The 72,089-nt window shown below is 39.5% G+C and overlaps 1 pseudogene; it reads left to right on the top strand.

Annotated features, from left to right (window-relative positions):
* Positions 1 to 25,433: 25,433 nt before the first annotated feature.
* On the top strand, positions 25,434 to 31,231 carry LOC122104078 (annotated as a pseudogene).
* Positions 31,232 to 72,089: the final 40,858 nt, after the last annotated feature.

Raw genomic sequence — 72,089 nt, 5'->3', positions numbered from 1 at the left:
TCCCCTCCCTTCCTCTCTTCTCCTCTTCCCCTCACTTCCCTTCCTTCCCTTTCCATATCTTCTCTTCTCCCCCCCATTATTTCTTTCCTAGTGAACAGAAATAAGACATTCTCCAATACAATAGTAATTCACACTAACAGCTTAAAACTGAATTAATGAATAGACTAAATCCATTAACTGGAATCAAATTTCAGTTCTCTGCAGGAATTAGGGGTTATAGATAAATCACAAACATTTTCTTGGGATTTCAACAGTAGAAACCCCATAGGTAGATCATAGGTAGATCACCCATCCAACATGAATTTGGGACAGACTGTTCTTTATATATGACCATTTCTGTGTAGTGCAAAGGTTTAAGCAGGAATAGCACCAGACATTTTTGCATAATCATTACATGGGAGCTTGGCTGGATCAGAGATTCCTGAAGAAATACAAGATAGGATTCAATCAACCAATGGATGGTGAACACTAGGGTACTTGGTGCACAGTGAGTAAGGCCCAAAAGCTCCCAGCAGAGAAGTCTCAGAGTTTCATTCACAGCCAAACATTTTCCTTGAACAATTACTGGGAATAGAATATGTGCAAAGACAGAAGAAGGTCTCGGGGCTATGAACAGGAGGAAGACCTTTATGAGCACTGAAAACAGGACAGACAGAAAACAAGAACTACACTAAGAACACATCAGTTAATATTTATTGATTGTAGTTGAGATAATATGCTGGAGGTAATGAAACAATAGCATTTTATTCTCCCTTAAAAGCTGCACTGCAGATCAATATCCAGTACTGAATACAAACAAAAAATGAAAACGCAAAAACAAACCAAGAAACAACAATTATATCATCTATTCATAGAAACGATGGATTTTAATTCTTCAAAAGGATGTCAAGATACTGCCTAGAATGATTTTTTTCCCCCTGAGATTTGAGAGCCAAACTAGATGTTAACAGCTGGGTATAAATCACAGCAGTGGAAACAGGGATGTAGAAACTCACTTTCTTCTAGTGTGGGAAAGTGTCTACCAGTGGGAAAAGAAGGAAGGGAAAGTCTCCTCACATGCCTCCCTTGCGCCCCACATTTACCATACAGTTATAACTCCAGGGAGGGATCAAAGGATTTGGAGAGCATTTAGGGTAATCCTCGATTTAAGCAATTCATTTCTTTTCACTCTCATAGAGAAGTCTCAGATGAATGGTGAAGCGACTCTATGAGGGTAGCAATTGCAGTAGACAAACAGATAATAATGATGAACTTAGATGAAGCCCCGACAGAGCACTCCTGGTTTCCTGACTAGCTCCAGCATTCCCACTTCACACCAGGAGGTGGCACCACTCAAAGCCAGCCTGCCAATCAAGGAATAGGAGTGGCTTCAGAGGACTGAACCTTGTAACTGACAGATGATGGTAGGGAGGACCAAGGGTAGGATAGAGGACTTCCAGAAGTTTCTTTACTACCTAAACGTTTGCTAGGTTCTGAAAGGCTGCACCATGAATGGGAGGAACAGAGATGGGGAGGACGAGTCCCAGCTTGCAGGAAAGAAGGCTGGGGTCATCCTTAGACCCTGGAAAAGTAGAAGCAGTAGAAGCTTCCACGGTGGCACAAAGGATGGGATGAGGTGGTGAGGTGAGGCCGAACGATCTGGCATCGTGAGCTGAGTATCCTTTGGGCCATTTCCCTGTGAGAATGCAGCACACAGCTCCACCAGAGATGACACCTTCTCCTGAAGGAATTAAGTCTTTACTGAAGACTCAGAATTAAACCAAAGGGATTGCTATAGAAAATAAAAGTAATTTCATGGTTAAGCTCATCTGAGCTGCTGTAGGCAAGCACCACTGTAGTACAGGTGACATTTCATGAACAATTAAGTCTGTATAAGTAATGAAAGGAGATAGACAGCATTTTAACATTTTTGAGAGAATTGCTTATAACCTCAGATGCTCCTAACCTCCAGGACAGGTCGGAAATTTCTGGCAAAAATAACTAAATAAAAAAAAAAATAAGGCCAAATAAGACCAAATAAACAAGGCCCAAAATAGGATTTGCCAAATCCAGGCAAAATAACTAAGTTAAAAGAAGTAAAAAAAAAAAATAAGCAAGACCAAATAACTTGGAGCTAGATAATCTATTAAGAAGAGAATTCCATTTAACTCATAGTGTTAGAGGTTCAAGAGCATGCACTGACTTCTTTTGGCTCCATGAAGGACTTCTGGCTGTGTCATGTGGCGGAGGATGGCATCAGGGCAGGAGTGACATAAGAGGGAGAGAGTCCCACGGTGAGACAGGAAGCCAGAGAATGGTGAAGACCAAACCTTGTTCTTCCATTCCAGCCCCCATGTGAGAACTAACCATACTGCTCGTGGCTTTCTCTATCTCCACAGGCTCCATATCTTAAAAGCTTTACCTCTTCCCAACACACCATCCTGGGAAATAATCTTCAAGCATGTGAACCCATTGTGTACACACTGAACACACGGAAACCTTACCTAAAACAGAGCGGTCACAGAGCAGCTGAGTTATGGAGTCATCTGCTCCTGTGTATATATTTATGTGTATACACACACACACACACACACACACACACACACACACACACACACACACACACACGTGCATATTTACTGAGGCTAGAGTTTGACTCAGGACCTTGATTTCCTAAGCTGGTATGATAACATTGAGACTGTTCCCAGCCCAGTTTTTCACTGGTTATTTTAGGACGGGCTCTTACTTTGTACCCCAGTTCATGTCTGGAAAATGGTCTACCTACACTTAGTCTTCATCTAGTGACCAGGATCATAAGTACTCACCATGGCCTCCAGCTTCTCTGTGGAGATGGAGTCTCCTAGATGTTCTTGTGTGAGCTAGAGTGGTCTGGCAGTTCTTCTAGTCCACATAGTTTGGGATGGTAGGTGAGTACCATTGGGCTGTGCTGTATGTTGAGAAGGGTTTTTGACTTTTCCAGTCTGGTTTGCTCTCCAACCACGATTTTTTCATTCACAGCCTCCTAAATAATTTTGGTTACAGGTATGAACCACTGGTACTTTGAAAGCCTAAAAAAATGGTTAAAATATAGTACCACTTGGAGAAATTCCATACTTTACTTTCAAAGACGTACTATAAATAGATGAATGGAAAATGTTCATATTTTTATGAATTTTACACTGGATATCTTATGTTCAAACTATTTTATTTCAATTGAATTAGCCTTTGTCTTTCTGCCTTTTTCAATGTGGCTACTGAAAAATGTTCAATCATACGTGTATCTTTATGGCTTCCATTACATTTTAATCTGGACTATAACAAAGGAGATGGAGAAAAATGAGTGGATCAGAGCTCTGTCCTGACTAAGGTGACCTAGTCAAAGCAGTCTATTTGGAAAGTGACCATCACTGGATGCTGGCAGACAATGACACTGGGGCAAGAGGCATGAACTGGGGTTTACTCAGCAAACCAATGTGGGGGTCACCCTTCCCAGGAGCAATGGGAGTGCAAATGCCACAGAGAAGGAGCAGGTAAAGTTCATTAAACAAGACTTTCACAGGGATCTTCTTTTATTTTCTACTGTCAAAGTATATTTCCCCCACCTGTTTCATGTTCTTTCATAGAACAAACATACAGTTTTCTATTTCTATATGTTGAATATTTAACACACACACAGACACACTCATGCACAAATCCAGATTTCAAGTAATATTTTATGAGTAGAATGGTGGCGAGGCATTTTGAATATATTAAACCTAAGTACATCAGAAACATATGGATTACATTCCCTTTAAAATACATCCACGTTTACAACTTAATGGGAAAAGTACTTGGCAGAGGGTCTGCCTTTGGTTTTCTAAATCCCAAGTGTTTTCACGCATACACACGTATTTGCATACGGAGGATGCTCTTCCGTGAAACAGCAGCTGGACTTTGTCTGTCTGCAAGGCTGGCATAGTAGGCATTTCATGAATACATTACGCTGGATTTCTGTCCTGAGTACTTCACATAGGACCTTTCCTTAATCGGAAATTTGGAGAAGCAAAAGGAGAGTGACCTAATCTGAAGCCAGAAGGGGGAGGGTGAATTTAGGAGCCCGGAGCCCAGGCATTGTTCCCGCTTCTGTCTTTATTTGAGATACTAAGGAGTCTTGAGAAGAAACTTGATCTAAAAAAAAAAATTCCCTCCCATCACTGCTGTTTCTAGTCTTGAAATGTCCTTAAGTACATGTTTTAATTCAAGATTAGCAGCCACAACACTAAATCCTTGTGCCCACATGAGTAATTATTAATACACATTTATTCTTCAAACCTTTTCCCTGCTGGCCATCCTCAGTGCCCTGAGAGACACCAATCAGATTCTTCTCCTTCACTAGACTTTTTTATGATGGTCTGTGATCCCCTGGAAGATCCTTTGTCAAGAAACATAGCACCCTGTGGTCCTTGCTTTCCTGGAGGAACTCCTGCAGGGAGGGAAAAACCCAAGTACCTGGGGTTATAGGCTTGAGCTGCCAGCGATAGTACTTTCCACCATGGGGAGAAAGCACTGAAATCGGTGACAAAAACCTAAGCTCATCTTACTCATGAAAACCTTGAAACTTTGCCAATCAAACTCACCATGCCACTCAGCTCAGACAGGAGGAGCTGAGTTCAAATCCAGCATTGACTCCAGAGACTGGGATATTTTCTTTTCTTTCACAAGAAGTGTTCGTTTGGCTGACTCAAGAAAACACAGATGCTTCTTCAGGCCACAAATGGGCATGTTTTGAGCTTTCCCCCCTTTTTTTTTTTTTAATAATGTTTTGAATCTATTAAAGGCTAATAATAAGAAACATGTAACCAATAGGAAGACTTTGAGCGAAAAGTTCCCACAACACATGTTGTAAGGGAAGGGCTCAAGGGCTGTGGAAATGGAGCAATCCATGAACGCCTTACAGTTTGTGGCATAGGCTTGCATCTTTATGGCTGCACTTCTGGGAGCAAGATGCATCATCTGTTCAAGGGGCCGCGTGAGGGCACCTGACCTTAAAGAAAGGGATACCTAAAGCGTCCTTGGCCCGAGGCTGAGGGGACGGCTGTCTTTGTACCTCCTGGGGATCAAGCTATTACCCGTGGCCCAATTTCATCCTGCAGGCTCCTTCCCAACACAGAGGAGAGCAGGGGGCCCAGTGGCCTCCTGGCACCCTGTGTATTAACACTTGAGCAAGGCAGGAGGGCTAATCCCTCCCATAAGCTGCTTGGCTGAGCTCCTTTGCCAGATCTGATAGGCGGCTTTAACCTTTCCTTTTTTTCCTCTTGGCACACATTCAATGGAATCCAAATCAAGAATGAAAGAGCCTTGAAAGGGACTTTCCATTACTAAACATATTCGGTTGAAATTCCCGACCTTTCTTCTACCTCGTCTGTGTTCCCTTCCCTTCTGTTTGCCCCCTTACCATTTGGGACTCCTGACTGGCACAAATGCCCCTGAGGACATGGGCAGCGCCACCGGCGAGGAACGTGAATGGAATTTTCCATATTAAGGTGGCTTATTGGCTTTGTTGCCAACGGAGCTGGGGAGGCCTGGTGTTGGAGCCAGGCCCACAAGTGGGAGGGCTTGCACAGCTGGAAGAGAGTTCGGCTTTCCTAGCTCGAGCCACACATACTCTGGCTTCATGGAATATTTTGTTTTTGTTTTTTTTTGCAATTCACCCTCTCCCTCCTAATTCTCAATCCTAGCTCCTGTGGCTCCCAAAACATAAACCCAATAAATCTTAGCAGAATAGTTATGGGCTTGGAAATTGCTTCAGGATCTGAGGGTAAGAAGAGAAGCTAGAATGTATAGGAAGCCAAGTGTTCGTGGCAGCCCGGCAACACAGACAGGATGTTCCAATGGTTTTGTTTTTGTTTCTGTTTTCCATTTGACAGTTGTGGATTCTGAGAAATAGTCAGTAACATAGAATGCAAACCCAGACATTCTTCCTCAAGAGCCAGAAAAAACTCGAGGTAACTCAGACCTGGAAAACTGCAAATGAACCAACACATAATGTTACCTGGATCACTGATGAAAGAGATGAGAAGGAGAGGAGTTAGCGTAAGAAAACCAGTGTATGCTATAGAGCTTAATCTCCAAATAGCACTGGTCTCTCCTTTCTTCTGATTAACAACTGAGAATCCATGTTTGTGATCACGTGAGACTCCTCCCCAGGTTATCCCCTGCAGGGCGGTCCCAGCAAGGCAGGAATCTCTGTGGAGACCAGCAGGCAAATGCTGCTGAAACACAATTCTTTCACATGTATTAGAAAAACTGATTCATATACCATCCAAAGAAATCTAGAATTTGGATGTAGGCATTTCAGATTCTTTTTAAGAACAAGAGCTAATCTTTATCATGTGCTTACCAAAATGGCAGTTATCATTCTAAGCTTTTAATAACTTGTCATTCTCGTGCTAGTCCTCGGACTTAATGGCTACAATTAATCTCTTACAGATGCACAGCTAGTGGGCGGCACATCCAGGCTTTAAACCCACAAGGTTTGGTTCCAGAGCCCATCTTCTTAGTTACTCAACCAAATAGGCACCTCTCCATGCTGCTAATTCCAGCAGTCCTAATTCTGTTACTGTTCTTCTGTCTGTTCGTTGGTCAATGCAGCCACATAAGCCAACCGCTCTATAAGATGTAAAATGATGGGTGTTTTGTTCTGTTTATATCTCAGGGACTGCAATAGTAATTAACAGCAATCGGTGGCAAAGACTAGAGTCAAGAGATGAGAACAATGTCAAGGGAATGATGAAGACGTATACTTGCCTAATGGAATTCAATTCCAGCCTGGCTGTGCCCCTCCCACATAGGACATGCTCTGACAACATTTGCTTAATAAATGAATGAATGGCTAATATATAGGACTTGTTACAAATACTGAGAGTAGAAATTGGTAAAGAACTTCTTGTAAGTGGTAGGAATTTTTTTTTTTTTTTTTTGGTCAGTCATGGGGCTTGAACTCTGGGCCTGAGCACTGTCTCTCAGCTCTTCAGCTCAAGGCGAGCGCTCTGTCACTTGAGCCACAGCACCACTTCCAGCTTTTTCTGCTCCTATGGTACTGAGGAATTGAACCCAGGGCCTCATGCATGCAAGGCAAGCACTCTACCCCTGAGCCACCTTCCCGGGAATTGCTTTTGTTCAATCCCAATAGCTTTTGGAAAAGGCACTCCAGAGCTCCAGAGCGATGCTCAGTAGTAAATGGACTGATACAATTACCAACAAAAGTATCAGCATGGGTGTTGGATCAGAATAAAAAAATATCATTGGTAACTATTAGGTGATGAATCAGGTATTTCTCTGTTGTACTGGCTGGGGTCATAGTTGCTAAGCATTTAGGAACGGAGCACATGTCTACACTGTTTGGATCATTACAGGCCTGGGCAAGGCCCTTCAGAACAATTCATTATCATCTGTCATTTAGAACTTAGTCATACTAAATCATGCTCCATTTGAAGTGCTTGTTACTTTCTTATAACAGAGCAGAGTAAGTGCCATTGTAGCCACAACCCAGGTCCAGGACAGCCCATCAGACCTGGCCTATCTGGGCTGAGCCCTAGCCCTCTGATTTCCATGGGACATGGACAGGCAGTGGTGAGCCATTCAACTTGTTCAAAGTCTATGCATTTATTTATTTATTTATTTTAGTACTATTGATAAGGACTTCATAACTTATTTAGTAAATGAATGGATGGGTTTGTTTCAAATGAATTAATCTTCTTATTCCAGGGTTGATTTAACAACGCAGCATGTGAGAATGGGTATGAATGGTGAAACTGAGGAAGTTGGAGTCTTCCTATTGTGTTGGAGCCAAAGAGAACTCTGTGTGGCAAGACAAGACTTCCTATTGGCTTGTCATTCAATGCTTTTGCCATTGTGTGGGGGTCAGGCCATCTACTAAGAGGTGTGTGGGGAGCAGCCTCCACATCTCAGGTTCTTAGGTAAAGGAACCATCTCCATCCTGAAAGTATTATTCCTCACTCACTGACACCTAGATAAGGCCACTTGATCCTTAGTAACTCACTAAGCGCTTTCACATACGTGTTTATGAATTTGTCTCAGGCTGAAATCCAACCAGCTGTTATACAGGATTTTAAACGCACACTCATATTGTATCAAGCCTGTTAAACTGAACTTTTCTTCTATTATTCAATCTGCTAAAAACTGTCATTTAATTTAATAATAGCATGGAAGTCTGAAAATAAATGACATGCCTTATTACATAATGTATCTTCCTACTCACTCACTTCATGGAGTCCCTCCTTAGTTGGAGGTGTTTAGTATTCTCAGTATGTACTGGAATCTTACACACCCACAACCTCTCTAAGGCCTGTTTAACACAGCTATATGGGTCTCTGATGGAGTTCTGTAGAGCTACACCTTACTGGGAGATGTTAGAAATGAATATTCTTAAAATGTATATGTAAGATCTCTCTAAACATTTTTAATTGATATCTGTAGAAGAAGGTGACAGAGACAGACAGCTTGGAGAGTCAAAATGAGATAGCTCGTGAACTAACTCATCAGATAACTCAGCAAAACTTTGTGTTTGGCTGTCAGACCGTACACCTCAACCACTGGAATTGAAAACACGACTGTGCTTCTGCTTTAAGTTCCAGAGTTCCAGAGAAGAAGTCTCTTACTTGCTGGATGCTAGACTTTGTTCTCTCTCTGTCTCTGTCACTCTCTTTCTCTTTCTCTCTCTCTCTTGCTCACACACACACACACACACACACACACACACACACATTCTCCTTTTATTCTGTCAACGATCTGTTATGAAAGCTCTCTAGGGTAAACAAAGGAGGAGGCTGCAATGCTTGGTAAGAAATGTACGCATTATCCTGCCCATGTAATTGTAACCCCTCTGTACAGTATGTTCACAAATAAAATAAAATTAAACTGAAAAAAAAAAGAAAGCTCTCTAAAGGAGGAGAAAACAAATGATCAGGAAGCAATTGCTCTGCAATTGGGACAAGTTATTTAACTCCTTAGAACTTTCTCCTACTTATCTGTAAAAGGGGGATAATATCAGGACTAGCTGAGGTAATACAGGCATACAATTAATTCAATTAATGCTGGTTAGTATTGATTTGAGGGGTTATAAATTTTGCCTAAATATCTATCTTTAAAGATTTAAAATGCAACAGAGTGAGAGGAGAACCAATTATTTCTAAGAACTGCTTCTGATAGTTGGTACAGAGATGTATCAACACCTGCCACTACATTCCCAGTGTCCACTTATTTTGGATGTACTATTCTGACTTTTTTCAGAAGGGTCTTTTAGAGGTCAGTCATAACCTGAGTGGATTTTGCAGCCACTGGCACTCACCGGTGTTCTTCTGGGGACTCTTGGTCCTTTCTACTTCATCCATAGCCTCCATGACTTCTATTTCCTTTTTCCCCTTGGTCTTCCCCCTGGGACCCAGAAACTAGATTAGGTCTTGTTTCCTGATCTCCTTTGACTAGAACTGAGTGGTTGTAGATTAAAGAGCCAAGCCCCCCTGTCAAGCCTGTTCTGCTAAGTGGATGCATGATTGTCAACTCTGTGTTGGACTCTTTAGATGCAGGGACAGGGCTTGCCTCTGTACCCCAAGTCTATGGGAGATAAAATTGGGATGTATGTCCTAAACATAGTGAAAATTCTTTAGGAGATTTCCTGAAGCTGCAAAGAGATGAAACTCAGGGACTGGTAGAACTATGAAATTTTAGAAAATACTTTAATTTGGGCATTGGACCAGCCTGGCATCCAGTTCCAGCTTTACCTCTTGGCTAGCTATGTGACCTTGTTCAAGAAATTGTTGGATATATCTGTGCATCAGTTTCCTCACCACTAAGAGAGGGGCAATAGTAATTACTCCTTCAAGTACTGTTGTAATATGGAAGTGGTGAAATCATGCAAATGGGGTGCACTGCAAAACAATTTTGACACTCTAAATGAAATTACAACTCAGGACTGAAATAACTTACAAACGAACAAGGAACTGAGAAAGTCAATCTTGAAAGGAATTCCATAAAATTTACATTTTATCCAGGGCAATTACTATCACTCATCATCTTTCCCTCCCACGTCGCTTCCCAGTCCTTCCCCTTTCCTCCTCTCCTCTTCTCTCCCCTCCTCAGTTTTCTACTTCTCTTCCGTTTTCATTTCTCTTTCCTCCTCTCCCCTTCTCCCCTCTCCTTTTGGTTTCTTTGTAACATTAATATTTTAAAACTATGGTTTTACCATATATTTGTGAGTTTCCAAGAGGGAAGAAAAAAACATTGAAACCATAGGCTGTCTTTTATTATTTTTACTTATATTGAAAGGTTGGAGAATGATGTTGATGTGTAATTTAGAGTTTCCATTTATAGCTTCAGCTGTACTTATTCAAAATGGAGTGTACATTAAGAGAATCACTGGGATTCTAAGACAACAGAAAACATTTTAAGTGTTTCCCATTTAACTAGTAACAACACCATAAAAAGCTTGTCTTCAAAAAGGAAGATTCTTTTGAGTAATCAGAATAAGAAAAAAATAGTAATTGAATGTATGGGAAGAATTCAGCCATTATATGACTTTAAAGACAAAATTAAGCTCATGTTGTCTGTTGTATAATTTTGCTAATGAATTGAAATTGAGTAAACTCCACCTTATTTTCTACTGACCAGTAACACATGGAACAAATGCAAAGGGAAATGTGTGTGTGTGTGTGTGTGTGTGTGTGTGTTTATCAGATTTAGTTTAGTTTTACAGAACTTTTCATGATGTAATTTTCAAGTTCACTTATATCAATTGATTAATGTTAATTTTTAGTTATATTATTGGAAGAAAAATGCCAAAGAGATGTTTTTATTTTAATCCTCCAGTCCTTAAACCCCTCATGAAAAGAGAATAATTCAAGTTGAAGTATAAAACCATGGACTGGAAGTCCATAAATACCTCTTTACACTGAGTTACTGGTGGTACAATATCTATTTTATTTAGTTGTTATCTGCGATTTAATTTGTGTGTGTGTGTGTGTGAGTGTGTGTGTGTGTGTGTGTGTGAGTGTGTGTGTGAGTGAGTGTGTGTGTGAGTGTGTGTGTGTGAGTGAGTGAGTGTGTGTGTGTGAGTGTGTGTGTGTGAGTGTGTGTGTGTGAGTGAGTGTGTGTGTGAGTGAGTGAGTGTGTGTGTGAGTGTGTGTGTGTGAGTGTGATGAATCTTGTTTATTTGAGTTTGCCCTGGGGCACGATAGTCATGAAGAAGTCACCCAGGGAGAGCCAGATCTGAGTGGAAATTTTGTAGCAGTTCGGAACAGATAAGGGAATTCCTTCAGTCTTAGGTATAAAAGATTAAAGTTAGTCAAACATATCTACACTGTTCTAGTTTCTTGAGGAAAGTTGGAGCAAAGCTGGGCTCTCGAGTGGATTGACAGACATCAATAAGGAATTTACTTCCTACATCTAAGAGATTTCTCTGACTTGTTGCCTTCCACAAAGCGTTCCTAAACTGTTGACTTGCTAACTTTTGAAGAACATTCTTTAGTAGGACAAATAAAGGTAGGATGAGTGAGAGAACTTACTGGTAGGAATGATTGGGCATTGGATACATACTGTATGCCCAGTAGGATTAGCAAGCATTAAAACAGCTTACTTACTTCTCAAAATTATCCCATTGACAGGCACTAGGCGGAAGGTAGTTCATGTCTCCATAGAAATAATTGGGAAACAGATCAGAGGTGGTAAACCACAGTGTGCAAGACTGGAAACAATATTCAACACCATATCTTTCTGATTTCAGAGATCTGGTTTTCAACTACTATGCTATATATCCTCTTAAAGAATTTAAGGTTGCTGTGCTTCAATTGGAAAAGCAAAATCTCTGCTCCAACATCTTTTATATTGATTGCTTTTTAAAGGTAGATTCCTAGCCTATATATTCCTAGCCTAGGACCATTTTACTTTTTAAATTTTTTTATCTTCTACGTGGATGTCTTTCTATTTGCTTTCACGGTCATTCTAAAGGTATAAAATTTACTTTTCTTCTAGCTCTCTCATTTGCATTTTGCTTATTCAGCTGCTCTTCTCCCAAATGGAAGTGTATTAAAGAGTATGTTTGTATTCTATTGCAAGCATCCAAACTTTTTGGAAACAAGAGTCACTTATTTATGTCTTTCTCTACCTTTCTGCTAGTACTTGGGACAAAAACCTGCAAACTGTTATCAGCCTTGCCAGGTATTTGATGCCATGGTATGGGTATATTCATACCATTTCATTCCTTTACTATTTCACTCATATACTTTTCCATCTAGTCACTCTCTTATTTACTTTAATTTTGTTTTACTGAAGTTCTCTCAGATGAGAGATATAAAATAAGAAAAAAATAGATTCCTAGTTTAAGGAACTCTCCAAAGAAGTGAGAAAGGGGAAAAAAATCTGATTGAACTCAGTAAATAGAAAGTCATTCAGAGAGAGAAACTCCTGATTGGAAGTTGAAAGGTTTAGCATTGATGAAAAAATATAAAGTGATGGAGACAGTAGCTAGTTTAAAGCTCAGGCATGTTAGGAAATGTGAGTACATCTGGAAAGCAGATGAATTATAACGAACCATTTTGAAAGATACATATATATGTACTTGATATATATATATACATATATATATGTATATATATATATACATATATATATATATATATATATGTACTTGAAATGGCCTTGGAAATCATTACCTCCAAATTGTTTAACAGTAGTTAAACAAATATATGTTCAGTAGTTAGTTATTCCTGGGCAACTTCCATAACAGGAAGCTGCTTAAACACTGATTTCGGAGAAGAATGGATTTCTATGGTATTATTGTGGGAGAGGAAGTTGTGTTTGTTCAGTGGTATCTGCTGTTGTCAGAAAGAAGCTTCACATCACAGTTTGGACCACAGATCCTCTGTGTGGACTTAATGAGCTCTTTAGACCGTTGTTATTCTATATGTAATATAAAAAAATCCACGGAAGAACCCATGATCCAAATGGAGGCATCAAAATTCAACAGTAGTCATTGTCAGGCATAGGTATTAGAGCATATGGCCTATGGCTGATACAAATGTCAATCAACATAAAACTGCTACTACTCTGGTCAAGAGCCTTTACTTTTGGATAAGTTGAGTATGCATTCAGCTTTCCATCTGCTTGTGGTTGTATTTGGGGGCTATCCTTGCTGAACTGAACCTACATTGTATGGATCAGCTGGTCATCTGCTCTTAATTCAACACATTCAGGCACTGCTGGGCAGTTCAATTCATTATTGTCACTCTTAGTTGGTTTTGTTCCTCACAGCCTAATCCTCACCCCTAGACCAAAGAGAGTCTACTAAACTTTAAGCCAGATATGCCACTCTTCTGGTAAAATGATCTCTTATCTCTTTTAGAACAAATTCTAAAACACTGTTGTGGCACAGTGCCCTTCAATGTCTGCTACTGCCTCTGTCCTCATGTGACCTTGTCCCCTGCAACTGTCCTCCACAATGGCTGTCCTACCACACTCTGGCTCTTTCTCATGCAATGAAGACTTCTTTTGCCTTAATAATTACACTTGCCTAAGCAAATGTATGGAAAGCTCTGCCCCAGCCACATACACCCTCTAGTTCTGCTCAAATGTCACCACCTTTCACCTCCTTGATGCCTTTCTTTATGCCTTTCTCTGCTTTTTTTTTTTTTTTCTCTTTTAGCACTTATCAGCCTTTCACACTGTATGCCTTGTTAGGGGTTGGGCTGGGTTGATTTTACATGGTCTCCTCTATGCAGAATATAAACTTCGTGAAGATAAAAATCTTTGGGGGCTGGGAAGGTGGCTCAGTGGTAGAGCGCTTGCCTTGCATGCATGAGGCCCTGGGTTCAATTCCTCAGCACCAAATAAACAAAAAGAAAAAGCCAGAAGTGGTGCTGTGGCTCAAGTGGTAGAGCACTAGCCTTGAGCTGAAGAGCTGAGGGACAGCGCCCAGACCCAGAGATCAGGCCTCATGACCGGACCCCCCCAAAAAAGGAAACTTTGGTTGTTTGGGGTGCTGCTAGAACCCCAGTAGGAAGTAGTAGGTCCTCTAACTCTGTTGTGCTCTTTTTTATCTCAGCTCTAGCAGGCCTCAGTGCTGTTGCAATCACTCAGTGTCTGTGCAGGACCAATCAACTGGCACAAATTAGCTGAGCCCAGCAAGAAGGTATGGGGACAGAGCCTTTAGGATTATTTTTAACCAATGTACTTTCTCTGTGGGAAAAACATTTTTTTCCCCTGATCCATGCTTTGTCTTAGCAGCCTTGATCTAGGTCTTTTCATATCTTTTTTTCATTCCTATCCCTCCAGAAAAGAGAAATAATTATTATACTTTGCAAATAGTATGCTGCTGTTAAAAATGTTTAAACCTAGAAATGTGGCTTGACTGATGCCTGTCTAGCAAGTATGAAGCATGAATCTAAATCCCAGGAACACACACACACACACACACACACACGCACACACACACACACACACACACACACGTTCACACACACAAAAGCATGTGAGAAAGAAAAACTACATAGACATAATTATAAAAACAATAGACTCATTTTCTGCATCAAAATAGTAAGGTTTAAGTTCTTTAACGTGTCTGAACTTCAGCAAGTTTCCTAACTTCTCTAGACTGGTAATTGTTGCTTATAATGCCCTGTAACTAAGAAAGGGCTAAGGTGATAAAGTACATGGATAATACATAGCAACATAACATAGCATAGCATAACACAGCCTAGCATCGCGTAACATAGCACAGCATAGTGTAACAGTGTATAGCATAACACAGCATAGGAACACATAGCAACACCTCACAATACTAACACCACAAAACAACATAACATAAAAGGCCCAGTGTTGAATTAATACAAATGATCATTTTTGTCATGTAATTGTGCTACGTTAAACACCTGGACACAGAACCATTTGCATATGTGGCGTGGAGTCATGGCAAAAAGTTCAGTCCGCATTGGTTCGCAATTTCCAGATTCTGCCCTGGGGCTGGACAGTTCTCTCCACATCACATTTTCATGTCTCACCTCAATTCATCAGTTTCATCTTCTAACATCTGCCCGTCTGCACTACACCAACTGGATAGATACTTATTCTGTTAGCCATCAGTGTGCTTTCATTTATGAGTAACAGTACTCAAGCTGACTTTATCAAGACGGCAGTTTATTGGCTCATAAAAGCTGACAAACCTATTGGGCAGAGCTTGCTCTAAGTAAAATCAGGTGTGGCATCCAAGTGGAACAAGGCTGGCAGCATTCCATCTCCTCTTTTCTCTCTGCATGTCCCACCCTTCTTTCCTCCGTTCTTAAGTCCACAACCTGGACTCTGTTTCTGTGTTGACTCCCCATATCCAATCTTTACCCATCTCAGCTTAGGTTTATTTTCAGACTGAAAAGCGAGAGTACAAGTGCAGAGATTTCATGCCTTAGAATAAAGTCATCCTTTGCTATAGCTCTAGTGCAAATCCCAGAAGGCCTCCTATTGGCTGGATTTGCTTCATGTGACCATCCCGGGAACGAATCACTGGGGCTCAGGACAGTAGCAAATCACTTGTGTTCGCATAGATCAGGCCAAAGGAACAAGGTGCAGCTCATTTCTAGGCCACAGCGGGGCTGTATTTCCTTCAGAGTGCTGATAAGTAAACGAACCTAAAGGGAAGACAGGTTTCCTAGAATTACTTCATATTACTATTGATTTGCTGTTAATCATGATTGGCTATTTATAATGGATCACTTGCTTTCAGTTTTACTTTCTTCTACAACAGAAAAACAAAGCATCTTTAGTCATCATCCAGTGTATTTATAATAGAAAAAAAGGTCTTTGAAAGCTTGAGTGTGTAAATGTGAATGTGTGTACAAGCAATGTGCAAAGGAGTAAATGGGGCAGAGAGTGGCGGGGGCTTTCACCAGGTGCCGGATGCTGGACTCTGGAGTCCAGCAGTCCTTGCCGGGAGGAGAGATTGGCACGCATTTGCAGCTTGTCATTTCATTACCAATGCTCTAGGTTTTAGAGGAAACCAATTTGTCACATTTCAAAACTCCCAGAATTTAGTATTCTTGGAAAGACTCCTACTCTGATGGCCGGAACCCAGCCCCACAGCCCTAACAGTTAGTCAGACACTGCCGAGCTGCAGGTCCCCTGTCTGTAATCACGAAGTTTATTTTCAGCTCTAACCATCTGATTATTATTTCCGTTTACTGATGAAGTAACTAATTACTTCATTATAGGATTTTTCAAGACCAGTTACCTCCTGTTTGGTTCAATTAGCTCAACGCCAACATGATTGCCATTGATTTTGATGGTTGGGCTGCCAGAAGAGCCCAATGGGATAGTTCAAGATTGGAAGTAGATTTTCTATTTGTTATTCCAAGATGGTGTATGAAGTTACTGAACTTTTCTTATGCTTGGATTCTTTGGAAAATACCCATTTCCACGATCCTTTCCATTCTGAGCAGAAGCTGTAGGACTCCCTCATTTTTCTCCTCCATTTAGAGCCAGAGAACAAATGGCATAGGCCGGAACTAAGACTTCATTTTCCCTGCACCAAGATTCACAGAGTATCAGAAAGAAAGGAACCTCAGCCCCCTGCAGTCTCTCCTCTTGGGGCTTAGAGGCAGCATTACCCAGTGTTTTAATGCATAAACTGCAGAAAGGACCTAGGGGGTGTGGAGCCGGCACACACTTTGATCCTTACTTCCATTTAAAATTACATCTTTGATTCGCTTCCTTATGTGTGACCTTTCAAGTTTTACTTTTGTTAACGCTCTTTACCTTTTAAAAGTGCACATGATGGAATGCCAGCCTCATAGCCTGTGTGGATTTGGTAGCCAGAATAAAGGTATCTCCCTAAAATCCATCCTCGTTGTCCAGAATCTGGGCATATGACACCTTCACGGCGAGTGACTTGGCAGAATTGAAGGTGATTATGGATTTTGCAATGGGGAGATACTCTTTGATTATTCAAGGACTGTTCTTATTTATTATATTGCTATTATTCAATTATACTATTATTTGACTATTCAATATTATTATCCAGGAGTATAATTCAGAGAATACATTAATTATTTTCAAGGGCTCAATTGAGTGAAAATGAAAAACAGGAGGGTCAGAGGTGGAGCTGTGACAATGTAGAGAAGGCTGGAAGGATGGTAGGTGTGGAAGACTATAAGCTAAAGAAAGAAAGCAACCTATATAGTCTGGAAATGGTGAGACAAGAGTTCTCTGGAGAATCCAGAAGATGCAATACTCTGCTGACTTCCTCCACGTCTCCTCACATTTTAGGCATTACAAGCAGTGATTTGCATCTTCTCTGTCATCCATCTGTCCAAAGCTGCCTGAGAAACTTTGCTGAGTAAGTCACTTTGGCACAATCCCTGTTCTCAGGGTCTCCTTCTCTGATCCCTATCTGAAGACTATGAGTAGAAATAACTTTTTCAAGAAGTGTTTTTCTTTAAAGAAAGAAAACTGGGAAAGATGAACCCTATTACACTGCTGGTGGGAATGTACACTTATACAACCACTTTGGAAAGCAGTCTGGAGGGTCCTTAGAAAGCTAAAGATTGACCTCCCTTATGACCCAGTCATACCACTTCTAGACATCTACCCTGAACAACAGGAACGAATACACAAGGACACATGCACCTCCATGTTTATTGCAGCACTGTTCACAATAGCTAGGATATGGAAACAACCTAGATGCCCCACCACAGATGAATGGATCCAAAAATTGTGGTATCTATACACAATGGAATATTATGCAGCCATTAGAAATGACAAAATAATGGCATTTGCAGGGAAATGGATGGAGCTAGAAGGGATCATGTTGAGCGAGGTTAGCCAAGAACGAAGAGACAAACGGTACATGGTCTCCCTGATATGTGGATGCTAAATCCAAAATGTTAGGTGATATGACAAAACTAACAGGACTTAAGAAACAAAGAACTCCCACTCATCTGGTTGAACCACGACTAAATATCCCCATGCTGCTGATCACATATATGGTATATAACATGTGGTATATTACAGACTGTGATAGACAATTTGCTCCAGGAAAGTTAGAATGAACTTGTGACTTCAAATGAGCATCATTATTCCACAATACTGTGAATTTCCAGAAATTATGTAATCACTTAATCACAATCAAAAAAAAAAAAAAAAAAAAAAAGAACCTCGGGGAAGGGAGAGAGGGAGGGGATGGTAGGGGGAAAACAATGGAGGGGGTAACAATGTTCAAGAGGAAGTGTACTCATTACCTCACTCATGTAACTGTAACCCTCTGTATAGTATCTTTACAACAAAAAATAAATAAATAAAGATTGGGGTTCAAAGCCAAAAAAAAAAAGAAAGAAAACTGGGGCCAAGATTATTAAAGTCCTAGGGGCAACTCAAACTCACCATTTCCCAAACTGAACACATTAACATTTTCTGCTCAAATCAGCTTCTCTTCTCATGTTGCCCTTCAGAGAGAAGGTTGCATTAGTCACGCTGACCCAAAGGTACAGGCTGCGTTATCCTCAATTCTTCTCCAGTTGTTCTCCAAACTCTGTGGCTTCCTCTTTCTGTCATACACACAGAGATCTGCAATGGTTCCACCAAAATAATTTTGGTGACCTTGCAGACAGTGGGAGCTTAATTTACTTTAAATTAGAATTTACAATAAAACCATAACCATTCTTTGGGGCTTTTAAAATGTTTTTATTTTGGTTTTATTTCATATCTTAACTACAGTAAGTAATTCTGCAGTGAACATGGTTGTGCTGGTGGCTTTGGTGTGGCTGGTTTGTGGTCATTTGGATAAATGCCCAGGAGTAGGATTGCTGGATCATAGGGAAGCTCTATGTTTAGTCTTTTGAGGAACCTTCATACTGTTTTCCAGAGTGGTTGACCAAGTTTACATTCCTACCAACAGCATAGTAGTGTTCCCTTTTGGTAGCATTCCTGCTGGAACTGTTACTATTAGTTTTCTTGATAATGACCATTCTAACTGAAGTGGGGCAAAATCTCAATCTTGTTTTGATTTACATTGAATATTTCTTCATGTATCTACTGGACATTTTTTTAGTTCTTCAGAGAAGTCTCTCTTTAAGTCTTTAGCCCCCTTATTAATGGGGTTGTTGCTTCTCTGAGGATTTGTTTGTGGCAGGGGCATTAATGTTTTTGAGCTCTCAGTATATTTTAGATATGAGGCCCTTGTCTGAGGCATAGCTAGAAACTGTGGTGTATGTACACAATGGGATTCTATGCTTGCATCAGAGAGAATGACATTTCTCATTTATAAGGAAATGGAGAGACTTGATAAAAATTATCTTAAGTGAAGTAAGCCAGACTCAAAGAAACATAGGCTGCATGGTTTCCCTCATTTGTAATAACTAGAATATGTCTATAAATCTATAAGTTAATCCAATGAATAGTAAAAGACACATAATTACATTTGGTCATGATTAATTAAACACCACTCTAAGAATTCACATAGTGAGAACAAAGGAAGATATTATTAGGAGAAGTTCACAATGGCTCAATAACTATGTGTATATGACCATATGAAATGATACATATCAAAATGAACTCCAAGAAATGGAAATAAGAGTTTTTTTTATTGTACTGTTTTCAGTTATTTCTCTTCTTTCTTTTTTCCTTTGGTTTATTCCCCTTTGTCACTGTTTTTTTTTTAATTTCTGTACCCTTTGTATATAAGTTTATCTGCTTTGGCAAGGGTAAAGGGAGCAAGAAACGGTGAAACAAAGGGTGAACCAATTCAGAGTGATACTGGACATGGAAATGAACTTTACAACTTGCAGTGGAGGGACAGGTGGTAGGGGGGTGGAATATGGGAGAAGTTGAGGAATGGGGTAACACTGTTTAAAGAGAAACGTACTCATTACCTGACTTACGTAATTGTAATCCCTTTGTACATCACCTTTACAATTAAATTTAAATTTAACATGATGTTTTTATTTTATTTGTATTCATATCAAATGTATGCAGATTTTAAGCCACACTGGAAAGAGGGAAGACTTTCCCATCAAGTCCTTGAAGACTGTGGTAAAAATTTGACTTGCACATTTAGTGTCCTTCTCCTAGGTTCAAAGGAAACAAGCTGTGGGGAAATTCACTAGAAGTTTAGCAAAGTGTACATGTAATAGGTGAGATTTTTGGAAGAGACATAAATTAAGCTGTACTAAAATGAACAGTTTTGGGCTTGGGAGTCTGGGAGAATCTGGCCTTTGGCGAGCCAGAGCTGTTCAAGGAAGTACACTGGTAGGGAGCTGATTTAGGTTCCAAGATAATTATCATCCGCCATCTAATGATGTAGTCCACACCACCACCCTGCCAGTGCCTCCAACACAGATGTGGCAAGATGGTGTGGTCCTGGAAGCCGGGGTCTTGCTTCTAATTTTCACTTAAAGTGTGTAATAAAAAAGTCTCCCCTCTGTCCTTTTGTGATTATTATTTATCATTTTTAATCTTTTTTATTGTGAACATACTGTACAGAGGGGTTACAATTACATGGGTAAGATAATGAGTACATTTCTTATCAAGCATTGCAGCCTCCTCCTTTGTTTCCCCTTGCCATCCCTTCCCATCCTTCCCCCGTCCCCCCACCCAATCCTCCCCCCCCCCAAAGTTGTAAAGTTCATTTTCGACATGACAACTTTTATTTCTCATTGTTGCAACGGGTCCACCTGTATCCTTAAACGTCTTGTTTTTCCCCTTCTCCTCCACAAATTATACCGACATCAAATATAGTGAAAGCAGGGGTTATACTGTGGGGGAGGGACATACAAAGCAACAAAGAAATAATCTTATAAATGCGTTAGAAACAAATGCATGAAAGAAAAAAAACATTTAACTACATATCTAAGGGTTCATTTTCCTAACATCACATTATCTGACCTTTTCTGCTTGACTCATACATATACTAGATATTGCAAATAAGGGAGACCATGGGACCTATGTTTCTTTGGGCTTGGCTTACTTCACTTAATATAATTTTTTCCAAGCCTTTCCATTTCCTAACAAATGGGGCAATGTCATTCTTTCTGATGGAGGCATAGAATTCCATTGTGTATATATACCACATTTTCTTGATCCATTCATCTCCTGAGGGAATCTGGGTTGGTTCCATATCTTAGCTATGGTAAATAATGCTGCAATAAACATAGTTGTTCTGGTAGCTTTAGTGTGGTCTTTTTTGTAAACATTTGGGTAAATGCCCAAAAGTGGGATTGCTGGGTCATAGGGAAGCTCTATGTGGAGTCTTTTGAGGAACCTCCATACTGCTTTCCAAAGTGGTTGAACAAGTTTACACTCCCACCAACAATGGATCATTTTTTAATCTTCTATAAGGGTTTGTTCCCTTTCATGTAGCTGCTTCTTTCTATCCTCTGATTCTAATGAGCAATTTGAACTGTATTCTAGACATTTGGAGTGCTTTGTTATGAGACTCTATTTTCCATCAAAAGCTTATATGTTAGCAGTTCCTCAAACTACTTTGGCTCAGGCCCTTTTGTTGTTCAGATGTCATTTATTATTCAACATCTATGAGGTGCTGTTCTATGTTCTATGTTGAGGTGCTCAAGTTCTATGTTACTAGGTGACAGGGCTCTACCCCTTTTTGTCTTAGCTGCCTCTGGGTAGGGTGACACTCCAGTTAGCTCAGACAGGATAGGGTGCAGGTTAGAATATTACCCATGTATCAGCCAGGAGAGGCATTTGCTCTTACTCAAGTCTGAGGGTTCCTCGCCAGGCAATCCTTCACATATTTCAGAGACTCTGCATTAAAACACTAATTTTGTCCAATTTGTTTATTAAAGTTATGGTTCACGTTAAAGTATGTTTATCACACATTCAGGACTAGAAGTCTCTTGCTGTTCTAAGGCCTCTATGCCTTTTTCCACACTACCTCTGAGGCTTTGATCTTTGAAACACTGTGTATCTTCCTCAATTTTGAATTGTGTTCTGAACATCAGAACACATTTCGTCTATAGTTCTCATCCTTTTGGCTTTCCTATTTTCTTCTGTATAATACTCTGTTACAGTTACAACCAGAATGTTTTCTTCATAATGAGTAGCCAAGAGCCCACAGTGCCATTTCCTAGGAGTCACATTCATTCTCCTCTGTACCATGACACGACAGGGGGAAAGTACCATTACTGGTTGTATTCAAACCACTGGAGAGTTCAGCTGAGGATGGGGTCACAGTGTTTGGAGGATACCTGAAAGAACCTTTTTCTTTTGAATTTCAAAGGTATAAGGGTCCAGGAGGCAGAGAGGTCTCCATCCCCTCCTATCTTTATTCTCCGTCTTCAGGGAGAGTAAGTGGACACAGGGATTAGAGAGTAGTAGCAGGTTGAGCCATCTCTCTCTGCATGTCTTTGTCTTTCTCTTTGAATTTGTCTTTCTCTTTGAATTGTTTGTCCATGCAATTAAAGTGAGAATGGCTATGTCTGTTCCCAGAGGACATACTTTTAGTATCTCTGCTGTTTAGTATCTCTGCTTTAAATAATTTGTTTTTAATTGTCTTTAAGTAGTTGTATGTAGTAGATGCCATTCAACAAAGAGGTTTATGAATATAAGGCATCTTAACCCCTTTCATCTTTCTCCCCATCTTTCCTAACCCCACCCCTTTCCTCAATTTCCTTAGTGTTGTTGGCTATGCACTGAATTTTATGACTGCATTCTCCTCACCTCTTTACCTCCCCCCTCCTTTCAAGTACTCATTTCCGTCCCATGGTTTCCCTTATTTGCAATATCTAGTATAGGTATGAGTCAAGCGGAAAAAGTCAGAGAATGTGATGTTAGGAAAACGAACCCTCAAATATGTATTTTAATGTTTTTGTTTCTTTCATGAATGTGTTTCTAACGCATTTATAAGATTATTTCTTGGTTGCTTTGTATGTCCCTCCCCCACACTGTAACCCCTGCTTTCACTATATTTGATGTCAGTATAACATGTGGAGGAGATGGGGACAAACAAGTCGTTTAAGGATTCAGGTGGACCTGTTGCAACAATGAGAAGTACAAAATGTCATGTCAAAACCAGCTTTACAATGTCGGAGGGGGGGGAGGGGGGGTATGATTGGGTGGGGGGGAGGGGGGAGGCTGGGAAGGGAGGTGAAGGGTAAACAAAGGAGGAGGCTGCAATGCTTGGTAAGAAATGTATGCATTATCCTGACCATGTAATTGTAACCCCTCTGTACAGTATGTTCTCAAATAAAATAAAATAAAATTTAAAAAAAAAAAAAAGTACTCATTTCCTGGTGTTTATTCTATTGGACTACAGTTATCTTTTCTAAGGAAGTTATACCCTTTCAATTCTCCCTCGAATCTACCGTATTTCAGTTCATGCTGAGGGATAGGTTTAGACATTGAGCTAAGTAAAATAACATTGGAAAACTCATGGAATAGTGTTTTACTTGGTGAAAGTACATTTTTATTTGATCCATTCTAGAGAGTGGATCACTGTCCTGGGGTTTAGGACTTTAGCTCTAAATCCACTGTAACACCAGCTCCAGCTCTACCATCAGTCTCACCCAACCCATGCACACGCATGTGTGTGGGTGTGTGTGTGTGAGAGAGAGTGTGTGTGCATGTGTTGGTGAATTTCCAAGACTGTGAAACTTATAATGAATGAAAACATAGTGACTAACGGTTCTGGAGGCTGGGAAGTCCAAAGTTTATCAATGGTCATCTGGAGAGAATCTCATTGTCATGTCACCATTCCCTGGCAGAAGGCAGAAGGGCAAATTAAAGAAGAGAGAGAGCCTGAAAAATGGGACAGATAGCAGCAATTGTACATTTATTATGACAAGCTCTAATGGCCACATACTACTTGAAGGTGCTACCTCCTAGCACTTCCACAATGACAAATTTTGTTTCATTGTTGGTTTGTGTTGTTATTTTTTCAGATAAGATTTCACTGTGTATATCAGGCTGATTCTATTCTCCATATAGTCCCCACTAGAATTTTTCTGCCTCTTCCTTCCAAGTGCTGAGATTACAGGCTTATACCACCACACCCAGCATAGGCAATGAATTCCACCCTGAGTAGACACGTATGCAAACCAGAGTAGTGTGTGTGTGTGTGTGTGTGTGTGTGTGTAGTGTGTGGATATACCTACCTCATGACCCTGACCTTTGGAGGAGTGGGTTCACACAGCAAAAATAAGGAGTAGACAACCTCAGGTGGCTGTTTGGGAACATTCTGAAGAGTTGTCTAGAGTCCTGAGTTCCTGACTAATTCGTGTTCTGTTATTGACACCACTAAAAAGAGCCAATGTCCACAAAATTGAGTGGATAGGGCATGGGATGTAACTCAGGGGTGAAAGCCTTGCCTAACATACGCAAGGCCCTGGGTCAATCCCAAGCACAGAAATATATACACAAATGTGTGTGTGTGTGTGTGTGTGTGTGTGTGTGTGTGTGTGTGTGCGCACATCCAGAGCTTTCCAAAGGAAAAGTCTTTTACTTTTTCACTTTCTGTTTCAATTTTTTAAATTTTATTTTATTGTAAAGATGCTGTACAGAGGGGTTACAATTACATGAGTAAGGTAATGAGTTCATTTTTTTGTTGAACTTTGTTACCCTGTTTTAATTTCTTTTTAACACATAAATATGAACTGAATGCATAGTGTATGACATGCGTTTATGTATGTATACATTGTAGAATGACTAAAACAAGCTAATTCCCATATGTATCATCACACATGCTTATAATTTGTATGTGTATGTGGTAAGAAATTTTCAGGTATACAGTGCATCACATAGACAGACTGTACCCACCATGTTTTACAAGTGAGTTCCTCAGTATGTTGTCTTTCCTTATACTTCATATCTGTTTACCTACATGTCCTTGAATTTCTTCCCACCCTGACTTTTGTCTTCCTTTATCAGGGACTAAGTAGTTGAATCTACAAATCACTCGACCATTAGTATTAGTGTTATGTCCTTTTGTTGCTAAGACTCAGCAGCAAAGTCACCAGGGCACTATTCATTGATGAAGAAATCTGACTCCTATTCACTGTGAAATCTGGTACCTTTTCCAGAGGAAGTGAGAAGGCCATTACTTCATGGGTGTCGGGTTCCAGGATGTTAAACTTCCAACTCTGCAAAAGGAAGATGGATGCTCACAGTCACCACCACTACTGCAGGGGTCTGGGGTTGGGGTAAGTGGCTAAAGGAACCATATAGGTTTGATCAAGGATCACCAGCGACCTTCTCAGCATTTCTCAGTGCATCTTAGAGATGTTCAATTGTGCAGCCCCGAAAAGAGGAAGAAAGAAAGAAAGAGAAGTGATCAAAGTTGTGTTTTCCTCCCCCCTCCTCCTCAGTTCTCTCCAGCTTCCCTTGCACACAGCCTGATTTGGGAAGAAAACAGTGGATTCATTTACACAGCAAGGGAGCGCTTTTCATGTTGGAGCTTTGAAATGAAAATGGTCTTTGGGCAAGCTTCTGTCAGCCCCATCCGAGAGCAGCAGGGCCTGTCATCGCGACAGGAACTTGGGGGAAACAAGTCAGAGTCTTTGGCAGCAGAGAACCAGCAGTGCTACTCTGTGGGTAGGATTATGGGCAAGTGGAGAGCAGAAATCAAAGATGAAGGGACCTGTGCTCCGATGGGTTTGGAGGGTTGCTGCTCGATTTCACAGTTTATAAAATGAACTGAGCCCCGGTGCCTTCCAGAAACAGGCCTTGGGTGCAAATCTGAGTACTTATCTTTGCTTCCATGCCAGCAAGATTTAAATTCATGGTTTTGTGAAGCATGTCCGTAGACATTATTAAGGGAAAAAAAAAAAAAAAAAAACAGACAAGGATGGACAGACATTTTCCTCCCAGGACGAATCACATTGCTTCAAGGCAATTTAACAATCTTCACTTTTGAATTTCTTCTTTGGAGGAAAATTGATACCCAGGAAAAATGGCATGTGTCGTTGTGCAGAATGTATAATTTGATGATAAAGGTAGTCACAGAAACCAATCCTCGAAGTAAGCCAGGCCCAAAGAAACATAGGTCCCATGGTTTCCCTTATTTGTAATAACTAGTATATATCTGAGTCAAGCAGAAAAGGTCAGTTAAGTTGATATTAGGGAAATGAACCCTAAGATATGTATTCAAATGATTTTTTCTTTCATGCTATTGTTTCTAACACATTTATAAGATTATTTCTTTGTTGCTTTGTATGTCCCTCCCCCACGGTATAACCCCTGCTTTCATTGTATTTGATGTTGTTATAATTTGTGGAGGGAAAGGGAAAAACCAAATCGTTTAAATAGGGATACAGGTGGACCCATTGCAACAATGAGACGTACAAGTAGTTATGTCAAAAACAAACTTTACAACTTTGGTGGGGGGGGGGTGGAGGATGGGCTGGGAAGGGGAAGCAAAGGAGGAGGCTACAATGCTTGATAAGAAATGTACTCATTATCTTGCCCGTGTAATTGTAACCCCTCTGTACAGTATTTTCACAATAAAAAAATTCCAAAAAAAAAAAGAAACCAATCCTCATCCTGTACTTGACAGTTGTACTAAATGATCTACTCAGATGACCAGCACAGATTGTACAGGTTAAGAGCTGGAGTGCTGCAGTAGCTTCCTATTTGTGTCTAACACAGGATTACGATTCTCACCACCTCTGGTTTGGGGTTATTCATCATTCAGAAACTCAGTTTCCTTTTCTGTAAAATGAGAATAGCCTTAGGTCAAAGATAAAATGGCTATCAAGAAACTGACATGTATTGGCCACATACTAACCACTCAAAAAACACTCAAAAATGGGTAATTCTACCTCAGTAACTTCAGGGTTGTGGGACAAAGAAGCAAATTGTCATGAAGGAAATCTGCGAAAGTTGTTTTTTTTTTTTTACAGGAGGTGATTCTGGCAGAGAGGTATGTCTCTGGACTGAGATGCAGGAATTGATATCTGAGAAATTTGCTCTAGGAAATGGACACAGTACCAGTGTCATGGTAGACTCATGGTGTAGTGGAGATTGCTCTGGAAAAATAACGTGTCTGATATTCAGATGGTTTGCATTTTCTACTGGAGAAGTGCTTAATTGAATAGACAATGGGAAGTCATCACAGGCTCTTGAGTAAGAAATTGACAGACTGAAAAACGTTGCCTCCCCAGGAAGATTATTCATGAAGCTGTGACTAGTTGTGAGTAGTGGTTGGAGTAGAGAGTGAAGGCTGGGCAGGACCTGGGAGGGAAGGCGTCTACCAAGGAGTGGAAGTAGTTAAGAGCTCAGAAAGGCGACTTGGTTAGTCTGCACATATATAACATGATTCTAATTTAGCCTTTAGAAGGGAAAAGTTATTTCTTGACAGCAAGGACCAGATGTAAAAACGAATAACCAAAATGGAGGCCAGGAAAAGACAGAATGCCTTTTCCTGTCTGCTTCACACTGAGAGCACTGCTCATGTAAATCATTCTGCAGAGGCAATCAGCACACCTGGCAAGCGAGCCGTGGCATTTCGTTGGCATTATCGGCCCCTGCACAGACACAGACAATGGGTGTCACTGGCATGTGAGCAGAACACATTTGCATTTCATAGGCAATTGAGAGGGAGCTAATTCGAGTTATTCTGCAACCTTGCCAGGGATGACACATCTGGCTGGAACAATTCTCTGCTTCCTGCAATTAGAATGGTGAAAGGGCTTTCAGGCAACCAGAATCTTTACCCAGCCCCTGAGGAACCCTAGTACTAAAGAAGTAGAATAGAAGACCTAGCAGGAGCCCATCTACACTGATGAGTCAAAAAAATCATCGGGTTGGAGCTGGGAAGGAGGCTCAGTGGCAGAGTGCTTGCCTTGCATGCATGAGGCCCTGGGTTCTATTCCTCAGCACCACATAAGCAGAAAAAGCTGACAGTGGCCCTGTGGCTCAAGTGATAGAGCGCTCGTCTTGAGCTGAAGAGCTGAGGGGCAGTGCCCAGGCTCAAAGTTCAGGCTCCATGACCAACAAAAAAAAAAACAAAAAGAAAATCATCAGGTTAAGAGTTGGAGGTGTGGGCTGTTTTGTTGATGTCATTGGCTTAACTGTATACTAAAGCATGGCTACCTGTGTGTTATGTGTTTCAGCCTATGTATTCTGACAGAAAAGAGTCTAAACTGTAGTCATTGTAAGTAACCTCTGGTCTCTTCTTTGGTCAAGCTGAATAACATTCATTCATTTCTAAGGCAACTACTGAACATCTGTTTATTTCAGGTCCCAGGATAAGTGCAGGCACTGGAGTTCTCAGTTCAGGAAAATAATGTTGTGTTTCAACACTTTAACGATTGAAGCTCACTGATATAAGTGTAGAAGACACTGACAGAATAGGTAAAAGCATGACAGAAATCTGTCTGGAGAAGGAGGCACTTGAATTACAATTACAATATTAAAACCTGCATGAGGAAGAGTTTCTAGTTGGGCAGAGGAGATAGCATTCTCTGTAGAGAAAGCGGTCTAGTGGAAAACAGATACATTGAGGTATCTTGCTATTCGAGAACACACGGTGGGGTATGTCTACAGGCTCTGCAAGGGAATGACCTTATGGTAAAGAAAATTCAAGAGTTTATTGGGAGAAGTGTGAGGAAAAAGGTTCTGAAAACAGATTATAAGTCTGGGTTATGAGAAGAGGTTATGAGAAGAGGGAGCCTTTGAGTGAACACCATGGGTAGCATCTGAAATTTCTTTAATCAGGATTAATTTTTGATGGAAGTAGATCAATAATATAGTATTGAACAGTTGGCCCTGAGCAGGGCTCTTTGAAGGATAGAGAGGACTACGATAGATCATCTTCCCTTTACATTGTTGGCCAGGGAACAAAGCAAACCCAAAGGCACCTGTTCATCTGTTTATATGCTTTCATCTAATCGTTTACAAACCCTCAGGAAATGCCCAGGAAGTACTCAGGTTCTGGATAAAGAAAAATACAGATGAATAAAGTATTGTCTGTTTGTGGAGCTCATGGACAATCCGATAGCCTGTCACACTGTTTGATACTACAGGATCTCAGGGTGTCTAGGAAGAGAAACTTGCACAGATCTAGTGGAGAGGGGTCAAGAATGACTTCTGAGATATTCACAACAAAGTGGGCACTGGAAGCATGACTAAGCAGAGTGAAGGACAGAGGAGAGAGCAAGCACATGTGCATGCAAGACAGAGAAACAGAGAGCGTACAAGGGAGACCCAGAGGGTGTAGAGATTCAGTTGTAAAAAGAATCAGTGTGTGTGTGTGTGTGTGTGTACAGAACAGGAAACGGGTGCACAGGCAAAATCTGCCCAAGCTGTTTCATATGATACTTCACCAAGCTGCCTCTTCAGTGAGAGACTGTCCACACCGGAGGGAGTCATGTTTGTGATGTCCTTCGTCTGTCTTCAGAGAGAGAAGACAGTTTGCATGGAAACCTAAAATCTTTAACAGAGACTTTCAGTTTTATTTCAAAGCTAGACATAAGAGAGTATCAATTTAGGAAAGAGCAGATCACAGAGAAACCTGACTACCTTGTCCTTTTCCATTTCTAGAGAGAGCTTTTTGTTTTTAGTCACTGGGAAATAGCTGAGACAAAGGCAGGGCCGGGGGTCAAAGTCCCTCCCTTGGGAGACCCACAGTAGAGCCTGGGTGTGATCCTGTCCCTTCTGAGGGTCTTCCTGGCAGTCAGAGGCTGGGCACAGAGGAGAAATCTGGACGCTGAGGTGTTATCCAGCCAGGTGAGCAGATTTTGTTCAAAACTGTTCCATGAATGTTCTCACAGTCTTGGCCCTGTTTCTCGTCCGATGGCCATCCATGTGAAATCCCAAAGATGGTGGTAGAGAGATATTATGACTAGAGAAAGATGGGGCACATTGTGTGCATGCATGGGAATGTCACAATGATAGTAGGGTGGGGCGGGACAAGGCCACACACAGAGGGGCCCGGGGCTGGGTGAAGCTGGACGTGCTGTCCAGCCAGGGCAGTGCTTCGCAGCCTGGACCTCTGTATTGACGCCAAGGCATAAGCCGTGTGCCTGGCCAGCTGGCAGGTAAAGTGCATGCTAAGGACAGAAGAGTCTGATGACACAGACCACAGGATTTCTTTGGAGGACACATAATGAACCCTTTGTGGAGTACATCTACCAGCTCTGCAAGAAAACCACCCCGAGGGGGGGTGGTGAAGAAAAGACCTAGACGGGGAATATGAAAACCAGTCCTCCGGGAACGGCAACAATAAAGAAAAGCAGCTGCCTATTTCTATTCTATTTCCATTTCTGTTTCCATTCCCCAAAACCCACAATCAACAAATGGCATCCTTTTACCTGGAGTATTCTCTCCTTGAGGAAATATTTACCTTGGTTGTGCGCCAGGAGTCACGGGCGTCTGTGTGCAGCTGATCGCTCCTCACTCAGGTGGTTCACTCGGCATGGGTGTTGTCAAGGTGGTGCGTTCGAGTTCACACTTTACATCCTGGATACCTCCCCAGGTGGAGATCGTCCACACTTGGTGTCTGGTGTTCTTGTCTTCCACCTTTTGGTGGACCCCACCTCAGGGCAGCTGGATGTGAAGAGAGCATCTGTAAAATGGAGGAGGAACCATAATTACCCCTATTTGGTGAGTTTTAAACGTCTCTCAGGAGACTTTTCAGCAAGATTGATGCAATAAGTCCACTAACCCCCGAGGCTGCTGCACTATATGGAAAAGGATGTGTACTTTTTTATTTTGTCAGTTATGGGGGCCTGAACTCTGGGCGCAGTCCCTCAGCTCTTCAGCTCAAGGCTAGTGCTCTACCACTTGAGCCACAGCACCACTTCTGGCTTTTTCTGCTTATATGGTGCTGAGGAATCGAACCCCGGGCCTCATGCGTGCAAGGCAAACACTCTACCACTAAGCTACCTTCCCAGCCCTGGACGTGCATCTTTTAAGAAGTACAGTGGTTGACGGTGTGAAGGTGTGTGCTGCTCACATGTTTGGCCAACCTAAAATCAAAGACCCCTGTGCAATGAGCTGTGTTCCATGGAACCCTTCTGCACCTGACGAAGCCAAAGAGAAAAGGCTGACTCGGATAAAGGAGCCCTAAGAACAGCCCAATGCATGTGTGCATGTTGCTGGACTGTCATGCACAAAGCCTGGTTCGGTACAGCCTTTCAGTAAACAAAGCAGTGCCAACTTAAGACATGGTGACACTGTGCCCTGTGCGTTTTCCCATTGGACTCTAGCCTCGTTCAAGCTCACTAGTGGCCAGGTCAGCCTGAAGAGTGATGGATGTGAACTGTGAGTGGTACCCGTGTTGGCCACGCATGCATCGGCTCCATCAGCCGGTGGTGGAAACCTCTCATTAAGTAATGCTCTACTTCTGTCAGAAGTGTCTTAGGGTGGTTATTTAGTGGAGTACTTCAAATTATTGGGGGCCTTGAGAATTAAGTAGTTTTCCAAATATAATTCTAAGGGCAGATTGCATTCATGCAAACTACTAGAGCAGATGGAAACTGGCACTATTTATTTTTACATGTCGTGTGTTGGTTATGCAAGTTAGGATATGGAAAGGATGGGTATAGAGACACATTCCAGAGCCTGGCACTTGCCAGTGGAGAATAGTTTGAATTTCAGTCTTGAGCCTGCTGTTACTGCCTTATAACATGGGGTCTCTGAGAAACATTAGATTCCCATTAGTGAATGGGAATCAGAATGCTTGTTCATAGCTTTTTTTTTTTTTTAAGGCAAATGACTATATTTCTATGGTAGGAGGAAGAAAAAGTGTTAAAATAGTTCCTAATATGGACAGATATTTAAATGATGAATGACTAATGTAGAGACAAAATTAACCAATAAAGGATTGTTCTTTGTCCTTTCAAACCATCCTGATTAAAAAAACCCAGCAGGGCTTCCTTCCTCTGTCAGTCTTTCTAAGGAGATCAGTTGTTTGGAAGTTGTTCCAAAGAGTTCAAGCCACATAGCCTAAGTTTGAAGACAGTATGGTCTTTCTGTTGTTGTTAGATGTGGGGCTTGAACTCAGGGCCTGGGTACTGTCCTTGGGCCTCTTTGTGCTCAAGGCTAGCCCTCCACCACTTGAGTCACAGCACCACTTCCAGTTTTTGAGTGGTTCATTGGAGAGAAGAACCTTACTGGAACTTTTTTGCCTGACTGGATTCGAACTGTGATCCTCAGATCTCAATCTCCTGAAGTAGCTAGTGTTACAGGAATGAGACACCAGTACCTGGTGAAGATATGGCCTTTTATAGTCCACTTGCTACTTAAAATTCCAGAGCCGTGGTGTCTATATTCATTTTTCTATTGTTTCTGTGACAGAATTCCTACAATCTTCATTGCTTAAAATGACTAATATCTCTTTCTCCTCACTGTTCTAGAAGCCAGAAGCAATTTCTACAGGACCAGGTTCATATAAGACATTGTTGGAGAGATTCCACTCTTCCTAGTTCTATGAAGAAGATATATAAATAGCCAATAAAATATTTAAAATATGCTTAGTATCATTAGGGAAATATAAATGAAAAGTACAGAGGAATATCTGACATGTACAATATGATATAGCTACAGCTTAGATATAAAAAAAGAGAATGCAGCAAGTGTGGCGAAGATGTTTAGGAATTGGAAAACTTTGTGTTTTGTGGATGGGAATGTGTGTGTGGCAGTTATAGAAAACAGCCTTGTGGCTGAGCGTAGAAATCCCCGATGCCCAGCAGTTCTCCTATATCCAAATTCCACTTCCCCAAGAACTGAAGTCCAAAATTCGAGTAGTTTCTTGCACCCCAGTATTCACAGTGGTATTATTCACTATAACCAAATTGTAGAAACAACTGAGCATCTCCATTTGGAGAAGGTTGGCACATATTCAGACAGAAAAGATTTTTTCATCATAAATGTGATGTCTACTCCATGACTAATTGATTTCCTTTAACATGAATTGCGCCCATCTGCAGTTTAACAGTACCTGATTCATCCCTAAAGGGATCCGGCATAGTCTCAAAACAATAGTTGAAAACAACTTTTATTGTCACCAAGGCTCTTTAGTAATTCAATCACCAATGACTTTACACATTGGGGGAAAAAAAAAACCTGATTAGATACAGTAAGAATTCTCTGGGTTTTGCTTTGTAGCTTTTCCTAGCTCCTCATTGTTCCTCCTGAACAACTTGCCCCAACGAATACTTTCTACTGCCTACAGTTCCCCCCATATTCTTTTCCAGGCTTGTCCCATCCTTCCACTTGCCTTTGCTAGGAATATCTTAAATTATTATATCTGCATACACGTACACATACATACAAACAGATGCATACACTGCCTGTGTAGCGTTATGTTCTAGTATATTTCATGGGGATCTGGCTTCTATTCACACAACTCTACTGACTTGATTAGACAATGGCAAAGGCTCTTAGAGTGACCAACTCTAATCATTTTCCATCTGTCTTCATCTTTCTCCAATGTATCTGATTCTGCTGACTGCTTCCATTCTTTGGGCTTCTGTGAAATTTCTTTCATTATATTGCTTACTCTACCTACTTGATCAGAGCTTTCACTCACCCCCATGAAATCTTTCCATAAGGCTCAATTATCTTTGGTCTCCTTTATCACATCTTCCTCTGGAGTACTGGTAAGACATGGATGCTTCTTACAATGCTAGTGCGGGATTTAGCTTCCTTCCTCTGTTACAGTGCTGGACAGCTCCCTTTGTTCCTGGAAGAGTTACATAGTCAAATACCAGTCTTTTCTAGTCTTTTTACCAGTCTTTTCCAAATACCAGTCTTTACCAGAGATGGTACCTGTTTATTTTTCAGAACTTATAAAGAGAGAATGCTAGAGACATGGGAAAGAAGTAGAAAAAAAAAAAGGCTAGAGTTTTCTAGCCCACTAATAGAGACAGAAAGAGAGAGAAAAAGCTCAGGGATCATCTTCACCCTCATTCTCAAGGGAATTGAGTAGAAGGGGGTTGTTTGTTGAATTTCTACCATATGTCTGATCTGATGTAGGCATTTGAAATAAGTTATTTCATTCAGTTTTCTGAAACAACTAAGATTTTTTTCATTTAAATTTTATTGTAAAGGTGATGTACTGAGGGGTTACAGTTACATAAGTCAGATAAACATCTATGTTTTATACATTTGCTTTTGTTCATTTTTCACCAGTGAAGAAAGAGTTTCAAGATGTATTTCTTTTAGTTCTGTGATAAGTTCTGAATTCAAGGCTTTTTCATGACAAAATCAAGACATATAAATACTTGAAGATTAAAACAAAAAAAAGAAACGAAACATGTACCATTTGTCAATTATAAATCTTAGGACTAAGATTTGTTATGTGGGCCTATTCTCTCACATAGTAATAACAAAGAGCCTTTGTTTTACTCCAGGATCACCTGGAATAAGTTTTACTGGGAAGGTGGCTCAGTGGTAGAGCACTTGCCTTGCATGCCTGAGGCCCTGGGTTCGATTCCTCAGCACCCCATAAGCAAAAAGAAAAAAGCCGGAAGTAGTGCTGTGGCTCAAGTGGTAGAGCGCTAGCCTTGAGTTGAAGAGCTGAGGGACAGCGCCCAGGCTCAGAGTATAGGCCCCATGACCGGACCCAAAAAAAAAAAAAACTTACTTGTACATAAATAAGCCCCTCTACACACACAACTTATACAGATTCTGACACTTTTCTTCCTGTAATTTTTTTCCTCCTTCCTTTCTCTCTCTGTCTCTTTCTTATAGGGACACACACACACACACACACATACACACACACACACACACACACACACGGTATATACTTCTATGTCATATCATACTTTTTCCAAATCCTACTCTTTTGACTTTGTGAGCAGCATAATCATTTTCTGGGGATGTAGATATTCAGTGCATTTAGATGTTAGTAACATATATATTCTAATATAAAAACCCAAAGTATCTGCAGAGATCAAAGCCTTCTTGAAGTCAGCCCATTCTCAATATCAGCCTGTATCCATATCTATATTCTGATATATCTACCAAGAATGTATCTGAACTTCATGAGTGAAGAGATGCTAATCTTATATACATCTTATCTAAGTGTGTGACGTACACTTGACACAAAATATAATACACAGGGTTTGAATGAATAAACCAGTGAGGAAATAAATGGAAAAAAATTGTGGGAAAATGACTTTATGGCAAATCCTTTATTAGGATCATTTCTTCAAAATGGCTCTGTGAGTTGGGCAAAAAATAACCTTATTTCCCAGACAGAAAAAAAACAGAATCTCAGAGAAGATTTTTAGCTTGACTCACACAACTAAACAGTATGGGAACTGACATTAGAACCCAACTTTAACTACACTAAAGTCTACCCTCCTTCAAGACCACCCCTGTGGTACAGACCAGGTATTAGGAGTCCAGACGTGTAAACTGAACAAATGTATTGATAATTGTCATTTCAGCACTACAGAGGAAAAATGGCTCGTAAATCACGTGCTCTCCAACAGGGAATTTTTCAGTTCTATTCCTCACTCTTCTACTTTCCCATCATGTGTGACCTTGTTTCTCAAGCAGAGTACTTTTCAATAGCCACTCTTGATTTCTCTCTTTCCCTTGCTGCATATAAAATCCATCAAAAGCATATAAACTTAAAGATCTTATATTTAAAGAATCCCATAGACTCCACTCCCAAATTACTCGAGCTGAATTGAAACTTTGGCAAAGTAGCAGGGTACAAAATTAACCCTCAAAAATCCATGGCTTTTCTGTATGCCAACAATGAGAAAGAGCACTGCTGAAATCAGGAAAGCAACTCTATTCATAATAGCCCCACAAAAAATAAAATACCTAGGAATTAACTTAACCAAACAAGTGAAGGACCTCTACAATGAAAACTTTAAAAACCTGAAAAAGGAAATCAAAGCAGATAACATAGGAAGTGGAAAAAACCTTCCCATGCTCCTGGATTGGAAGGATCAACATTGTAAAAATGGCTATCTACAAATTCAATACGATGCCTATCAATATTCCAACCTCATTCTTCAATCAAATAGAAGAAACAATCCAAAAATTCATAAGGAACAATGAAAGACCTCAACTAGCAAAAATGCTGCTTAACAGAAAGAACAGTGATGGAGGAATATCAATACCAAATTTCAAACTCTACTACAAAGCCATAGTAATCAAAACAGCTTGGTACTGACTGGCACAAGAACAGACCTGAGGACCAGTGGAATAGAATTGAAAACCCAGAAATGAACCCACAGACCTGTAGCCACCTAATCTTGGATAAGGGAGCTAAAATATTAGAATGGAAGAAAGACAGCCTCTTCAGTAAATGGTGCTGGCAAAATTGGTTAATCACCTGTAGAAAACTAAAGCTAGATCCTTACATATCACCCTGCACCAGAATCAACTCCAAATGGATCAAAGACCTTGAAGTCAAAGCAGACACTCTGAAAACATTACAGGATGGAATAGGAGAAAGAAACCCTAGGTCTCCTTGGCACAGGCTGAAATGTTCTTAATAGAGACCCAGAAACACAAGAAATCAAAGAAAGGTTGGACAAGTGGGATTGCATGAAACTGCAGAGCTTCTGCATGGCAAAGGACATCTAGCAAGATCAATAGAAAGCCCACGGATTGGGAGAAGATCTTCACTAACCATACAATGGACAAGGGTCTTATATCTAAAATATACCTGGAACTCAAAAAATTAAATCCCCCAACAACAAATCCTCAAAGAAACAACAGTCCAAAAAATAAGTGGGCTAAAGACTTAAAGAGAAACTTCTCTGAAGAGGAAAGAAGGATGGCCAATAGACACATGAAGAAATGCTCAACCTCTCTAGCCATAAAAGAAATGCAAATCAAAACAACATTGAGATTCTACCTCACCCCAGTTAGATTGGCTATAATCAAGAACTCTAATAACAACAGATGCTGGAGGGGATGTGGCCAAAAGGGAACCCTACTGCATTGTTGGTGGGAGTGTAAACTTATTTAACCACTTTGGAAAGTAGTATGGAGGTTCCTCAAAAGACTCCACATAGAACTCCCCTATCACCCAACAATCCCACTTTTGGACATTTACCCAAATGATTACAAACAAGACCATACTAAAGCTACCATCACAACTATGTTTATTGCAGCAGTATTTACCATAGCTAAAATATGGAACCAATGCAGATGCCCCTCAGTAGATGAATGGATCAAGAAAATGTTATTCTCTCTCTCTCTCTCGATGGAATTCTATGCCTCCAACAGAAAGAATAACATCTCCCCATTTGTTAGGAAATGGAAAGACTTGGAAAAATTATATTAAGTGAAGTAAGCCAGGCCCAAGGAAACATTGGTCCCATGGTTTCCCTAATTTGCAATAACTAGCATATGTCTGGGACAAGCAGAAAAGGTCAAAAGCTATACATATGAGCAGATAAGATGATGTTAAGTGAAATGAACCCCAAGATAGGGACACAAGTGGATTTTTCTTTCTTGCTATTGTTTCTAACATATTTATAATATATCATGTGTTTTTTGTTGCTTTGTATGTTCCTCCCCCATGGTATAACCCCTGGTTTCACTGTATTTGATGTCGGTGCCCTGCATCTTGTATATACACTTCTCTAATTTGGGGAGGCGAAGGGAAAAAACAAATTGCTTAAATAAGGATACAGGTTGACCCATTGTAACAATGAGATATACAAGATGTTATGTTGAAAACCGAACTTTACAATTTAGGCGGGGGGGGGGGGGGGGGGGCGGGGGGGGGGAGGGGGAGTGTAGTTGTGGAGGTGGGAGAGGGAAGGGATGATAGGGGAAAACAAAGGAGGAGGCAACAAGGCTTGATAGGAAATGTACTCATGACCTTGCCCATGCCACTGTCACTCCTATGTACAGTATTTTCACAATAGAAAACATTTTACAGAAAGCAAGAAAAAATAAGAAGTTGGAAATTAAGAAAGAAAAAGAAAGATCCTTTGACCCTTGATTTCTTTCAGAGCTCTCCTTTTCTTTACTCCCTAATCTCTGGACATGTGACTTCTATTTCTCTTGACTATGGTGGCTCTTCAGTTTGGCTTCCCTTGTCTCTGCAATCCCATTTGAATACCCTGTTTTGTAAATAGGGATGTATTGCATCAGAGTCAGGCCTGTTATTCTCTCTTTACAAATTGCTCATGGCTACTTTGCTGATACGGTGATAGACTTGCAAAGTGGTGGCCGTGGGCAGGGAGCGGGAGTGGATAGTGAGTGATGTGGAGGAATGGTAAATAGCCTTTACCAAGAAACTTAAATGAATTGTGCACTGAGTTATGCTAAGTGTTTTGCTTTAAGTACCTTGATGTGGTTACAAATCTTGGGTCTATAAAAGACAAGCTGATGGACTCTGGGGGAACAAATCAATTCAAATAACACCTACTATAGCATCCTTGGGACGAAAAGTGTAGTAAAATAAAGGAAAACTTGCTTTATCTACTAGGAAAGACAAGATTGGCTTTTAAGGACCAGCTTCAAAATGGCACCCGAGGCTGCTGATTCTCATGTCTCTATTTCTCCCTTTCTAGACAACCTTGCCCTTATCGCTTCCATGGCCATCTGAGGGAACAACTTTTCCATTTACTTAGCCGCTCCATGATGTAAACATGCCCCCACATTGTGTATGACACATTAGTGGCTGGCTGTAAAAGGCTGAGTGAGTTTGATCAGCCTGATGTGGCTGCCACCTTTATCTCTCGCTACAGCTGGAGGCACAATCTCAGAGCCAGGCACTGTCAACAGAAGTGTCATCGTGAAACCCTTCAGAGAAAATTGGCTTCTTCCCTGGGAAGACTTTGAAGAATTTTTCTCTTGACCTCAAACTTCAGACATTACAACCAATGACATGAGTTATCAGTCTCCAAAGGCTCTTTAGTGAGGACGGTTTTGGTAAAACATGAAATTTCAAGTGCCCATTTGTTTTTTTTCCCATAAAGGCAAGAGTTATAATAATTATGATTTAAAAAACTAATGCACATTAGAATAAGCCGAATGCTAGGAACAAGAAGCCCAGGTGGTTTCCTGTGATTATCTCTAGCACACTGATCAGGATATATATGCTACACAGCTTTCAGTGTTGATGCAGAAGAAGTAATGTAGGAGATTTAGCATTTAATTACATTCCTTGTTCCATATTGGAAACACAACAGCTCTGCTCATGTGTAAATGGCCAAAAGCTACTAAAAAGCTCCAGTTGAAGGCAAGGGTATATGGAAAAACCATCTCTGATTTAGCAACTCCTTCCCATTAAAAGCTATTATCACGAATGAAATAAGAATTTATGGTAGTTTGACTTTGCGTAGGGAACATCTTCCAGGGCTCATTATATCCATTTTACAAGAAGTAAAAATTATAGTATTAAGTTATCTTTTTCCTGCTGAAATGGATCTCAATGTGAATATAAGAGATTAGTATTTGAAAAATGTTCAGAATAGGAATTAATGGCATAGTAAATAGAGAAATAGATATTTATACATTTTACAACAGCTCCTGAGTCCTTTAAGTTCAATATAATGGTTTTTATGGTCATTCCAAGAACTCTAACCCTGAACTATGTTGATATACAAGTCAGTACGCTTGATACCTTTGATGCTTGCTTGATTCAGCTGAAAGCTTTTCTTCCAAGGATTATGACTGCCACTATATTGTTTGACCTGTTATGAAATCTTTTAAACTAAGTTTTCACTGAGTCAAAGGAATGAATGGATACTCTGTTATTCAGTAATCAGCTTGTCCAAAATCATGAGCCTGATAAATCTTCACAGCAAAGTCGTTTCTGTGGTATTGGGACTATTGCTAACAAAGTTTACCTATTGCTCCTCTATCTTGAATTACCCATTGCTGCTGTAAGAAAAGGTTACAAAAAAAATTTCCTGTGTCCAAACAAGAAACATTTCTTACTTACCAGTTCTGGAGCTCAGAAATCTGAAGTCAAAATATCGAGATGGCTGGTTTCATCCAGAAGCCTTGTCTCCTTGTCTCCCTGTGACATTTTTCCTATTCCCAGATTTCCTATCCTCATAAAACCATTAGCTTATGGCCCATCCTAATCCAGAATGACATCATTTTAACTCTATCATTTACCTCTATAAACCTGCTCTTTCCAAATCAGGACATATTCACAGATGCTCAAGATGAAGGCATCATCGTATCTATTTTAGACAAAATTCAACCTACCCCATTAACTAAGTAAGATGTAATAAGTTAGTTATAGTAATGCAATCATGATAGTTACTTATGGTATGTGCTTATTATATACCAGTCCTTAAATCGGATATTTTAGATTTTCCCTATTTAATCAAAACACTCCTAGGAGGCATGCCTATCATCATCATCATCATCATCATCATCATCATCATCATCATCATCATCATCATCATCATCGTCTTACCATTCTCATGAGGATACAGGAAATAGTAATTTGCCCTAGATGAGAAGATAATTTGGTAGAGCTGGATCTGGCCTGTCAGTGGGAATCCACAGGTAGTGATGGCATAGGGTCCACGTCATCTTCTAACCCAGAGCCTGCTGGTGAAGCCAGCCTCGACGTAGGCTCTTCCTCAAGCCCAGCATGTGCTTCCACCTTTCCTTACATTTTCCATGTGAACATTTCCAGCGTCTAAGGCTGTCCTGTTCTGATATTTCATCTTAGCATGGATGCTGCTCTTCTCTTGTTCGGCTAGCCACAGCCAAGGAAGATGAACTGGACATTCCCCTGGAGCTGAGCTTTTTGCTTAAGGCAAAATTTCAGTGCCAGCTTCCTCTCCCAGAACCTGTGGCTGGTATGCTGTGTATTTGCAGAGCAGTAAGAGGCTGTCTGGCCCTGTCACATTGGCTTGAAGTTTCTATGGTACATTGCAGAGAGCTGGTGTGAGTTTTCTGTGCACTACAAGTAAATCAGAAATGAAGATTTTTTAAGGTGGTGGTGGAAAACAAAGTCCATGTTTTGTTCTTTACTTGATGCTTTGTAAGTTATAACAATTACTTGCTGTAATAACAATTTAAAAAATAAAGATAGGGGCTGTGAAGGTGGCTCAGTGGTAGAATGCTTTGCCTTGCATGCATGAGGCCCTGGGTTCTATTCCTCAGCACCACATAAGCAAAAAAGAAAAAAAGCCGGAAGTGGCGCTGTGGCTCAAGTGGTAGAACGCTAGCCTTGAGCTGAAGAGCTGAGGACAGCGCCCAGGCCCAGAGTTCAGGCCCCACGACTAGACCCCCCCCCCCAAAATATAAATAAAAAATAAAGATATATAGAAGCATAGTTAATGACCCTCTTTACAGTGAGCTGACATTGAAGGCACATTTGCATATTCCTGAGATAACTAATATTAATAACCTCACATGTACCATCTACTTTTCTCTTTCTCTTCGATACATATGTAAATATAAAATAAAGAGTTTAGATTTCTTTTTTTAGTTTTTTTTTTTTTTTTTGTTAGTCGTGGGTCATGAACTCTGGGCCTGGACACTGTCTCTGAGCTCTTCAGCTCAAGGTGAGTGCTCTACCACTTGAGCCACTGTGCCATGTCCAGTTTTTTGGTGGTTATTTGGAGATAGGAGTCTCACGGACTTTCCTACCTGGGCTGACTTTGAACCATGATCACTAGACCTCATCCTCCTGAGTAGATATTATAGGTGTGAGCCACTGGCGCCTAGCTTAGATTCCATTTTTAAGCAAACAGAATCATATACCTATTTATTTTGAATTTTCTATTTATCACTTGATATCATGAGTGTACCATGAATATAGACTAAAAATTACAGGTATTATCTTTTGGCACTTAGTCTTTTGACCTTTTCTTGACCTTGTCCTCTTGATGATACCACCCAGTCCTAGGAATTTAAAAGCCCTAGGTTGCTGACTTTCACATTTGTATTTCCAGCCTACTGAGTATCACTTTGTCTCAGAGCTTTTTGGAAGTTAACTTGTCCAAAAGTTAAGGAAAGTGTCAAGGTGTCTCTTTCTTCCCCCAAACTAGCTCTACTCATGGGCTGCTTGCTCTTTAGAAATATCCACCATTCCTTGGGCAATGCTTCTAGAACTCTTACAACTCTCAGGAGCCTCTTCCTCTGTCATGGCCTGCATTCATCAGCAAGTCCTATCTGCTCTCAGGTCAGAACATATTCAGAGTTCAGTCACACCATTCTGCTTCATTAACTTCTTTATCCTTTCCATCCTCATCACTGCACATCTGCACCATCAGAGTCTCCGCACTGACCTCCAGATCTGCTCTTTATTCAACTCCCTCAAGACTTCATTACACAATTATCTTGGCAGCTAGCACCTTTCTACCTACCGCATTTGTAATGGAAGTCGTCTGTACTCATGCTATTCCACAATTCTGTTCTAACAATTCGAATAATATATATCGTATATAGTTATGTAGAAAAATGGAAATTTCAGAAAAATAGATGAAACTGGGAATTATGAAAAGTGAGTTAAGCTAAGCTCAGAAAGCCAGATATCATATGTAAGCAATCATTTGCAGAATCCTAAAGGCTCTATGACTGTCTGTCTCTGTTTCTGTCTCTACCTCTGCTTCTATTTCTATCCAATCTCCATCTCTATCTATCTCTATCACCTCTATCTCTACCATCTACATCTACACAAAGAGAGAGAAAATGAAAGGATGGAGGACAAATAATATCTAGATACACGATGTCTATGTGTCAGATAGCATAAGGAAACTCACTGGATCTGTTGAGCAGTGGGCAGAGGATGAGAAGAGAGGTAATTCATTGAGGTTAATCTGAATAAATTATAATACATACACATGTGAATTATCATGGTGAAACCTCTTTGTACAGTTAATATGCACTAAAATGAATATCAGGAGAGCAGTATGTCTTTGTATGCTTCCTTTTTGTTCCCTTTGATCTTTCTTCTTTCTTTACTGCTATACTGTTCAACTCATCTGTTTTCTATATTCATGAATGATTCATTTATGCACACAGAGAACTACTAACAAGGCAATTAATTGGAAGGAAGTGTTTGTCTCTATCAAAATAAGCATACACAAATGTTTATGTCAACTTTATGCTTACTGCGCCCAAAGAGCCTATATATCCATCAACAAATGCATGGAGACAAGGTACACAATATTGTCACAACGAGAATCACAACCAACAATGGATGGATTAGAAAGGCATAGCATTCAATAGGAGAAACCATGGACTGTTTTAGTTAATATGGAATTCAGGAAGACCAAAAGCAATCTATGGTGATCAAATGAGCATGGTTGGGTTGAGAAGCACTGATTCAAATAGAGATACAGTGTAAGCTCGGAAGACTAGAACAAACCACCTTGGTGTGGATGGTGATTATGTGGGTGTGTGCATATAAACACATCCATCCCACTGAGCATGCACAGCATACTAATTATAGCTATGCTCACATTTATTAGAAAAACAATAGAATAGCTAAAACTATACTAATAAGCAGAGAAACTCACATATCTAGGTCACTATTATTACATAATTGAATGTCAAATTGTGTGTGTGTGTGTGTGTGTGTGTGTGTGTGTGTGTGTGTGTGTGTGTGTGTGCTGTCCTTGAAGCTTGAACTCAGGGTCAAGACACTATCCTTGAGCTATGTTTCTCAAGGTAAGTAGATAAGAGTCTCATGGATTTTCTTGCACAAACTGGTTTAGAAACATGATCCTCAGGTCTTAGCCTCCTGACGAGCCAGGTTTATGGGCCTGAGCCTTCTGCACATGGATGGATTTGAATGTCAAACTTGATTCTGAATTATAGTTAATAGAAACATTTCTAGTAATGTACATCTATTTCCCCCACCTCCCTGCTCTGCTACAGGGGATTAAACTCAAAGCCTCACAATTGCTAGGCTGGTGCTCTAGGCATTGAGCTATACAGTCAGTTCCCTTGGCTCTTCATTGGTTTTGCAGGTTGTGTTGATTTAGTTGCCCAGGCAAGACTACAACAGAATTTTTCCCCTCTCTCTCTTTCCTAAACTGCTAGGATTATAAGCAGATACCTGCATGCCCAGCCCTGTTGTCCACATTTAAAAAAATTATGTCATTACAAGAGAGAGATACATTTAGAAAAGTTTGTCTTCTAAAAAAATTATGTTGTAATGTTTTTTTAAATTGTAGCTGAGATTAAACCACACCATGGAGACAGCCTCTGATAAATGTGCCACTATAATTAACGAGCTATTTTTTGATGCACTAGTATTTTTTTTCTACCAGCTTTTAAAAAGCAATTATTTATGGGTCAAATGTAATGAAGATATCTTCTGAAGAGAAGTTAAATGAGATCCACATGAAAAATCAGTTCCCTGTTCCCAGTGGCAGCACTTAGACTGACACCATCCAGTGTAGCTGGTGCAGGAATCCCTGGGGTTATGGCTGTGATCCAGCCGGTGACAGTGGGATGTACTTCTGCCTTTCTCATAAATCCCCCAGTGGTGGTGGGGAGAGGAGGGCAGTTGCTGTCCTAACACGGACCACACTTGGAGTAACATGACTTCCACCACTGAGGAGGGGTTTACATTCAGTTTATGTTACCTCTATTGCAGTTATTTGATAACATCACATTTCTAGTGCCCGAGTTTATAGGAAAGGATCCTGGGCACTGCAGGTTTGTTGCTATTTTTTTTTCCTCAAAAAATAAGTTTCCAGAAGATGATGGAAAGTTATAAAATGTCAGAGCCACTAAACTTAGAGAAATTATCTTACAGTATACTCTTTTTTTTTGGTTGGTCACGGGGCTTGAACTCTGGGCCTGGGCGCTGTCCCTCAGTTCTTCAGCTCAAGGCTAGCGCTCTACAACTTGAACCACAGCACCACTTCGGCTTTTTCTGGCTTATGTGGTACTGAGGAATTGAACTGAGGGCCTCATGCATGTGAGGAAGCACTCTATCACCGAGCCAACCTCCCAGCCCTGCAATATACTCTTTAGACTGTGGTTCTCTAGTGAGGATAGTTCTATTTTTTTCCATTTTTGTTGTTATTGTAAAGGTGATGTACAGAGGGGTTACAAGTAACATGAGTCAGGGCATGAGTACATTTCTTTTTGCACAATGCCATCCCTTCCCTCACTCTCTCCTGGTTTTCCCCTGGAGACCCCACCCACAAGTTGTGTAGTTCATTTTCAACATAGTGTCTAGTGAACACCACTGCTGCATCTGTTCACCCTTTGTCCCTGCATTCACTGAAGATAGTTTTACAGCCAGATTCATCCAGAGAAAAGAAGGAAAAGGAAGAGAAAGCGTTTTTAAAATACTATAGAAATCCGCCACTTGGTGTACAGACTACCTTAGTTCGTTTAATTTTTACCAGCCTTTGTGAGGTCGGAGTTAGTGCCAATATTTTGGAGTTGGAAGCTAATGACATGACTGAGCAGTGCCCATATTGTCCCATGGTATAAACATTGGCCTAAAGGCAATAAGGTCGGTGGAAGGGAAGTTGTGCTGGAGAGGCTCAATGACCATTTCAGATGTGTTTCTCGAAGTTGACATTACAGGGCAGCAGCAAGGCCAGGGGCTAACCTATGCTTTATGTGATGTTGGGCTAGACTGTTGCACGCTGTCCTTTTAATTTGTCTTCACTGCGACAGCTTGGTTGGTTGGCATATCTTGCTTGCCTTTCTTTTCACTACTATTATTTCATCTTTCAATTGCTTTGCTTTGTGGAATGCTAAAGAAACAGGCTTCTGATTCTAATGGTCAACATTGGAATAGAATTTAGTTTATAGATGGATATACACAATTCGTGGGAAGATTTAATTCCTCAAACCACATACACGCATATCAATTCTGTGAGCATTCACTCTATTCCAGCTTCTAAGGGAGAACAAAACTGAAGTGTAGGTTCTCTAGCTACAGGACATTATGGCATACACTCTTCTGAAGGAATGGCATCTCTTAGGAGCTTAACCTTTTGGGTAACAGTGTGGCTATAGCTGCATATAGTCAGGGATTTTGGCCTTTATTTCTGACCTAGAAATGCTAGTGTGGAAGTGAGGGTTTAAAATAGACCAGCCATTTTTTTTTTTTAACATTTTGGTTCATTTTTTTTTAATCAAACTTTTCTTTAAAGAAAATCTCATAACAGACCAATAACTCAAGAAGCACATCTATGGCAGACTTTATCAAATTGGAGCACTGGAAGCTCATACGTTTCATATTAGGGAGGGAAAAGATGACGCACATCTTGTTCACTGAGGACTAGCTCAGGCTTAGTAGATCCGCTTCCGGATGTATTGGGCACAGTGTAGACATTCATTGTGCCAGATGTCATTGGGCTCTTTTGTGGTTGTAAAGAGGCTGAATTTCCAAGAAACTAAAACCTCTCCTAAGAGTTGGGACTCAAAATGGAGATTCGTTCAAGTGTCCCTTCACAATCAGGACCTCAAATGTTTCCAAGCAAATTCATTTTCACAAGCAGAGGATTCTTTAGCATGATTTCCCACATAGTGCTATACAGTACTTGTCATGATTAGACACTATGTCCTAAGCTCTTCGAAAGAAAATAGCAATGAATAGCAATGAAATAGACAAAAACTGGATTTACTTAATGACTTCCTTTGTTCTCTTGTGAGGAACTCTGGGCACAAAACCTTTTTAGGATTGTTGTCCAAAAGTTTTCTGTCTTTCTAGGCCAGCCTTTTATTTTCATTCTGAAGCAAGAGGGAGCAATCCCAACTCTTCTGAAAGGTTCTTGGATTCTTAGGAAAACCAGTTTTTATTAGTAAGTTGTCTACAGTTCTTACAAGGGAATAGTCAAGACATTAATTCTTTCATTGTTGGGTTATTTTAAATGTTTATTATGAAAAGTTTCAAAGGACCAGAATGAGCAGTACACCAAACAGTCATGCAACTCACAGATTTTACAGTTGGAAAAACTTACTCACATTAACTTATTTACGCCAATTTTTATCCCTTTCTTCATTTCTTTGTGAAGAATTTCAAAGCAAATTCAGTCATGTCATCTGAGCCCTCCTTTCAAGTATTTATTTATTTGGAGTCATGTGTAAAATTTATCTTAGTCTTCGGCTAGGAGAGTAGATGGTGATCATTTTCACTTATACTTTTAAATGACACACACATATATATCATAGCAATGATACTATCTATATTTTCTCACTTAATCCCCGTACACAATTTGAGGCAGGGTTATTGCCCTTCCTGTTTGAAGATAAGAAAATTGAGGCTAAAGCTATAGGAACATCCTTGATACTTCTACACATCCTGCCATAGTGCAACTAGAGATTAGTTCCTGTTTAGCAAGCACATATGTCTATTCTAGAATTGTACCTATACTATTAGGACTTGAGGCAAAAGAGCTCAAGAGTGTGTCACAATTATTATGACATCATTTCCAGGTACTTTTCCAGAACAATCAAACCAAGATTTCTGGAATCTTTAGATAGTCCCTAACAAGTGCCCAAAAGAGATGAACATTATCTTTTTTTTTCCAAGGCAAAGTTTTGATATCACTATGATGAAATTAAGGTACTTTGAAAGGGTATAGTCAATACCTTGCTATTTCTTAAGAGATACAAGAAATTGACACAATCTCCTTTGGCTCCCTCTTTATTGTTCATAGGCAAGAGGCACAGAGAATGTTTCTCAGGTCATTTTTAAGAATATATTCTTGGGGCTGGGAAGGTGGCTCAGTGGTACAGCGCTTGCCTTGCATGCATGAGGCCCTGTGTCCGATTCCTCAGCATCCCATAAGCAAAATGAAAAAAGCTGGAAGTGGTGCTGTGAGCTGAAGAGCTGAGGGACAGCGCCCAGGCCCAATGACCGGACCAAAAAAAAAAAGAATATATTCTTACATCTATCTTCAGAAACATATTCAGTCCATTAAGATCCTTTGGCTTTTGGTAGACAAACTTAAGCAACACTGAAGGTATCTTCCAGTTCTCTGGGAGACATCATTTATATAGTGCCCAACTTAAACAGCATTGCATACCAAACACTCTCAGACAAGTTGTTTATTTTGTTCCTGTGCAGCTCACCCAGGGGTTCCTATGCTGATAACTGTGGTACTTCAGCAATGACCACATGAGTCTAGCTTATTGGGATGCAGCATTCAGAGCACTCTGGTTTATTTTCATGAATCTCTTTGAAGAGGAGCATGGTTTAGGTTATTTCATCTGGTTGTTATATAGTAGCAGGTTTTGAAATACATTTATGAATCATGACAAGCATTTTAAAAAGGAATACAATTTTTAAAAAGCAGAAGAATGCACTTAAGATGACCACTGATATAAGGAATGTGAAGTACTGTGTGCACACATACTATATCATGATAAGAAATGCATTTTTAAAATTTTTTGTCAGCCATGTGGCTTCGATTCAGGATCTGGACCCTGTCCCTGAGCTCTTTTGCCCAAGGCTAGCAATGTACCACATTGAGCCATAGCTCCACTTCCAGTTTTCTAGTGGTTAATTGTTGATAAGAGCCTCATGGACTTTCCTGAGCAGGTTGGATTTGAACCATGACCCTCAGATCTCAGCCTCCTGAGTAGGTAGGATTATAGGTGTGAGCCACCAGTGCCCAATATGAAATGCATATGTTTTGACAAGATAACAACTGAAAGAGTTTGAAAATATGTTGTCCAAGATACAACTAAGTAATATAGGATTATTCATTACCTCTCACCTCTTTCTTTGCCCTAGCTTTCTTATCTTCTTACTCAGAGAACACAGTTATGCCAAAATACAAACAGTAAAACAAAAAAAGTAGGACTAGATGAATGAAGAAAGGGTAGTCAAATATAGTACTAGTATTCAATATACACATGTGAAAATGGAGCCTGTGCCTTGAGGGGGTTGGAGTGGCTAGGGTAATTAGGGTGCATAACGGAAGGGGTAAGGGTGATGAAGATGGATTGTACTCGGGAACTGGCATAGCGAATTGAAAAACGTTGGCAACCACTTAATGGTCATAAAAGTAAAATAAAAATAAGCAGAGCACAAGCAGCTCATGCCTATAATCCTAGCTACTCAGGAGACTGAGGTCTGAGGGTCATGGTTTGGAGTTAGCCCAGGCAGGAAAGTGTATGAGACTCTAAGCATTAAACTAGCAGAAAGCCAGAAGTGAGCTGTGGCTCAAGTGGTAGAGAGCTAGCCTTCATCTAAAAAGCTAAGGGACAGAATGCAGGCCTTGCGGTCAAGCCCTAGGTTTAACACTAATGAATAAATACGTAAATAACTAAAAATGTAGTTATGGGATATTCTTCTGAGTAAAAAAAATACAGAGGGCAGAATAAAGACTAAAATAGGTAGAAATCAAGAGACACAGATTCTAATGAATGCACACACATATGCATATCATTTAGTGCAGAAGTTATACAAATGTGTATAACTAATCTTTCTCAAAAAATGTTCCATCTTTTTTTCAGTCTGTAAATGCATTTGAAATGATTATTCGTAAATGATTATTACGGTTGGTTGAACATGCTGGTCACATTTTAAGGTACCTTCTAGTCTCTGTGGAAGACATGATAGGAATTTTAAGCCTGGAAGTAGTCTAATCTGAGCTACATTTGGGACATCTGGAAAAGAAAGTTAGATGATAGTCTTGAGTGAAGGATTATGAGGAATTATTCAAGAGAAGATAGTTTTCAGAAGACCTGTAAAGTGGGAACAATAACAGCATCCTTTTCCTGATCTGGTTTAAGAATTTAATAGAGAAATGCACGTGCGTGTGTCATGGACAAAACATACTGTAGAACATTTAGTATACTGGTGAAACAATTAGTACATCGTTCTGATACTCATCATCCTTGGCATGAACTAGTCTAGTGAGAAAAGACCACAGCCCACATGTCCACAGATTGAGAAGTGTGGAAAGAGTCCATCCAAGTTTGACCTACAGTTCCCATATCCTCTGGCAAGGCCAAATCACTTGCTGGCTTCAGAGCTCTTGCCACAGCTTTGTAATTGATGATGCTCCCAGAGCGGGGCTTCTGCAATCCGTCTTCCATATTGCAAAAGAAAAAAGAAACTCCTGCAAAGTGAAGGTCTTTTCACATTACATTTTAGCTTAACGTTCTTTGTGGAAGTCTTGATCTAACCAAGGCGGTACTTACACTAGGTAGGCCAGTGCACTGAGACCTTCACATCTGTCCCTCGTCCAAGACTTCACCTCAGAAGTCATCTCAAAATGATCATGATCTGTCTGCCCACTCCTGGACCATCCTAAGTGTGCTGTAAAGTAGATCATCATATGAACTGTTTCCTTCCCATGAGAATCAGGAAAACACATTTGTTTCCAAGACTGTTTCAATTCCTCATTTCCTGGATTTAGATGAGGTATATTTTCTTATTGATAAGTAAATATGAATTGTCTAGGAACAAAAGCTACAATGGACTTATCAATACCATTAATGAGTCAGTACTTGGTCCATCACAACATGTGATATATAACCTTCACATTCACTTCCATAGGTGAGATAGATTTCTTCATGAAATCCATAAATCAAACCACTAAATAAATTTCAGGAGGAGGGGGAGCTACTTTTGCCCTGAGGATCTAACATAGCATCTGGTTTATGGTAGAAGAACAACTCCACAACGATAAAGGAATAAAGGGAATCCCCAGGTGTGCTATGCAAATGGTTCATTGATCCACTTCACCCCCAATTCCTGCAAGTTTTCGGCTCAGAATAAGGAAGTATGAGTTGCACATTGCCTGTGGATGGGGTCTGGGTATTTATCCTACTTCAGATGCCTGTGATTCTGTTGCATTTGTACTCGTATACACTTTCACCCATCCCTGTCATTCAGAGAGTTATTTATATGAGGACAGGTTTCCTAAGAGACAGAGCAACCTTTAAAAATATTTACTAAAAAGGAACAACAAATGTATCCTGGGGAATTCATGTGTAGCAAAGAGACTTAATTAGGTACCTAACCATTCATTATTTTCTTCTTCCTTGTAAGTAATAATCTGGCTTTGATTTGGTTACTATGGTTGGTCTCAAGATGATATTGTTTTGCAAAAATACATGTTTTTTTTCCTGATTGGTTACAAAGTTTGTTTAGCTTTTATTTTCTCCGTTGATTTATTAGGGGGGGATGTAGTTCCAGTGTAGCTTCATTAACTCTTCTCATTGATAGGAGAAACTTCCACATAAAAATGCAGTCTCCAAACAGTGACTTTCATCCATGACTGGTCTCCAGCGTTTCCTGCCAGCAAGCTGCCTCTTGGGTCTTTAATAAGCACGTCACGGTACTTAGCAGCCAGCTCTGCCTACTAGAGGCAGCAAGTGTGGATGTAAAGGTCAGGCCAGGAAAATGAAATGGCTTTGTTTTTCAGTACTTTGTTTTGCATACAGGTGATTTGAAGCGTCTCAGATCTTACAGCACTAGGAATCCAGTGTGCAAGGTTTAATCATGCTGGAAGCCGCCCATGACGGTGTGTTCTTAGTATCGCCATACTGTGAACAGGGGAGGGCCTGTGGGATGGTGGGAAGGGCGTTTGAGAAGTCTGGAGACCTGGTTCTCCATCCTGTCACTTCTAAGTAATAACACTGGTAATAAAAACATAGCTTATGCTCCTTGAATTCCTACTTTGTGCCAGGCAGTATTTTAAGCTATTTATTTATAGATATTAGTAGGTTGAACGGGTTGAAACTCCTAAGCTCAAATATATAGACAGAATGCCATTTCTTTCTATCTTTATTGTTTGCTCTTGTTTTACTACTCTATCCATTATTGTCTTAAAAGGTAACATTATGTCCAATATAAATTTGACATCTTAGCACTCTTAGTCTTTTCTATCAAGTGTTAGGCGATGCCCTTGCATTCCTATGTGAACATCTGAAATTTGGTTAATCCATTCTAATCAGAACAAGAGAATCATGAGCCACAATTGAGCATCTAATTAGCTCTAGATTACTGACAAAATAAGTTTGAATTTTAAGAGTAGAAATATTTACCAGGAAATAAATGGGAAAAGTAGAAAATGGTGCTTCTGAGTCTATGTTGAGGTTTATGTCACCTTCAGGTAAGTGAATTATTCTATAATCTCCAGCTACCAACATATGCCATTATTCAAAAATAAGACAAAACACAATGAAATAAAAATAAAATAGAATTTGACTAAACCAAATTAAGAGTATATATGTATATATATATATAAATTATACATAATATTAGGTGACTTTGCATGAAAAATACGTCTATTTAATAATTTTTATTTTGGTTGCATGTTGATGTGGTAACATTTTAAATATCTGAATATAAATATATATGTTAAATTAATTCCATTAATTTTTACTTTTGTACTTTGGCTACTAGAAAATTCCAAATATATTTGTATCTCATCAGACATTTCTAGTTATCATCACCACTTTGTTTCCAAGTTTATGGGACAACGTCTCTTACAAGAATTTCTCTGGATAATCTGGGATTTTTTCCTCCATTTTTCACTCCTTGCCAGGGGACCTTGGGATCTAGAAAGCCAGATTTGTATGTCCTCATGGTGACCTCTGAGGAAGTCACTTCCGGTCACTGTATGTCCTCATGGAAGACTTCCGAGTCTTCAGTTATTATGTTTGTTTTTTTGCTTTTATGTCCGCTTCACCTGACTTTTGCTTTGTGGATGGCATGTGAGGCTGGTGAAAGAATACCCCTTGGGGAAGCCCGCCTGGCCGGGAGGCATCGTTGAGTGCTCGCCTAGGAATGAGCCATTCATTTTCCCACAACACTACCCAACTGCCACGGAAGGCATGCCACCTACCAAGAAATCTTACCTCACTTGGCTGTGTAAATTCAACACATTCACTTTTACCCATTTCCTGAGCAGCACCATTTGCTTTGTGGGAGATATATTTTCACAAAAGTTTTAAGGGCGGAGAACACTCATTAGATCACAGGAAGACTTAAACACTGTGGACAGCATTGAACTGGCTAAGAGCTTCTCCATATCAACAGAGCTATGTGATTCACACATAGGATTATTTATTTACTTACTTACTTACTTACCACACCTGGTCAAGACCATGTACAATAAATCTGCCAATAAGATGGGCTTGCTGAATTCCCCCTTGGAGGAAGAGAAAAACCATGCTGGGGAATATCTGCTTTTTTGTTTTGTTTTGTTTTTCCCAATATTTCTTCTTTGGATAAATCAGTGAGAGATCAGATTCAAATCTCCATCAGTAAGGTTTGTGGAAGTAAGCTCATTTTGGTTTCTCAAATTGAGTTCTATATGGATGGCTCCAAGCCAGAGTTTGTTTTTTTTTTAAATTGTGAGAATACCGTACAGAGGAGTTACAATTACATGGGCAAGATAACAAGTACATTTCTTATCAAGCATTGTTGCCTCCTCTTTGTTTCCCTTCCCATCCCTTCCCATACTTCCCCCTGCCCCCCCACTAATCCTCCCCCCCCAAAGTTGTAAAGTTCGTTTTTGGACATAACAACTTGTACATCTCATTGTTGCAATGGGTCCACCTGTATCCCTAGCTAAACGATTTGTTTTTTCCCTTCCCCTCCACAAATGATACCAACATCAAATACAGTGAAAGCAGGGGTTATATCGTAGAGGAGGGATATACAAAGCAACATAGAAATCATCTTGTAAATATGTTAGAAACAATTGCATGAAAGAAAAAAACATTTGAATACTTATCTTGGGGTTCATTCCCCTAATATCAACTTATCTGACCTTTTCTGGTTGACTCAGACATATACTAGTTATTGCAAATAAGGAAAACCATGGGACCTATGTTTCTTTGGGCCTGGCTTATTTCACTTAATATAATTTTTTCCAAGTCTTTCCATTTCCTAACAAATGGGGCAATGTCATTCTTTCTGAAAGAATGACATAGAATGGCATAGAATTCCATTGTGTATATATACCACATTTTCTTGATCCATTCATCTACTAAGGGGCATCTGGGTTGGTTCCATATCTTAGCTATGGTACATAATGCTGCAATAAACATAGTCATGCTGGTAGCTTTAGTGTGGTCTTGTTTGTGATTATTTGGATAAATGCCCCAAAGTGGGATTGCTGGGTCATAGGGGAGCTCTATGTGTTGTCTTTTGAGGAACCTCCATACTACTTTCCAAAGTGGTTGAACAAGTTTACACTTCTACCAACAATGTAGTAAGATTCCCTTTTGGCCACATCCTCTCCAGCATCTGTTGTTATTAGAGTTCTTGATTATAGCTATTCTTACTGGGGTGAGGTGGTATCTCAATGTTGTTTTGATTTGCATTTCTTTTATGGCTAGGAAGGTTGAGCATTTCTTCATGTGTCTATTGGCCATCCTTCTTTCCTCTTCAGAGAAGTTTCTCTTTAAGTCTTTAGCCCACTTATTTTTTGGACTGTTGTTTCTTTGAGGATTTGTTGTTGGGGGATTTAAATTTTTGAGTTCCGGAACCAACCCAGATGCCCCTCAGTAGATGAATGGATCAAGAAAATGTGGTATATATACACAATGGAATTCTATGCCTCCATCAGAAATAATGACATTGCCCCACTTGTTAGGAAATGGAAAGACTTGGAAAAAATTATATTAAGTGAAGTAAGCCAGGCCCAAAGGAACATAGGTCCCGTGGTTTCCCTTATTTGCATTAACCAGATAATCTGATAAGTACATATACATTTGTCACTTTGTGCTCCAAAGTATCAGCTACACTCTATTTCTCATTGAACCACCTGTTTTTATACCTGGCCTTTGCTCCTGATAGACAATGGCTCATTTAGAATACCTCCCTTGTTTTTCTCCATCTGTCCTAACCCAAGTCACATTCATATTTGTACTAGTTAGGCCTCTCCTAGTTGCAAGGAATAAAACATCTCCAACTGACATGAATTGTAAAAGGAATTTATGAATGATATAAGCAAAAAGTCAGTGTGGATGGTTAGCTCCTTCAGGTATGGACAATTCAAAAGTTTATGAACCTATGTCAGAAATTGGTTTTTTGAGTTTTCATTTATGAATTTCTTTCATTAATTGTCAAAATGATCAGCACAGACCTTAGCCTTTTACCTACTAGTTTAGCAACTCTAGAAGAAAGATGATTTCTCTTTCCGTAATGATTTAGTGAAATTGCATGTTTTGTTCTATTGACATAAATTTATTTATTTAGTCACTCATTTATTTGCTTTGTCACTTCTGAGGCTTGAACTCAGAGCCTGGCACTGTTTCTAAATTCTTTTGTTCAATACTAGAGCTCTACCACTTTCAGCAACTCTGCCACTTCCAGTTTTCTTGTAATTAATTGGAGATAAGAGTCTCACAGCTCTCCTGCCTGGGCTGGCTTTGAACCATGATCCTGAGATTTCAGCCTCTTGAGTTGCTAAGATGACAGGTGTGAGCCACTGTCGCCTGGCTCATATATATATATATATATTATATCTACGCACCTATGAAAATCTGATGTACTGAAGCACAGACCAAAAACCAATCAATGAGGGTGTCAGGTAGGGAAAATCCCCTTCCAAACCAAATGAAACAATGGGTGTGGGGCAGAAAACAAAATTGAGAAATGAATCCTAAGTGAGTTAAAATAGAAGAAAAATCCCACCACGATACAGCTCACGTCCCATGTCCTCCATGAAACCTAAGCTGTGGCTTCAGGCAATAATTATCTTTTCCCTTCCTGACTCTTCTTCATACTTGGTCTCTAGAGCATACATTTTGGCTTTTGATATTCCATTCTGCACTTTATTGCAACCATAAAAATTTTATTGCTTGATTAGATCTTGGTGATAATCTAGTCCTAGAGATGTACAACCCCAGAAGGGGAAATAATAAATTTTGGATTATTTTAGAAATAGTTCTCAAAGACTTTTTTGCTATAGCTTGGGAAAAGGAAGGCTATTCAAATTTCTTTTTGAAAATACCCTAACATTCCTTCCAGAAATTCCCTGTTATTTCCTTGGCCTTACAAATCTAAATATGTCAATCATGAATGATAATTTTGTGAGCAAGCTCAGTGATGTATGATGTAATTTAAAATTTTTATACCAAAAATGTAACTTTGGTATGAAGAGTGTTTGTGCATTTTTTATTCTATCTATCTATCTATCTATGCTACACATGCATATATTGTTTAATTTACTTAAAAACTTTTCAGAATTTAGACTTCATGGGTAGGAAAACAGTAACACTTTACTGTTACCGTCTACTCTATCAGCAGCAACTCAAACACTAAATAACTCTGAGAACCTCAACTTTCAATTTGACTTCTGAATCTTAGTATTCTCATCTACAATGTGGTTATAATAAGACCCACCCTATAGACTAACTGTAAAATTTATGTGAAGTATGGCACACAAAGTTGCAATAAAATTTCTGGACTATAAAATTATATTAGTTACTTTATTCTTTGAAATAATATATGTTTTCTTGGGGGCATGACTTTAGACACTGGGTATATATTGATGACTAGTAAAAGTCTTCTTATGAAGTTCGCTTGAGCACAAGAAATCCATCAGAAAATATTATTGCTCAATCCCTAATACCTGTCTGACAACAACCACCATATTGTTTATTAGTAACTCTTAACAGTAGAAAATAACAGCAGAACATAATTGTACTAAATCAAAGACAAGTGCTTACATGATTTCATTTGTCTATTTGTGCTGACAAAAACAAACAAGGGCTGTTTCACTCATCTTGTGTGTTATTACTTGTTAGGTATCATCATCATTTTGGAGGGCCCAGAGTTATAAAGAAAAACTAGAGTAGAAAGGAAGGTACTAGCATATAGAGCACCAGACCTCTGTTTCTGTCTCTTCTATTACTGTGGGAGCCTTTATCCTGTTCTCTTTATTCCTGTCATTATGAACTCCATTTCTTAATGTTAAATAATTTAAGATAGATATGTACAGATCTAGAACTTATGTTTGTAATTATGAACATTTCCTTTCATATTCATGAGTCCATTTATATTTTCATTTGTTTTGTAGTAATTGAATTGACTTCTCTATGTAGGACATTTGGGGTACAAAAAGGGATAAAAGTGATGACCCTAACATTGTCTGAGTTTGCATTTTTATTAAGAAGTTGATCAATTCATGCCTGTTCAAATCTTTAATTAAAATGTGCACTATAAAAAGCATAATGATAATATAATATGAATTATGTCCTAGGGTTGATATAAAGAAAGGACTTTGTACTTAAATAGAAACTAGACACATTTTGGAAGATTTGACAGAGGAGATGATACTCAGTTCTGCCCTTTTATGGACAGCGATTGATAAAATTTTGACAGACAGGGGAATGAGAGTCCAATAAATGTCTGGAAGCCTATTCTGTCTTACAATGTACGAGAGTTATTAATTTGGACAGCTAACATTGCATTTTAAAAGAAAAACTATCCATAAAAGTCCGATTGGAGGGAATCTGGAATATCAGATTTAGGAACTTGAATTTGGTAGACAATGGTAAAGTATTAAAACTATTTTAGGTTGCCAACTAATACTAGTAAATCTTTACAAGCACAGAAGTAACATGATTAAATTTAAAGAAGTAGAATTTCGGTGATGAAGTTGTAGATGGATTGGGGAAGAATCAATTAGAAATTAAATGAAGAAATAATAAAGATACAAGTATGGCAGTGAGAGTTGAAATGAGGAAGTGAATTGATATGACAAGAAAAGACTGGCAAGCCTTAGTGACCAGCTGAATATGGGGACGGTGATTGGATGGAGTTGGAGATGGATATGTTATTGGTCATTTAGACAACAGGGAATGGCCAATGGTCTAGAAGAGAGAGGAGGAAACATTGCCAAGAGGTTGCAGAGTTCTGTTTTGGAGCTGCTGAGTTTAGAAATGACGTTCCTCAGGGTGACGTAAGGCCAGCTGCATCTGTGACACCTTTGGAGGTGGAGATCTGGAACTTGGAAGACTTTTGATGAAAGTGCAGATCTGAGGCTCACTCACTGGTATATAAAAGTCAGCTGGAATTATGTGACAGTCTAGACTGACGGGCCCGGGTTCCAGGATGAAATGCGCTGAAAGTCTTCAGAAGTTTGCATCATTTATTTTGTTCCCATAGTTGTTTCTAAGTTATCTCGCTTTGTATTGCTCTGAAGAGGGGGAAAAAGAAGATTTACACATCAGTACATCATTGAAAAATAAATTACAATTGTCGGTAAAGAATTACAACCTGTTTGGCATGGAAGAATTAAAAGATAGTCCAGACTACTTATACATTTGGATCCTTTAACACCTTGATCTTGCACCTTTGCCTTGGCAAAGTCTGTGATTACAATCCGTTAGCCTTGAATAGAAAGGATTGTCTTCAATTTTCAGTGAAAGGGAGGCAAGTTGATGTTCTCAGAATGTAATACTGGTCACTGGTTTACACTGATAGTTGGTAGTGCAGTGTTCTACAAATAGCAAGTTTTCAATCAAGTTTTGCCTGTGACTGACTTAGTGCTTACAGTCAGGACTTTGAGGAGAGCCATGACTATGGCACTGAGGTGAGTCTCAGCTTACAGAAAGCAAAGCACAGGGAGACTCCGGAGCCCCAGTTACCTCCTTTGCTAGGATGGGGGTGGGTATCTGCCGCTGAGGCCACACCCCACCGTCTAAAGGAAAGGCTTCCTGTGTGTGAACAAAAGGACAAATCAGTAATTCATTTCTTGTTTGCCAGATTGGTTTGTGCCAATGCTTGCTCATTTCAGCTAGGGCTGGGGTTAAAGAGAATTGCGCAACTACGCCTCAAAGAAAACTCTCTCTTTTTGGGGGGGGGGTCCGGTCATGGGCCTGAACTCTGGGCCTGGGCGCTGTCCCTCAGCTCTTCAGCTCAAGGCTAGTGCTCTACCACTTGAGCCACGGCGCCACTTCCGGCTTTTTTCTTTTTGCTTATGTGGTGCTGAGGAATTGAACCCAGGGCCTCAGGCATGCAAGGCAAGCGCTCTACCACTGAGCCACCTTCCCAGCCCCCCAAAGAAAACTCTTGATACCACATCTGGGATATTCGATAAAAGTAACTGAATAGGACAAAAATATGGTATATCAAGAAGGCCCAGACCATGATGTTAGTCCTTATGTGATTGTATCCACCTTCTTTTATATTAACTTCCGCAAAGCCTGGCTCATATAACGACACCAAGATGGCTCTAACCACTGCATCCTTTCACAACCAGGACTGGAGGGAGCAGTGGAGGGGACTGCTTTCCTGAAGAAGCTACAGCGTATCAAAGGTCCTGAGGTGCTTATGAATTCATGTCTGAATCACTTTTTGTGGCAAAATGCATGGGCTCTGCTGAATGGTTCCAGGCAAACAGGTGTCGCTTCCGGAGTTAGTTTTAACCCAACCTAAATGCACTGGCCAAGATTTGCTAGACATTAATTTCCCAAAATAAAAACATAGAAAGGACATGGAGAAGATTAAGGAATGCCAATTCAATCATTTATTGATCTGTTCGATACAATTCTTATTTTTACAGGATTGTTGATCATAAGCAGAGATTTCTTCCTTCTCTCTCTTCCTCTCTTCTATCCCTCTCTCCCTCTCTTCCTCCCTCTCTCCCTCTGTTTCTTCCTTCCTTCTTTCCTTCCTTCCATCCTCTTTTCTCCTTTCCCTTGTCCCTTACCTCTTTCCCTCCCTCCCTCTTATCCCTTCTTTCTTTATTTTATGTCCTTAGTTTAAGGTAGAGGCAAACATGATTATCTATAGCAGTCAGCTCAAAAAACAAACTTTAAGCACCAAGGAAACAATATACTATATCACCTGAGACTATTGATAATCTGAAGAGCTAGAAACAGAGCTTACACTGACTTTTATTGGCTACCAGAGCTCTGTAGTTACATTTGGCCTCTGTCCAAGGTGATATTCCATTGCTCCAGACTTATTTTCACTTCCAGGCAAAAGTCACTGGTTTGACTATTTTTATAAAAACAAACTCTGATAGCAATGATGTTTGACATCATTTTTTTTTGCTCTTGGCTTTGCTTCATACCATCAGCTTTTCCTTAACACATTTTGCCTATGAAATAAAAATTCACAGTTTTTGGCTTCAAATTTTCTATGGAAGTGTACGTCTGTGGAGATGTTAAGCTACCAGATGTTCAGATACAATCCCAGGCTGAGTCAGTGGCCTCATCATAAGCAGACTTTTTGTTTTGGGAATGCTCTGCTCATGCATAGGGAAATAGGTAGCATTTTGAAATGAACTTGTTGTGACCACTTGGAATGAAAAATTCCAGGTGTAGAAATTGACAGCTCCAGCTCAGCAGACTAGATGAGAGCATCTGCAGTGGGGAGAGTTATTCCATAAATATTCTGTCCCACATTTGGCATTCAGATTTTCATCTCGATGTGATTTATGAGAAAAATTAAGCTAATATGAAATTAAGCATGGGTTGAGATGCTTCCCCTCAGAGAATTAATGTCAGGATCATCTGTGATACAACATAATGAAAAACATCTCCACTACGCCAGGAAAACTACCTCATTTATAATTAGGATAACTTATTTCTTGTTTATGGTTGTCCATGAGTAGCTTTATGACCTTGCCCAAGGTCTATGTAGCACCTGATTTGTTACATGTATAAAATACAGGACTGGACTTCAACAGCTTCTAATCTTAGGAATCTAGTTCCTTTTTGTTTCTCTTACCAAATGGAGTTGGAAAAGAATGGGATGCACTAATTGGCCCAGAATTTATTCCGCATTCACCACTGTGATTAAAGCATACAAAAAATTTCAACAACAATGGGAAAATTACTTTATTTTGGCTCAGTTATCTAATTTTATGTAGGAACTTTTAATTACACATATTTAGACCTAACTAGCTAAATTATATGGATGTGGATATGATCTTTCAGATCATCTCAAGTTTTCTTAGTATCAGGACAGCTATGGGGTAATATACAGTAACCCTATTGCACTCTGGAAGTGCATCTTTAATGAGTGCTCCTTCCCAAGATACACCAGAATACAGAATATCCAAGAGGAGGGACCATGAAAGGGGAAGATGCATACCTGGTACCAGCCATCTGCTTGAGAGTGCCAGGCAGAATGAAAGTGCAGACTCCAACTTAAACATATGAAGAATTTCAGAGCCACTGCAATAGCATTAGCGTGGGCTCCTTAAAGCAGTAAGATAGAAGAGATAATTTCCTCAAAATCAGGCTCTGGTGCCATCTAAGTGAGTGTGGTGAACATCAGATTCCACTTTTCAGCCCGAAAGAAATGGCCTTAGTTCCTTATGCTCTCTTAATCGAGAGCATATATCTATGTTACTAAGCTGGACCACATCCATATGATTAGCAAGGACATAGGAGTGGCCATATGGTCACGATTGGTCATGTATGTGACAATTTTGATGGTCCATTTAAGCTTCAGACCTCTCTGGCTCCACAGAGACCCTCTGGTCTGAGTTACAATTTACTCATTTCCCTTGGTTTGGGTGTCCTGGCTTGCCTACCTCACCACATGTGTTATCTTGAGTGCTCTTTCTGTAGGTAAAACTCTCCCTGAATCTATTTCAGGGAATTTCAAGTGTGATATGACTTCTCAAGTTATTATTATTATTATTATCAATTTCAAATTTGATAATCATGTATTCTTTAAGTGAAAACAGTTATGGAAAAAAATGTGCAAGGGGGAAATACAAATAAAATTATCTCAGTGTTCATACCCAGAAAGAATCAGCATTTGTCCTGATTAAACCTTTATGAAAAGACGGATATAAATAAAGATAAGTAGAATTTATATGAGGATGAAATAAAGTCACACATTGAGTCCAGACAAGCACTTAAAATAACCCCAGACCATAGCGATAATTTTCTAATATCCCTACCTATACCTCTCTATTCCTGAATCTATTTTTAAAGTTCATTTAGAAAATTTTTAAATTCTTATTAATAAGGTGATATGCAGAGTGGTTGCAGTTGAATGCATCCAGTAATGAACACATTCCCTTTTGGACAATGTCACCCCTTTCCTTGCTCTCTCCTGGTTTTCTCTTCCCTTCCCCATCTACAAGTTGTATAATTCATTTTCAACTAGTGTCTAGTGAGTATCCCTGCTGCATTTGCTCACCCTTTGTTCCGATATTTCTGTGCTTCTCCCCCACAAGACAAATAAATGAACACACAAAAGGGAAAACATATAACAACAAAGCAAAAACCTCTTGTTTGCAGTTCCTGGAGTTCATTTCAATAAATATTATTTTATCTAATCAGACTCACATAGGCGTTGCACTTTTGTGTTCCTCCCCACAGAGTATCCTCTTTCGGTCTCACTTTGTATGAATGCCGAGTGTTTGGTATAATTTATCATGTCCTGGTATATTAGATCTAGCACATTTAAATTTTATTATTCCCTTCCCCCCATTGCAAATCACAGGGAATTATTACAGAAACAAGCTACCTCAGAGAAACCCATAACAGCAAGAGACCCAAAGAGAGAGACAAAGAAAAAGCTCTAAACTCTCAGGCAAGTGCTGATTTCGCAGGGCCTATTTTATCATAAGACATATGTACACAACTCCCATGTATTATTTTCAATAAAAGATGGTATTTTAAGATTGGAATTCTTGAGGAGGAGATAATTCAGTAGCCCTGTGAACAATTAACAGGGAACTAGCAAAATGAACCAGAAAGCTGAAATCTGTCTTGTCTGAGGGCAGGTAGGGACTAAGGAAACGGAATGAATAGAGAGCAGCATGGAAGGTGAATATAGTGACAGAACTTAGTGTACCTGCAGGGAAACAGAACCAGGGAAGTTTAGGGGATGAGTGGGAATGAGATAGAAGAGAGGGGAGAAGGCTGGGAGGGGAAGCACTGATGAAGATGCCCTGAGCATATAAATCGATAGATTAAACTGAAATGCCCTTATTCATTTATGTGAAGGCAATAGTAAAAAACAAGCAAACAAACACATACTTCCCAAAGTTTCAGGAAACAGTGAAAAAAATTACCTGATTGTTTTAAGTTGTACACAAAACAAATGGCCTTCTCATTTTACTGGCATTTTTCTTCACTGAGCTGAACCACAGAAGCACAAGGGAAACCACATTAGATCTGATACTTTGTTGGGGGGATGGGAGCTACATCAGCATGCCAGGTTTCTTTCAGAACTTGGCTCATTGTTGGACGCATCCTCTCCAAACTTTGAAGATTTGGTTGAAATGAGCGTTGTGGTTAACACTCAGAGTTTTGGAGGTTTTCTTGACTGTGCGTGATCATTGCAAAACCACAACACATTCCAGAGAATACCGAGCATTACATTTGACTTAGAAAACAGATTAAACAAATGAAAGAGAATGTGAATTCATCTGTAATAAGGACATAATTTTAAACAAAGCAAACACAGTATTTGTCTTGGGAGAGTGTTCTGCCTGTGTTTGTATTTCAAACTGTTTATAAACATTTATATTCTAGAGCACTAAATACAATAGGACCTTAGTGAAAGGACCAGATAGGTTCACCTGTAAATACCTTGAGAGCCCCTGGGTGAATTCTTGGGATGTCCAAGACCATCAGACTATTGAGTCAGCACAAGTCACAGACAAGCAAGGAACTGTGTTAATAGAGTCTACACAAGGAACTACATGTGCAGTACATGTGACTCCTGACTACCACACCCAATATGTAAAGGAATGCACAAGACATTTCACCCTTCTGCACCACAGATTTCTTAACTCCAAGTGATGAGGCAGGCAATCCCATCAAGTGTTACTTACCCAAACTTGTTGTTTGAGACAAGGCATATAAGCTACAAGTTCCAGCAAGCCTACAATTATATGACAGGTATTATTGCTTCATGGTATCATCTTCAAGACTTCCTTCATGGAGGGGTGGGGGAAGGAAAGGAAAGATGGAGAAAGTAAGCCTAAGAAGCATGGCTTTGATACTTTATAAGCATGTTAACTATCTGAAGGAGATATATATATATATATATATATATATATGCATATATATTATATAAGATCTAGTGGGAAGTGGGATGCTTCAAAGGTGGGAGAGGGCTTTTGATGCAAACAAAATGTGCAAGAATCATTTATACAAGGTAGAACATTGCACACATATAACCAAGCGTGTGGTCTTGAAGTTCATTTGTAAAGAGAGCCTGCCAACATGAAACATAAATGTGTAAACAGCAATAGTTGGACATTAATAACAACTCAGACATTAACAACAACTCATTTTATATCAAATGTTATGCTGAATGCTTGCCATACAGTGTTTTACATGTGTGCATATGATAAGGGATTAGCTATAGGGTAGGATATAAATTCTGGGACCATAAAGGCAAAATTCAAATCCTTGTTCCACTATTTTATAGTCATGAGACTTTGAATGGGTTCTATCTTTTCTGTTCATCACTAGCATCACCTATTAAAATGGAACCTATCTTATAGGGTTGTTATTTGGACTGTATATGGAATCCATGTAAATTACCAAGCCTAGATTATGTTGCATGAATATTAATATTAACTACTCATTAATAATATCTTTTCCATCCTTTCCAACTCAATGACTCTCAAATGATGTATCTCAATAATGACATTTATTTGACCAAAATAGAGTATTGAATGTGATGCCAGAGTTACTATTTATTCGTCTTCATGACAGCTCATTCATCATCTCTGTGTGTTGTCTGGGTAGCTGGATTTTGAGACTTTCCTTTCTAGGTTCATTGTTTTCCCTTGAGAATTTGCTACTGCTTAGAGAAGGACTGTGATATAGATGCCTTTCTTCCTACAGATATGACAGTTATTTGCTTACTGCTATGGAACCATAGGTTTTTAATTAGTTGTGTCCTCTATGAAAGAAATCTGATCATTGCTAATTTTGGTTGAAGCTTTATTAACCAAGTGTACTCCAAACCAATGTTGCCCTTTGGAAGAAGTTGACGCTCAACTGCCTTGGAAACAGAAAATGACTCAAATATCCTTAGTAGAGACTTGCTGGTGAACCTGACTTTATGAAATGAAGTCTTTCCGGAAAGTCAGTGTGAGTCTTTAATTAGAAAAGATAGAGTGTTTAGTTGACTGTGTGATTACTTTGACAATGCTCAGTAGTAAGTACTTATTGATAATTTAAGAAACACAAATTCACCATTAATTCCAGAGCCAAGTAAATTTTTTGTGTACTGAATGTGTCAGATGAGTCATAGGTGGTCTTTCTCCTCAAGAAGACAATAACCTAGTGAGGAAATGGATCTTCAAATAAACACTATGAATATATTGAATATATTATCAAGTTCTTAATCTAGAGTCTTCTTCCTTAGTGATCCTCTCCACTTGGGACACATTCTAAGTTTTAATTGGTCAAATATACTCATGCATACTACTTCCAAGTTTGAGGGTTAAAATCAAAATGAGCAAACCCATGTATTAAGCAAATATGTTCAATTCAATGTGGCTGCTGAACATATAATGTTGCAGGATATTTGGAATGGCATCTGTGTAAAGTTAGGAGAAGCCCTATGGAAATACAGTGACACTTGAAGACGTGAGCTGTGCAGAATTTATTCAGAGCAAAGGAGCAGAAAGGCCAAGGTTCAAGAACTCAGAGTAGTTGAAAAGGAGAATAGAGTTCACTTTTTTCTGCATTGACAAATAGAGGAAGGAAAGCAGTAGATGATTCAGAAATGCAGGTAAAGTTCAGGTTACATAGAATGGTATAAGCCAGGCTGAAGATTTGAGGGTTTATCCTAAGATCAGGGCAGGACTTTGATATGAATATATTTTGTTCTTCCCAAACCTCACACTGAAATTTAATTGCAATTGTAATGGTGGTGAGGGGGATGGTGGGAATTTTATAAGAAGTATTTGGGGCTTGAAAGCTATTGTTGCTTTCACAGGACTGGGATAGTTCTTCTGGGTTAAGTGTGTTCTTCTTGTGGGTACTGGATTGATAAACAGGAAAGTAGGATGTTAGAGAGGCTGACCCTGTGTTTCATCTGTTTTTTATCACATTATACTTCATGAGGCTCTCACCAGCAGTTAAGAAGATGATGGCACCATACTCTTGGATTTTTGAATCTCCAAGACCATGGCTCAATAAAACATTTTCTCTTTATAAATCACCCATAGTCAGATATCCTGTTATAGTGATAGAAATTAATTTATACAGTGGCCTTCTTAAGTATGTGTTCTGAAGAAACCATACTAGCAATAGTGTATAGTCAACTGGTGAGGATAGTATTCTCTCATGGTTGTTACTTGTTAAAGTTCGTTTTCCAACATGGATAGCTTTAACCAGTTATACTGGAGGTTCTAAATGGTAATATGTTAGAGCAATTGTCTTACTCCTAGAATTTTATTTAATATGCAATGTATACACAAATATGGATATAAATGTATATATACATATGCTATTCATGAGTATAAGAGGAAAAGGGAAATGAGTACGGGGGTAATTGAAAGAATATAAAGGAGAGTGTGTAGAGAGTTGAGAAACATTGATAGTGGACAGCTAAAACTGACTTACTAGAATTAGAAAAAGGCTTTAACACATTAGTATTTGAAATTATATAATATAAATGCATATAAATGTGATTGCAGTGCAAAACCACTAATAAGTTACAATGTACTCCTAGAAGAGACTGGGGAATGAAAAAGCAGGATTTGTGTCTAAATTCAGGCTCATCCCTTGAGAAAGAAATAAACAAGCCACAAAACACAGAGTATAGACAAAGAGTTCAATAGCAGATAGAGATTGAAGACCAAAATATTGGGTGATATGCAAAATCTTAGGAATTCCCAGAAATCTGGTGAAGTAATTTCCACAGGAGATACTTATTGAAAGAAGTTTAGTGAAAACTGGAATCTGAGAAGTTCATATGCTCATGTTTGCATCAGTGCTGTAGTATTTTATTAGCCCCAGCTTGACATAGATGAAAGCTTGTGAATCTCAGGGAAGGGAAAGGTTTTCTCCGTACATCCAGGCCTCTTAAAAGCAAAGAATGCATTTGTACTCTTGTTTCCCTACATGTCAAGCATATTACCTTTCAGTACACTTCCCCTTCTGAGTAGTGAGATACATTTCATCATCTTGTCTCTAGAGACGTGGTTAACATCAAAGAGCCATCTAAACCATACCTCATGCTTTATTAGCAGCAAAACCCTTCCAATCCTGAGAACAGTTAGACACATGCATTCAGTCTCCAAGCCACTATGAACCCCTAAGCCAGTTTAAAATGTAGTCCTGAGTCAAACTCCCAGGAGGCATCGGCATCGTAGTACCTTGCCTACAATGTGACTGACAGATTTCAAGTTACCACAGCAGAACTTACCATGAGAATGGCCCATCAAAGACTAATCTTTCCCCTGACATCCCAATGTTGTGTAGTATCCTTGGAAGTCTATTTGCGTAATTGTTCATGTTTCTTTGTTGACTCAAATCTCACCCTTCCCATAGCTGGATATGTCCCATAGTTGGATATGCCTCTCCTATCTGATACCTGACTTAGTGTCTGCCTCTAACTACTCTTGTAGTAGTTTTCTTGCTTGCATGGTAACTCTCATGCTTACCCTGCTTTATCCTTGGGAGCAGGGAGGTTCTTCAGATCTCCAGTCTTCTAGGAAGACCCTGGAAAGGAGGGTGGGGCAGTCTCAAGAAATCTCACATCCTCTTAAGTGACATCCTGAGTCCATTATCTTACCTATTGGGAGTGGAGTCATTTGTGATGTTGTCACTGTCATCTGCATCAAGAAGAAAAGGGGACGTCTCATTTGAATTCAAATATCCAAAATTCATACCAGCATTTCCACTTAATTCCATGGAGTTTTTGTGTCCTCTTCTATCCTTGCCACACAATTAATTTCACAATTAAGTTTTTCTAATTGAAAGTAAGTGCCAAATGTCACTTGTTGGATGATATTGCTTATCAAGCTCTTCAGGTGAAATGAGGCAGAATACTCTAGAAATCAGTCCTGTTAAACTAGCTGAGAGCCCTCTAACTAAACTTGACTTCTGACTTCATGCATTTCAAGAAGACCAGAGGTTTATATTGCATGCCTACCTGTAAGGAAGGCACACACAAAACTGTTAGGTTACAATGAACTTAATATCTAGGAGGCCAATTTAAGAAGAATCAATACTGTGAATTGAGTGGCTTAATTATGCCTGGATTAATTCATTAGATAATTAACATAAGAATGTGCTTTTCATACCATTTCTCTGTATATTAATAATAGAACTCTTCACAAGATGAGCCAATTTAACATTGAGGAATGCCAATTAATTTCAGAAATGGAAACTTTCAGTTGCTAAAATAGTTTCTAATTATCTATGTGTGACATACCAAGTGGTCGCAGAGCACTCTGAGTGACACACATACTCTTTGAGGCAAATTTAACTTTCCCCACATTTCTGTTTTACTTTTCATATTTCTTTAAAAGCAAACAAAATATGTTTTTCCACCCTCCTATTTTGAAATAACCTATTTACCATATCCTTGGCTTTCTATGAGGTTTTCTTGGGATTATGTGCATGTCTATCTGGTTAATTAATTTTTACACAGGATTTGTTGAGATTGAAATGTGGCTTCTGATAAGTAGAGTTATGGTTCCATACTTAGAAAAATTATTATTCTTTATGTAACATTTTATCTGGTTTTGTTTCTGCTTTCTTAGCTACAGGGTTGGTGGTGTACTAGCTTTACCCAACCTGATAGCTTTAAAGTTGTAGTTGCCTTGTTATAATAGAGGAGTACTGACAAATCTTTCTTTATTAATCATATTGTTTGAGTTGATTTGAGGGTTCAAAAAGACTCAGTATATAACATATTTCTATTCAAACACTGAACTATTGAAAATAAAACAAGAGAAATAAGGGATATGAGCAAAGAGATTATCACTTTATTATTGATAGAGTGGACACAGGAAATCATGGCTTATGATTGTGGGAAATAAGTCTTAAGTTACCAGGCATGCACTGAAAAAAAAAAGAAGTAGAGAAGAATGGGTTGCCACCCAACATGGCAAAGTCAAGGAGAGGGGACAGACACTTATCTTTAGAAGAAAGATGAAAAGAATGGATTTTCATAAGCTGATTCTTTGAAAGTACAAGTCACTTTGAAGTACCCAATGGCACATCCTTTATCTTCTTAAAATGATGAAATTCTGCAGATCTGGAACTGTGATAACAAAAAGTTTATTAAAGCTTCATCACTACTGAGTAGTCTGAACTTGGTTTCTTGAAAAGAGATTTAAGCTTAGTTCTATCTAAATATTTTCAGAAATTTCTATTCTTAGGAACGTTCTTATGCCACCTGGATTTTTATATTAAATTGGTAAGAATGTCATATGGTTCTAGGCAAGTTATTTAGGAGAATATTTAAAATGTCTATATGGGTAAGTGTATATATGGCATAAATATATTATATATGTATTATTTAGTATTTACTTCCACATAAAGCTGATAGTTTAGTCCTTAGGTAATATTACCTATGGAATTCTTATCATTTGAATTAATTGCTATTTTTATTTTATTTTAAATAACTTTAATTCTAGTCTTTAGAAAATATACATTTAAATGTAGAAATTAATTTTATTCAACGGTTAAAATAAATCTGTTAATTGAATCATTTAAGTAATTTAGAAATGCTTTTCTTGGTAGTTAGAAATTCTTCCTCCTAGACAGTCCCCTTTCACATTCATATCCCACCAACATTACCACCTTCTTTTTCCTTCTTCTTCTCCTCCTCCTCCCACTTTCCTCCCCCTCCTCCTCCATCTGTTGACCCTCTACAAACAAACAAGTAGATATGAAGTCTGGCTTTTTGAACTTGACTTATCTTACCTATAATGATAATTTTTGGTTCCAATGAATTTTCTGCAAGTGACATAATCTCCTGTTTTTCCTTATGGCTGAGTAATATTTCACTACATATATATATATGTATATGTATATATATATCATATTGTCTTTATCTGCTCAGCTGTTGTAGGGCACCTTAGCTGAATCCTCAATTTGACTATTATGTACAGTGTTGTAATATTCATGACTGTGTAGATGTCTTTATTTTATTTTGACTTACTTTACTTTGGATACATTTCCATAGTGGTGTAAGGTCATAAATAGGTCTCAGTTTAGTGTTTTGAGGAAAATGGTGCTGTGTCAGTTGAAGTTTCATCCCGTAACTCCTTTCTATTTTCATCTTTCTCTGACAGTATTGGGTTTAGGGCTTTATGTTTTCTTGACAGGATCTCCATCACTTGAGTCAGATAACAGGCATTTTATTATTTTTTATATTTTTGCTATTTTTCAGAAATAGCAAATTTTTCCCCGGCTTTCCTGGGACATGTGCTCCTACCTAGGTCTTCAGTGTAGCTGGAATTATAGGCATGAGTCACCATGTCTGTTCCTCATTTCTCTGTTCTGACAATTTACTGTGAAGGTTCCATTATTAAAAGTAGTATCTGCTTATTACTTAGTTCTTGCTTTTCTGTCATAAACATAGTCTCCTTTTTCTTCAGTGGAGTCAGGAGAATCAGAAGGCAAATTAAAAAGTTGAGTTCTCATCTTGGCTCTCATAAGGGAGGACTTACCTATTGAGCAAATGAATATCCAGGTTCTCCATGGATTTAATTGAATTAGAGTTTGGAACAAATCCAATACCCTCAAAAGAATATTATCAATGTGAATAACAAAATCAAACCAAAACTTTTAAGGTTATGAAAAATTTAACTCAAGAATTGATTTTCAATCTCTTTGAAGGATTTGGTTCTTTGATCAGGCACTCAATCCATGCTGGGGAGTTAAATTGAACATTTCTAATTTGCCTTATTATGTCCCAAGGGGAAATTTTCTCCCGGTCTTAAGTAGCAACCCCAGAAATCCTACCAAGAACAATTTCTTCAAAAAAATCTAGCTAAATTCCCTTGCTGTGAAAGTGGAAGGTATTATTGGACACCAACCTTAGTTTAACTTTGTTTCAGACCCTCACACTGCCTGCATTCCTGAGCTTTTACATTTCAATGCAGTTGGCTCCCTGTGTCCTCACCTCAGAATGACTCCTTGACCTTCATTCTGTTCCATAATCAGTGCGAACTGTGGTGATTGCGCTACATAAATGGGTATTTCTAATGACTGCTTTCCCATACTGGTACTATTTGACCCACAAACCCTGGGCCAATTTAATTCCCTGTCTCATGAGAATTGGAACACAGGAGCACAGGTGCTACTTGTGAAATACAGTGGACATCTGCTCTTCCTTGGCTGCATGTGGGAGAGAAGAATTCTAGGCATCACTGATATTTCCAGAGAGACCGTGTTTCCCAGCTTCCTCTGGTTCAGGATTTCAATTCCTTCTAATGTGCCTTTAACCAAGTCCTTCTTTTATCTTAGAAGAATTGTCTTCTTTAAAGATTTTACTTTTCCGTGCCTGGTGCCTACAACCAAAGACCTTTAACTTACCTTAACCCTCATCTCTCAGGTCCAGCCTTGCCTGACATTCAAATCCAGGTTCAAACTTTCTCTGCAGGGAAATACCATGACCTTATAATACTGAAACCACCTTATCCCTCCTCTTACCTCTCAGTTCTTCACCTTTATTTTTCTCCTTCCTGGCAACCATGGCTGGATTCAGTATACATCTAATAAAACAAAAATCGCCCCACAGGAGAAGAGTTATTTCTTAAGGGCATGATTTCCATTGTGCTTTTCCCACCACTATTTCTTGTATGATTTTTTTTTTGACTAACACACATTCAGTACAGAATGATCTAATACACTTATTTACATATTACACAAAATTCAGAAAAATTCTCACTTACTGGACAGAGATACCAAGAGATGCGATTTTCCAGAAGCCATCCAGTGAATATCAGTGACCAACTGAGCACGGGTAAGCCCAGCTGTAATTGTGGCACTCAAATAGATGAGGGGGGGAAGGCACTGGGTGTGAGGTCTGGGTTATATAGCAAGACCATATCTCAAAATAAAAATCAGCTCCCACTCCTGAAACAGTCTGTCTGTCCTATCTAATATAGTCCTCTTCACCATGCCACAGAAGGGAGAATATTGTTTCTATCCTCCAGATAAAGAAACTTGAGACAAGTGAAGTGATTTGTCCATGGTGGTAGAGAGGTGGGCACAAACCACAAACTGTGTCTGCAAAACTGAGAGCAAGAGAGAGAAACAATGAAAAGTGCCTGGAAGCAGTCAGCTAAGCATGATGCAAAAATCAGCACAGTCTTAATAGCCCTTCTTACTGGACAATGAAGAAGGCCATTACGGCAAGA

The sequence above is a fragment of the Dipodomys spectabilis genome, unplaced genomic scaffold, assembly GCF_019054845.1.
Source record: "Dipodomys spectabilis isolate Male_0828 unplaced genomic scaffold, ASM1905484v1 ptg000021l, whole genome shotgun sequence".
Classification (NCBI taxonomy): Eukaryota; Metazoa; Chordata; class Mammalia; order Rodentia; family Heteromyidae; genus Dipodomys; species Dipodomys spectabilis.
Note: the sequence above shows the minus strand (reverse complement) of the source record. Positions and strands in the feature narration are given on the sequence as shown.